The sequence below is a fragment of the Squalius cephalus genome (genome assembly GCF_949319135.1).
Source record: "Squalius cephalus genome assembly, chromosome: 5".
NCBI classification, from domain to species: domain Eukaryota; kingdom Metazoa; phylum Chordata; class Actinopteri; order Cypriniformes; family Leuciscidae; genus Squalius; species Squalius cephalus.
The window spans coordinates 4607082-4679170 of record NC_137126.1 but is presented as its reverse complement, the minus strand read 5'-3'; the positions used below and the strand labels follow the sequence as shown (position 1 = coordinate 4679170).

The following is a 72089-nucleotide window of genomic DNA, read 5'->3' as shown; positions in this document are numbered from 1 at the left end:
ACAATACCCTACAGAGAATAGGAAGAGTGTTATGATGGGAACCAGCTATTAAGCACTCTCTCCGAGTAACACGCACTGCTCACACACCTCAGCTCTTTTTTATTACCTGTCAGAATTTGTACATTATTAGCCGAGCGCAGAGATGGTTCCCACGCTTCTCTCCAATAAACACGAGAACACAGAGCAGTCTGCGTTCACATACACTCTTCACTTTCTTCACCTTGGCGATGATTAGCCGTTTATAGATTGCCTTCCATCAGACCATGAAGTTAATATGATCTTGTGTATAGCCTACCGAAGTTATTGGGATGATATTATTTTTTAGTTTCTAAATATTGTTCTGCATGTCTTTGTTCTTATTTTACTTAGCGACACCCATTAGACATTTGCACTCAAAAGGCCGAGATTAAAGCAACTGGCACGCGCAGGGCCATTAAAGCGCGTGAGGGTTGGTGTGTTTGCGCGCATGAGAATGAGGAAGGCGCAGGTGAGACCAGACGGCCTCTCTGGGGATATTAGCATATTGGTCTATACCTATATTATTTTAATAGATATTGAGCAAAAAATAATAGAACGGTAAACAACAGTGAGAAATTTATAATTTCCACTCTGTTATAAAGGCAGAAAAGCCTATTCAAAAAAAAAAAAAAAAAATTCACTAGATCAGATTTCGTTTGAGTCATTTCGGGTCGGTTTACTAGCGTCAATAGTGGCCAATCTTGAACCCCAAGAACTTGTACAGAGAGAAAAAAAATCCAAACGGGCTGTACCAAAAACAGAAACTCACAATATGCACGGCAGTGCTGTATCGCCTAAACTGAGAATACTAAACTTGCACAAAGGGCACGAAATTGTGTAAATATTTAAAATTCGCCAACAGGCAATCATTTGAAGAGTGTTATGATGGGAACGCGTTTTAGCCACGCTCTCGCAGTAACACGAACAGCTTACACCTCACCTAGGAACATGGACTCACACCTCAGTCCTGTTTTATTACCTGTCGGGATTTTAGCTATCACTGAACAGAGACGTTCCCACGCTACTCTTCGATAAACATTATAACACAGCCAGCGATCACATATAGTCTCCATTTTTATCACTTCCATGCGTGCTTTGACATTCACAATATGAGCGGTGCATCATCAGGAACTTTCTGCAACCTCGATAGAAGGCGTGGAGATAAAGCACTCAAAATAGTGTAGATCATATTTGTCAAATTCCTCTCCATCTTTCTTTACCTTTAGGCATATTTTAGCGAAGCGTGTCCAGTGAACAAACAGTCGTATTTCCACGGGAACTAGACACGTGCTGTCTTCGTATTACAGATCTAACATTATAGCTCGATCTTTAAAGCTTTGATTACTTTTCGCGCTAAGAAAGGATGTACGCTATCTTCAGAACATTAATGAACAAGAGTCTATTAACATAGTGATTTCAGTGCAATGAATAATGCTCACGCACGCTTTCATATGCACACGTGGATGCTGCAGTCCACGCGCGCGCATTGTTCACAGGCGTGAAGTTGGCACGCGGCACGCGCCCTACAGAATTACAAAGAAGTGTGAATACACGTCACCTTGCTCCCCCCTGAAGATTTTACACATTTTATTGTACCCAGATGTTTAGGCTACTGCGACGTTGTGCCTTTTTTGAGCAAAACAAATCCACAAAGCGTGGATTGGCACGCGCTCATTTATTATTACGCACAGCAGTCCCCCTGTTTCTTTATAGCCTAAAGCTATTCTTGCCAAATGTAATTTATTTATTTTTTATAAAATGGATAATTGCGACTTTAAATGTAGTTTAAACAAGGCACGTTTGAAGCCTTATAAAAGCAATCCTGCCGTGCGTCAATAAGGAACTAACATAACTGGACTGGACTCAGCCTCGGCAGCCTTATGCTATTCAGATAATTATATGAACATGCTGATATTTCATATTTAAAAATGGTTTATAATGTAGTTGTTTCTGCTGTTTTATGCAACTTTGGGGTCGCTTCATAACATCACTGCAACGCATGCAGGCTTAAAGATTGCAGTTGTATTTTTTGTTTTTGCTGCATTAATTATGTGGTACAGTTATGAGGAAAACGTTCAAAATAGGCTATAATTCGAAACCAAGCCGAAGAACAGCGGCATGTTTCCAACAGTGGAACTAAGACTCTTGACATTAAAAGAGAGCTTTTTATTATTATAATGGCGTCTGTGTCACCAGCGGCGCGTGCAGGGCGATTGATATGCATATTTACTGAGGGTGTTTCCTCATGCGCGCACGTGCCCACGGAAGTCTAGGTGTCAGTGAGCGTGTGCCATCAGTGCTTTTCATCTAAAATCGGCCTGAATGTCTTCAACCAATTCAGTGGAGATTATATGTTAGCTAACTACAGTAATAGGTAAAAAATAGGTAGCTATTTGTAATAAATCTGTAAGACTGTACCCAGAACGCGATATTAGCCTACTCTGATGCTTTCGACTTCAGCCATGTCCGTGATTACTATTAACCGGCTACAGCTTATAGGTATGATCTTCAACATTACAATAACTTTTAATAATATAGCCTATATCTTTTTGAGAGTTTTGTTTTTAGCTAGGAACAAACTGCACGAGCGCAGTGCGCGTTCACGTTCAGTCTGTGACAGATAGTGGGCGTGGTTTGTGGCCACGCGCGCCTGGAAGCCTATAAATACCTGAGCTCTGTTTCAGACCTGCAACTCACTGTCTGCGCGCTCGAGGAGAGATCTTTACCCAGCAGACCTCACTGAAGAGACCTCGGATCTTTACTGGACCATCACTGATATAAACCATTGTTTGGAGCACTCGTGTAATGAAAATCCTTGGAGAGACTGAGACCATTAAAATGGACAGAAAGGTAAATATTTATTTCTGTGCATGAATCTAATCTCAAAACTCTAACATTGCAGCCTGGCATAAGCTTGTAAACCCCGACCTGTCCACTGACACTAGTCTTAATGTTTTCTGCAGCTGTTGAAGCCTCAGGTAGAAAGACGGAGAAGAGAAAGAATGAATCGGAGTCTGGAGAACCTGAGAACTCTTCTTCTGCAAGGCCCTGAGCACAATGTAAGAACAGCATGCTTTTTCATCTCTCAACATAATAAGCTTGTACACTCTTAATAATAAAGCTTCCAACAAGGAGTTTTCACCGCAGTGCCATATAGAAGAACCATTTTCAGTAAACAGCTCTTAAAATAACCATTTTCCACTATAAATAACCTTTTGTGCACTGGAAAGATTCCACGAATGTTAAAGGTTCTTTATGGAACCATCAATATAGAACCTTTATTTGCCTATGATAAGAGTTCTCTAAGAGTTGGTCTAAATTCTCCTCGTTCATTTTCAGAGTCCTTCTCAAAGAAGACTAGAGAAAGCAGAGATCTTGGAATACACCGTCCTGTTTCTGCAAAACTCTGTCGCTCAGGCCAAGAAAGCCAAGGATGTGGAAGGAGGAGAGAAACACCAGTTCGTGGACGGCTTTTCTTCATGTCTTCAGAAAGCGGCCCGTTTCCTGTCGGATGAAGGTGATTCCCACGGACTGGAAGCTTCTGTCTCAGAGACGATGTGTCACCGTCTGTCTCGACCCTGCATGTCAACCAGCGTCAGAGTCCAGAAGTCCTCCAGAACGCAGGCTCCAGATTCACACGCACGGCAGCAGAACTCTGTTTGCAAACAAAGACTCCCATCCGCTTGCAGGAACATTGTGCCAGACTCTAACAGGTTTCCATCCAGAAGCACACACTCAAACACACAGCGTGCGACGGGCCGGCCCGACTCTCAGCAACAAGCAGCGGTCAGTCAGACGGTCTGGAGACCCTGGCCTTGAGAGAGATCGAGGCTGAGACATGGACTCAAAAATAGCGGGCTTGTGTAATAATCAGACATGGTTCATCTCTTCTAAAATAGGTTGCAGAGAGACATGTTTATTTCCAAAAAATCAAATGTTGTGTATTGATTTTATCATCTGACATCTCATTGGAAATGTAAAATGTGTAAATAGTGTATGATAAACATGGCAATATATTTTTTACACAGATTTTTTTCTTTTCTTTGCATGATCTGTACTGGGTGTATGATCATTTGTAATACATAACTGATGTATGTATTTATCTATTTTGCACATTTATTTATTCATGATGACATTCCATTTTATGCTCAGATTTATAGGTGTATATTTTGGAGATTGAAGCAAATACATTCCATCATTAAAAATTTTAAATGAATCAGTTGTTTTTTCTTCTAAATAATATTAATTGTTGATGTCATGAGCAACTTTAATGATCGCTGTCTGCACGCGCCGGACATAAAGTCCGCTTTGATCATCAAAGCCTTTGAAATGCGCGCGACCACATGTGTCGCGCGAGTGTGAATGTTTGAGGCGAATATCTGGCACACTTCCACAAGACTTCTGTTCACACACACCTCTGCTTCCTCTGCTCGTTTGTCTGCTCAGATAATGAAGAAACAGTGCGAAAGGGCGCCACGTGCCTTGGCACCTTGACGGAGACATCCGCATAAACAAAGATTTGCTATAGTAGCCTATTGACTTGCCGTATAAAGAGTGTGTGTGTGTGTGTGCGCAGTCTGGTCCACGACTTCGGATCATTTTTAACTCTAGTTATGGGCTACAGTTTGTCTCAAATCACAGATGTAGCAAATTGACTATTGTTGTGCGTTTTAAAAAATATGCACGAACACAGTCTATAATGAGAAGAACACTTCTTATGAGCAGCACGCGAAGAGAAATTGAGGATTAAAACTCTTCTTTACCGTTCTTGTGCTAGTTTATTCTACTAAACTGGTGTTTAAAAGCTGGGAAAGACTCCTAGACATCTGAGAGATGCTAATGACTGGACAAAAGGCTGAAGTGAACCTGGTTTAACACGTCTTGGGCTCAGGATTTTGTCTCGCAAGTGTGAAGCCCACACGACTCAACGACTGGCACGCGCATTTCCATCCGTTTGAACCAGAGAAGCGTGAATTTTTTTACACAATAAACCTTATTGTGGCCAGGGAATGAAGGTCCGATGTCTTTCCCACGCTTCACGCTTTTAGGTTGTTAGGGTTTTTTCCTTTCCTCCAGTCATTAAACAGTTCAAACGGCTGTTGCGCAATAAATACATAACGGCTTGTTTCCCAAAAATAAAATATATAAAACCCCGCTGCCCTTAATCTGCGATTCATTTGGAAAATGTTACAGTAACGGTTAAACGTTTGTAGTACTACATTTTTTTGTTGCTGCATGATCAAAAATACAGTAAAACAGTAATGTTGTGATTACAAATTATAGAAGTAGGCTATTTGAATGTAGCCTATAATTAAATGTTTTCTGATTTTTTAGCCTCATTAGTGTCTTCAGTGTCACATGATCCTTCAGAAATCATTCTAATGATGGTTTGAAACATTTATTATTATTACTATCAATGATGAAACAGTTTGATGAATAGAAAGTTGAAAAGCATTTATTTGTAATATAAATCTTTTGTAACATTTTAAATGTCTTTAATGTCAATTTTTTTCAATGTTCCATTTAATGCATCCTCATTGCTGAATAAAAGTTTTTTTTTAATCTTACTACCCCAAACTTTTGAATGGTTTTCCGGTTTCCAAAAAAAAAACATGAAGCAGCACAACTGTTTTCAACACTGATAATAATCAGAAATGTTTCGTGAGCGGCAAATCAGCATATTATAATTATTCAGCTTTACATCACATGAAGAAATTTTTTATTTTATTTTTTTTTATTTATTTGATCAAAAATAGAGTAAAAACTGAAAAAAATAGATATATTCTTACAATTTAAAATCAGTTTCCATTTGAATATTTTTTAAATAAAATATATATATTTGTTTCCATTTGTTTCCATAAATTATTCAACCCCCATTCCAAATCAGGTTTATTGGCAACTTTTACAAACTTTCAGCTGTTTGCAATGAACAAATCATACAAAATTGAAATAGTTCAACACAATAGTTCAACACAACATGTTTCAAGTGGTTTCCCCAAATTCAACTGAAAATTAATATTTTAATGACTTTTTCAGTCTCAAAATTATTCAACCCCTTCATGGCAAGCATCTTTGGTACTTAGTTGAAAACCCTTTTGCTGTTATGACCTTCTGCAAACGAGATGTATAATCAGACACCAGCTCCTAGCAGCGTTTCTGAGGAATCTTACAGTAGCTCATTCCTCATGAGCAATGGCCTCCAGTTCAGTAATATTCTTGGGTTTGCGTGCTGCAACCGCCTTCTTCAAATCCCACCAGAGATTTTCTATGGGGTTCAAGTCAGGTGATTGTGATGGTCACTGTAGAATCTTACATGACTTCTTCTGAAACCAAGCCTTGGTGGAATTTGAGGCATGCTTGGGATCATTGTTCAGTTGGAAGGTCCATTGACGCCCAAGCTTCAGGCAGAGTGTTCTTTGCAGCATATGTTTCATTCTTCCTTCTCCAGACAAAACTCTGATCCATAGGTCAGAAAAGTTCCAGTTTTGTTTCAGTGCTCCACAGAACAGAATCCCAAAACATCTGTGGCTTATTTTGACCACTTTTCTTGCACTTTTGGGTCAGTGGTGTACATTTTGGAGATCTGGCATCCGTTTAGTGCGCACCTTACTGTGCAGCTGAAACCCTCAGAGCCTGTTGCCAAGTCTTGCTGCAGGTCTTTTGCAGTCACTCAAGGAATTTTCTGAACCTGCCTTCTCAGAAATCTGGTTGCAGCCGTTGAAAGCGTCCATTTTCTGCCCCGTCCAGGTAGTGTAACCACTGTTCCTTTAACTGTGAACTATGGTGTCTCTAGGAACAGTAAGTGCCTTCGCTATCTTTTGTATCCTGTTCCTTGTTTATGAAGGGCGATGAAATCTGCTCTTATCATTTTGGACCATTCTTTTGACTTAGTGTTATGTCCCTTAGATTTTGTTATGTTTGGCTAGGGGTTAAAGAGAGTATAACATTAAAAAAAAGAGGTGTGTGTAACTCAATATGAAGGTCAGGGCAATAAAAGAAAAAGGATCAAATCAAAACTCTGCTCAAAAGTGTTTATTGTACAGTGCCAAAAGTGAAAAGATGAAGAGATAATACTTACAATATTTTCACAGACAATGAGAGAAAAACAAAACACAAATAACAATAGCAAAAACAAGGTGGGAAGGCGAGCTCGAGAGATGCCAAATAAAATAAATTAAAACACTGAGATAATTCAGCTAAACTAACTCTAAAAAAGACGGTTCTTTACACGTAGTAACTGTCAGGATACAGACCAGGAGACAGAGGTAAGTGAATCCAAACACAGTTTCACTTCAGATAAGTTGATGTCAAGCAATCACAGTTCAGTAATATAGTCTCTTCTCTTTCAGATGCGGTCGGCAGCAAGCTCGCTCAGATGAAACAAACTCGAAGGAACACAGGATCTCAGGCAGCATGGAATCTGACAGGATTTCTGAAGACGGCACAACAATGACATAGAGGTTAGTGTTTCAGGTATACATTACATCTTGATGCATCTGAGGCTAAGGAGACAACAGATTACGGTCTGTTCCTGTTGGAGGCTTGACAATGAACTGGGGCAATGGTGAGTGTTTTATAGAGCTTGATGAGGTTACTGATTGGGAACAGGTGCGGGTGATTAGTAATCCGGAGAGTGAGTGCAGGTGTGCCAAAGAGGATCCTGGGTAATGTAGTGCAGAAACAGACGGTGAACGTGACAGTAACAGTTCTATTTAGAACCGTATCGTCCTGAAGAACCCTTTATATGCTGAAATGGTTCTTTGTTCAAGTTTAGGGTTCTTTATTCCCACCTTTTTTGTTTTTTAAATCTGTAACTCAAAGCCTCCTCATTACTGATGTTCTGGAGCTCAGCGGTACAGCTACAGTTACTACACATACTGTCAACATACTCTCAACAGGTAAATGGTTTCTTTCTTAAAATGTCTATAAATTATTAATTAATTATATAATTAAATTGTAACAATCATGTCTTTTTCTCTTTTTAGTTTAACAGAACATGTGAGTGTGAGCAGCTCTGTTCAGTTGAGGATACTCATCTTCTCTTCTCCACAGAGTAACAGAGATATGGAATTTATGATCCATATTGATTATTTTATTTTATTATGACTTTATGCCTAAACATACCCAGACACAAAAAAAACATTAAAGCTGTACCATGACTTTATATCACTTTTTCCTTTTAACATGGTAAAGGGCTCATTCTGTCTATTTTTGCTAATTTTGTGAACATAATTGTTTTTACATAATCAAATGTAAGAGACACAATGTAACTCTAAACTCAGTTGTGTATTTCAGATGCTGTCACGTATCATAACCTCATCGTCTGCAGAGAGAAACTGCACTCAGAGTACACACATTATGAAGGACGTAAAGACATCATAGGGGACTGTGAAGATATGTCACTGGAACTTGGTCTTCATTACATCTATATCATGTTCAATGTCAATTGTTATTTATGAATGTATTCAGCTATCAACTGTTGTTAGAGCGCTGTAATTTTTGCTTCAATCTGCCATGTCAATAAAAAATAAAAGTACCTAATTGACACAACATGCTGTTAAAAAATAAACAAATAAATAAAATAGAGGCAACAAGATATAAGACCAGGCAGAGAGAGGGCTAAAAAACAATATTAATAAATAATTTATATATATATATATAAAAAAAATATATATATATTAATGAAGATACTAATTAATGAAAAAATATAGTTGAAAATGTTATTTATAACAACATTAAGGTTCTATAGCACTTCCAAAGCATGGTTCTTTATGGAACCTCATAAAAAGGGTTCTATTTAGGGTTCTATCTGTAACAGTAACAACAAGCAAAAACCAGCAAAGTGAGCAAGAAAGCTGGGGACGTGGAAGAGATACGGGTATTTGAGGAAGGAGGCGTAATGTGATTTGCTGGGTGAACCGGGACATCATCACCCTTCATGAAGACTGACAGGCTGTGGATCCAATGAACACCTGAAACACACACACACCCAACAAAAGACTACACACTTATACCCATATGCAACACGCTTAATACATACAGCATACATAACACTTTGCCATATTTATTTCTAACTTGCAGTCAAACGTGACACTCAACAAACCTAGTGAGTTCATATATTTCATGTGTTCTAGCTCAAGCACACCTGGTGCAAATAATGAAGCCCTTGATTAGTGAGACAACACCTGATTTGCAGATTTGTGCTGTTGTGAGGGATTCTGTTCAGGGGATTGAATAGTTTTGAAACTGCAGAAGTCATTAAAAGTTGCATTTTCAGTTAAATTTGGGGAAACCACTTTACACATTTGTTGTGTTCAGCTATTTAAATTACTTTTGTTTGATTTGTTCTTTGTTTTTACTCTATTTTTGATCAAATAAATGTATACTTTAAAAAACTTATGGTCACACATATTTATGTTTTTCCTGGTCAGTTAGATCATTTAGATGTGATACAGTTAATGGCTAATAAGAAACAGATGTAAAACCACAGGTGAAAACTGTGCCTCCTAGTGGAATTACAAGAAAAACGACAATGCCTAGATATTCACAAATATCACCATCCTATCATCTTTTTTTCTTTTGCATGGTCTGTACTGTCATTTGTAATAACTGATGTGCATATTTATCTTTTCTGCACATTTATGACATTCACTTGTGCTTATGCTCAGATTTAGTTGTATATTTTGGAGATTGAAATACATTCCAGCCATTAAAATTTCCAAATGAATTAGTATTGTATTTTTCTCTTCATTCTATTTATGCAACCACTGCATGTCTTATCTATTAAACTGAACAAAGAACCCATAAGAAATGTAGGCCTGGCCTTCATCATTTATGCTTTTTGGCTAAGTAAGCACTCCTGGCATGTTGAACCTTTTGGTCTCAAGAGTAATAGCATAAATCAGTTTAAATACTGTATATGGGACGTCCTCATAGCTTTTGTAAATCTGGGACATTTTCCAAGTAGACGATAACAAAAGTTGTAATATTGTAAACGGTTAAGGATTTATGTTTAACTTAAGGCTTGAATAGGAGTCAACAGTTTACAGTAGCCTTTTAAGTCTTTATTAAAGATCCACAATGACTGAAATATAAACCATGTAGCAAAATGCACAACACTGAGTTTGTGTACACTAACAGACAAGATAGATGTGTTGTGAAACAATTGCAACAATTTATTTTTTACTCTTCATTCACAGTTATGGGGGCACAAATATGCAATATACATTGCTTTTACAAGACTAATATCTACAATAAAAATTAAATAAAAAGCCAGATTGAGTGGTTTCTTCTGCTTGTCTAAAAGATTAATTCCAAAGCATCAAAATGTTTATGACCAAAATAACAATGACGTTGACAAACCATTGTAAGCTTACCGACAACTGAAGGTCCTGCACTTTACATTCATAATCTAACCACAATACCACAGCTCTTAAGAAAATGTGGCATGTTGAGAATGACATCTTAAAAGCATTTTAATGATAGAACTTTGAGATTTAATAAAGAATCAACTTAAATTGCAACTACATTTGTTCAAAGTATGGCAGGGACATTAAGACTATACATGAAAACCCTCAAACTCAAGTTACTGCAAAAATTACATTCACCCCACAGAATACTGGCATTTAACAGAGCTAAAGGGATGTTCACCAAAGATGGTAATTTACTCATGTTCTAAACCTGTATGAGTCTCATCTGTTGAACACATATTTTGAAGAACGTTTGTAAATCAAACCGTTGACTGGAGCCATTGACTCCCATAGCAGGAAAAAAAAAAAAAAAAAGTTTGATTACCAACATTCAAAATATCTTGTGTTCAACAGATGAAACTCATACAGGTTTGGAACAACTTCAGAGCAAGTAAAAAAATAAAAAAAACATTTTAGGTGAACCATCCCTTTAACTGCACACTGAAAAAAATTTGGAGTAGAATTTACTTGAAAAAAGCTAGGCAACTTTTTCCACTCAGAAAATGCTAGTAAATTTACAAAGATTTGCCAAGTAAAAACCTAAACATTTATCAGTAGCTTTAATTAGAAATCTTTAAGTTAAATTTACTTGGAATATGGAATTAAGTAAACTTTACTTAACCTAGTTAAGTGAAAGTAACAAAGAAAATAAGTAATTTTAACTTGGCTAATAAAAGGCTGATTAATATTGATTTAGTTGAAAATTCTTTTGCTTTACATTTCACTCAAACAATAATATTGAATTTACAGTAAAGCACATACTATAAATGACTGGTATAATTCAATATAAAGCCTTTACTTAGATTATCTAAGTAATTTATACTACATCATGTCAGATGTTATGCATCATGTGAACGCAAAGACCTCAATACTTTGTAGACAATACACAATGACGGTAACATTTGATGGATCATTTGTGTTTGAAAGTGTCATTTTGAGCAGAAAATTTACTAGAAATGTCACAAAATGGCAAGTTACTAATCCTGACAACAAAAGCAATGATAAGTGTACAGCTGGAAACCAGTGAAAAATGAACCTCATTAATTATTCAAGGTCCAGTGCATGATGGGAACCCCAGTATCAGAAAAGTTGAGTCATTTTTACTCAATTTTATTAAGTAAAGAGTTGATATTTACGCTTTCATTTCTACTCGCTTGAATTAAGTAGGCCTACTGATATGGAATTTACTTAGTTTTTTTAATTCTTGCCTGACTAAACTTTTTCACGTAAATTATTGTTTTTTTTTTCAGTAGTATTTACTTCACCAAAAAATCTTTACAGTGCAAATAAATGGACATACAGTCACTGAAAATGAATGAATCCCAATACACATTATGTAGTAAAAATAAATTATTGTTTATTGAAAATATCAGTTATCAAATACAGAAAATATAAGGCTGGTAGGTCTAAATTACAGCAGATATAAACATGGCAGAAATTAGGTTTGTGTGCTAAGAAACTTCTAAACTACTACTAACATTAATTCAAAAGTATTATAAAGACAATTTTCAACGTCTATATACAGCAGATGCCATTTATCCCGTAGATATACTAAAGAGCAACTAATATAATGCCTGTGCAAACACAAACCAAAGACTCCTGGAACTTTAGTAACAGTTAGCTTGACTTCAGTAGATCCCGAACACTGGCGCCACGAGGAGAAGCACAAGCCTGTGAAGAACAAGAGCTTACAATTAGAAGTTACAGGAGAATATGTTCTAACATCTTGAAGAAAACTAGCATTAAAGCGAAAGCGTGTTCCAGTGATTGAGGATAGAACCAGCCGATGGGAAACATGCTGGTACCGAAGACATTGCACTGGGTCTAGTCTCCCTCCATACATACACACTAGAGTATTACAGACCGCGAGCATGCCAAGAATGGAGGTTTGACATACAGAAGAACCGTCATAAAACTATAATCTCGGATACTACTCGTCAAGAAAACATTAAAAATAATCAACTCGTATCATGATTTCACATACCATTGAACACACTTCCAGAGAGCTGCAGCAGACAGAGAGACAGAAACATGGCCTCGTGCTTTTTTATACCAGCTGAGTGTGTGTCGTCATCTCGGCGTAGAAAGGAAACATCCAATCATCGGACGCCTCGAGTGGAAAACGTCACAAGCTAATAACGCCGTCGTCCTATAGGGGGCGCGTGCGCTTTTAAGTAAAGATTGTAATAATAAATTTATTCGTCAACTCTCTCAATCTAGAAATCTATGTACTCCAAAAGGAAAATTCTTTTGGAATTCTATAATAGATAACATTCAGTGGAAGAAAACATGATTTCTACCATTTAAATATTGTATACCCAAAAATGAGAGAAGTGCATTTTAAACTTTTGCACAAATAGGCTACCCTTGTAATGCACTTTTGTCCAAATACTGTGATTTAGCTGAGGTATGCACCTTCTATAATAATGAAGTTGAAGACATCTGTCATTTGTTTTTTTCTTGTAATGTTTCTTCAATTTTCTGGAATGATTTAAGCTCTTATTGTTTTTCTAAAGTTAATATGATCAGTAATCTATGCATAAAGGATGTAATTTCTCTTTTTGAAAACCCAAACAAATCTTTAGAATCTACTGTTAACTTCCTTATCCTTGTGGCAAAATTTTACTTTCACAAGCAAAGGTTTCTTAAGAAAATCCCTACTTTTAATGATTTCCTTTGTGAAGTAAAATATTTAATCAAATCTCTATAAACAATTGATAATAGAAAATGTACGTCTTTTCTGAAAAAATATGATGAGATCTTTCATGTACCATGATTTATGTCTCTGCTGTTTTATTTTTATTATTATTTTTATTTTATTAAGTTTTTTTATTTCCTTTTTGTGTCTTATGATTGTGCAAAATTGACTTCATTTGTTTAATATATGCTTTTTTGGAAATGTTCTATATTTCTAAGAAAGGTATGTTTGCACTATTGTAAAACATTTCTTGAATAAAAAATAAATAAATAAATAAATAAATATGGGGGCGCGTGACGTTTGCACTCAAATTTGTATGTCTCAAATTAAGTTACATTTTTTAAAATAATATTTCAGTTATTCTCGCCACACATTTTTTTTTTTCCTTTGGAATAACTGTAATATTCTTCATAAGAGGAAATCCTTGTTTCTTGGAAACTGGTTCAGTAATGGAGTAATGTTATAGTGAACCAGATGTTTGACAATGATGGTAATTTATTTACCTATTATTTTATTTAAATATAACAATTTCCAGTATCTAGGAAAGAATTGAATCTCTTTGGAAATGTGTATGCTTTTCAGAAACAATAATAGCGGCTCAATGATTTCTGTTGGTCCCCCAAGACCAGAATCCACTGTGATTGCTTCTATTTGTCACAAGTCCAAAATTAGAAAATTATTGTAAATTATTACAAAATTAGGTCTTTAGGTCTTTATTTTTTAACCTTATTACCTCTTTTCCATCCATCATATCTTATAGGAACAACAGGTTTGATGATATTAAGTTGTCGTTTATCTGGTCACTCCCTCAGAAATGTTTCTAAACAAATAAAATCAAAGAAATATCTTATAAAATTATTTACAGATTTTATCCTGTCAAACTTTATTTTTTTGCAGAAATGTAGAAGTAACACTGATCCATCCTGCTCTTTCTGTGAAGTTTCCTCTGAAACTGTAGGCCGTTTGTTTTGGGAGTGTCCTTTTTCTGGAATAATGTTAATGCCTTGATTGTCCAAAATGTGTTCTGTGATTTTTTTTCCTTATCTTAAAGACACTTTCTTTTGGGGTTTTATATTAATGACAAGAATCTAAACAAAGTAGGTTTTTGTATTAACATCCTTTTATTTATTGGAAAGTTTTATATCCATAAATGTAAATAAGAGTAAACCCCGCTTTGACATCTTCAAACAAGAACTGAAGTTGTACTTAAATACAATTTCAACGTCTGTAAATAAGAAAGCTATAAAACATCTAGAATTTGTACCATGTTTAATATTCTTTCATAATATGCTTTTTTTTTTTTCTATTGGCAAATCATTTTCAATAGATAAATAAGGCTTCTTTATATAATTTTTCTTGTTAACTATTGAACTATAACTTGTTTACTGTCTGAAAGTTTGTCTGTTTTTTTTAATATCTTTCACTTGTTAAAAATTGCAATACAAAATCAGTTAGCCTACAAAAACAAATTCAATATTTTTAAATTTCCACATTTTTAAATATATTTCAAATTGTTTAAGTGTTAAATGTCCTAATTTTTAATGGTATTCGTTTATATTATTATTATTATTATTTCTACTACTACTACTACTACTGTTATTATTTCATTATGTCATGTTTTTTTTTATTATGCACTAGTATTATGAAATTATATAGGCCTCAGATTTTGTTTGTGAGGGAGACCAGATTTCACGACACCGTATCCTTGTTGTACTGCAAACACACAAGGGTATTTAAAGGTATAATGTTTGAATTTACTATTAGAACTAAACAATTATTAGTGATATACTAATAAATAATGAAATTTTATTTAATCGTATTAGATGGTTGAAGACGTCAAACATCTAATACGATTAAATAAAATTTCATTATGCAGTAAATACAAAGGACTGTCCACCCTGAGCAGCGTAGAAAACATATATATATACATGTATACATAGATATATATATATATATGCGTAGAAAAAAGCAGAAAAATGTAACGGGTATCACGTGACAACGCAGGCGCAGTGGGTCTAAATAACCTTTGTTCGATTTCGGCCTGCACGTTGTCAATTCCATGATCAAATAAAGTTTCTCAGTGTTTTTTTTTTTAATTATTATTATTTTAGTTTTAATATTATTCAGACAGCGGATGAAATATTGAAGCCAAACCTATCTATACCCCCAAAATAATTCTGATAAACTCCACGTGCACGACACATTCGAACTGACTGGACGGACGCGCGCGGAGGGCAAAGTTCACACGGAGGCAAGATGGCGGCTTCCTGTGACAGGTATTGTATTGCTCTGGCAGGGTAATAGGATTATGTGTAAATAAAATCAAAGACGCAGCTATTTGAAATGCTCCTTTTATTTTTCAAGTGATTTGAATACTTAAATCGCTTTACAGTCTTTGTGAGTTATTCCTCACTATGTCTAAAATCTTTCCTTACAAAAGACTAACGTTACTGTTGTGGTACCATGGTACAGTGATGAATCGTCGTTTTATCTACAGTAAAGGGTTTGTCTGATTTTAATATTTAAAGCGTTAGCAACAGTGTCCGCACAGGTTACTGTTTTTTTATCCTTTGTGAACTCATGGTATTGTCTTTCAGTTTGTTGCTGATTCTGCTGTTGTGTCTGAGCGCTCAGGCTGTGGATCGCAGCAACTTTAAAACATGCGACCAGAGCTCCTTCTGCAAGTGAGTATGATGAGTCCACTGAATAAAAGATGAATATGCGGGATGGATTAGCATGAAACAGATGTTTTCTGAAAAGATTTGTGCGGTGTGTTCATGTGATGCGTGTTACTTTTCTAAGCGCTGCTCAGGATGGACCAATCACAGTGGTTTGTTTGTGACGAAAAAATCGTCTAGGACCTTTTCATATGCTGTTATATTTGTTGCCAATCTTTGAAATTAATACACGTGGATAGTCTAACTTTTTAATTTGCATATCTCAATTTTAATAGAAAAACAATGTCACACAATAGAAGATTTCACTCACTGAGCCAGCATGCGCCCCCTGCAGGAAGACTTATTAATGAAACTGAACATCATTGCTTCCACACAATTATGAAATTTGATACAAAGGAGTTCTATAATATCTGGTGTAAGCTATCCTTTATAGGGGTTCAAAATTATGGAAGCTTGTTTCCACCACAGAATAAAACATTTTAAAAGTTAATTGTGACTTTTTGTCTCACAATTGCGAGTTTACATCTCGTAATTCTGACTTTTTTTTTTTTTTTGAATTACGTGATATAAAGTTGCAATTGCGTGTTATAAAGTCAGAATTGCGAGATATAAACACTTTTCTTGCAATTCTGACTTTTTTTCTCTCGCAATTCTCACTTTTTTTCTCGCAATTCTGACCTTTTCTCGCAATTCTGACTTTAAAACGTGCAATTGCGAGTTTATATTTCGCAATTCTGACATCTTTTCTCAGAATTGTGAGATATAAACTCGCACTTGCGAGTTATAAAGTCCAATTCTAAGGAAAAGAAGACTGACAACAACAAAACGCATGTCTCGGATTTGATCTGCTCTCTAACATTTTTTTGAAAAACCACAAACTAAACCAGTGCAGAAAGATTCTCTGGAGTCTGAATGTCAATAGTTATAGGAAAGGGTCTCAATTACCAAAAGGTTTGAAGTGGCCGGGGCTACTTTTACTTAAACAGCTATTACTCTTGAACGTAATGAGATATTTTCACCCAGCTTGGTACACCTATGTTGGGCTCTATCTGTGGTCACATGGAAAAGGACGCTGCGACTGGCCTCTCGGTGGCGCTATAAAAAACAAAAATATGGCTATAGCTACGCTACAGTCGGTCCAATCGACTTTAAAACTGCCATACGTTGTCTTTGACAGAGGTATCATGATTGGCTCTGAGGATATTCGCCTATAAACACGGCAGCCATCGGCCAATGAAGTTAGCTATGGCGGAAAATGGCTGTTTTTGTTTTGCATAGAAATTTGATTTACGTAGAACTTCACGAAATTAGGTGAGCACATGCGACATGATTCTAAAGAAGCACGCAAACTTTTATGAAGATCAGGGCATATAATTGTTAAAAAGCTTTAAAAATCATAAATTTCCTTGGTAAATTTCCTGTATTGGCTGTAAATTATCTTTTCCATCTCTGATCTAGATGGTTACAGGCTTGCCTTACTAAATATAACCTATTACGCATGTGCTTAAAGGCCTTAAAGCACTTGAACCCCGTTAATTGCTGCTTGCAGCTTTATTTTCAATGGTAGTTGCTTGGCGCATGACTCCCATGAAAGAGCATAATATACAGCAGTCGATGTGGAGTCAGTCCCCTGAGGAAACAATGACATCTCTAATTGAAAATATTACTGCCAAAGCCTTTTCATCAGATACAATGTTTTGCCTTCGCCTCATCTTGAATGTGGACACAATGTGGATGAGATGTCACATGTCTGATGTTTTCTCTGTGTGTATGTTTGTAGGCGTCAGAGGGAGCTTAAGCCTGGCCAGTCTCCGTACAGAGCTCTGCTGGACACGCTGGAGCTGAGCGACTCCAGAATCACCCTGCAGCTCATCAATGACAACAACAAGGTCACGAAATATACCAAAGCAGAGTTGTTAACCGAGAACTTCATCTCAAAGTTGGTTGTTTGGGTTAAAGGGTAACTCTCTCTCGCCAAAATGCAACCTAGGGTCTTTTTTGTTAAAGGTACAATATGTAAGAATTTTGCATTCAAATATCCCATAATCTCAAGGCCAGTGTTATAGATTTGGTTAAGTTGATTACTTACAATATCCCAAATGTTTCCAACTATTTTTAAATCGTGAGAAAATTGCGATTTTAACCAAGGAAACGGGGCGTTAGAGCAGGGGGGAGCTGGGAGTCGCCGGTCAGTTGCGTCATATCCGCAATACCCTCTGTTTCCGCTCGTACTGCGTGGAGTCCTGGACAAATGCGGAAGTTGTAGTTGTAGTGTCTATCAAGCAACACACGTTAGCTTGTTTCTTGCAGTCGTTATGGAACACAATTATTCTTTACCGATTGCAGCTGGTTCTGTCGACAAAGCATGCTTAATTTTATATTTTCCAAATGTAGCATTCGGTAATAGTTATGTTTATGTAAGGGAAGTATTATTGCTTTAGATTTGTGTTTAGTTTAATGACATTGTTTATCACGTCTGGTGTTTATGGCCATGTAAATAAATATAGCATGTGTTATACATAAAGATTAATCAGTATTTTGGCAAATGATGTGGGTATGTTCGAATGTACTTTTACAACAATTGTTTAGAACACGTAAAACTGCACAGCGTTATCACAACAATTGATACCTTACTTTTCTTGCGGTTAATTCATTTTAATGAAATAAAAGTGTGATGAGGTTCAAGAGTCAGGAAGGAAGAAGACAGGGGTCGGCGTGACTGGGACTCGTACTTTATTAAAATAAAGCAAAACAAACAAAAGTCGTGCACAACGCGCATTCACCGTGGCAACCGCGACGCACAAAACAGTTCAAAAATGAGAGTTCGAATCCACCGGTTTTCTTTCTCTGCGTCCAATTTTCTCTTCAGTCTCTCTCTCGTTCCAGCGCAGCTTATAAGCGCTCTCTCCACGCGGATCACAGCAATAAGACACAGGTGTTCGTCATTTGCACTTGACCTACTTGCGTCTCGCTCGTCTCTTCTCTCTCCCATTACAGACCGCGCTGAACCACGCCCTCCTCGCCACAAAAAGCATGTCATTATAAAAATAGAACTTTACCTCATCCATGAACATGATTTTTCGATTCCCGTCTGACTGATTTACATCCACGGTGGAGTTTAAAATGACAGTTCTCATCATTCCACGCTCCTTCACATCGTCATCAAGCCACGCCGTTGTTGTTGTTTGGAATGTAGCGCCCTCTAGCGGCAACAATTCTTGCATATTGTACCTTTAATCTACCCGAGGCGAACTTTCGTTTAAAGCATAATTAGAATGGAAACGCCAGTTTTAAGTTTGACCTTATTTTCGTTTTCAGTCAAATTGCCTTTTGAATGGGAGTGCTTGGGGCACTACTATGATAGCATCAAAAATCTTTATTTTTAAAACACTAAGAAGGCTCGACACAACATGAAACTGTGCTGGAAGTCTCACCAGGGGCTCTACACATGAACTCCAGCATTGAGAACATTGTTTGTGTACGCAGAGTTTACTAAAAATGAAAGATTTTGAACAACTCACAGTAGCTGTGTGCCCACCGGCATTTTGACAGTCAAAAGTAGTCGATCTCCGAATGCAACGTAACAGGGAGGAGAGTAAAGATGGAAAGCTCCTAAAGCTTAGTTCCATATAAATTCACGGATAATTTGTTGTTTTGTCGTTAGTGAAAATCAATATTGACTTTGTATTTGAAAAAGGATGCTCATATAAGAAGCAATACTAAAATTCAGAGTCAGTTCATTCACATTCGGAGATCGACTATTTTTGACTGTCAAAATTGTTCAAAATCTTTCTTTTTAGTAAACTCTGTGTACACAAACGAACTCTGTGTTCACCTCGGATAGATTAACAAAAAGACCCTAGGTTGGATTTTGGCGAGAGTTCTCCTTTAAAGTCTATATTGACCGTTCTTATTTTTTGATAGAATATTGCAGTGTGTTGTAAATTATTTAGTGATGCATATCATTTCTTTCTTTTTTTAAATGCGTGTGCCCTCGTAATCTTTAATCAAAGACATCGAAGTCTCCTGTCCTTGGAGTGATGTGCGAGGGCGGGACAATAATCACTCCAACAGCCTGTCACTCACATGACATCGCAGAAATAGAAAATGCTCCAATAATTTTATGATGGACAAAATCCTGCCCTACATGTTTTTCCCGTTGGAGAAGCCATTTCACAGATAGACGTTACGATGTGGAAGAAAACATCCGGAAAATGTCATGGCATTTGTAAGATGTAGAACTTTGGGTGGGGAATTTTAGGCACTTCACAATCCGATCTGATTCGATTTAATCTTTTTAAGGATTCCCCTAAATTAAAAGCTGCTCAGTGGAGTTTAATTGTGAACAAACTAATTTACATGTTTACATTCATTCTCAAGGTCTTAAAAATATGTGGAAGGCTTTTCTTTCCCCATCAATGGGAATTGATCGATATTGTATGATATGGAAAACAATTTGTGATAATATTTTTGGCCGTATCGCCCAGCCCTGTGTTGTGCTCCATACTAAGTGTGAGAGAACTGAGACTGTTGTGTTTGTTTGTAGGTTCGCTTGTTGCTTGAGCTGTACAGACTGCAGGGGAACATGACTCGGGTGAAGATTAATGAACTCAAACCACTTAAGCCCCGTTACGAGGTTCCAGATGTGCTCATCTCTGATCCCCTTACTGAACCGTAAGTCTACTCACGCCATCAGAGCGGCTTTTACTGTGTGTACATTAGTGTTTCTCAATGAGGGCGCTCGGAGGTCATCGGGGTGTTTAAGTGGTTTACATCGACACAAATTGACAAATTGACAATTTTTTACATACATTTTGAAAGCCTGATTACAAAAAGTCTCACCATTAAAAGCTACGGCTCAAGCACACAATTATAATGCTTTTATAATGAAATTATAATGACAATTATAATGAAATTTATATTTTGGTGTATAGGCCTATTATTATTACCATTAAATCGCTTACATATAATTTAAAAAGCAATATGTAAGTGATTTAATGGTAATAATAATAGGCCTATACACCAAAATATAAATTATAAATAAAAATAAATAATAGTATAGTACTATTTAAAAGTTTGGGGTTGGTAACATTTTTAAAAATGTTTTTGAAAGAAGTCTCTGCTCACCAAAGCTGCATTTATTTGATTTAAAAAATACAGTAAAAACAGTAATATTGTCAAATATTATTACAATTTAAAATAACTTTTTTCTATTTTAATATTTTAAAATTAATAAATCTATTCCTGTGATTAAAGCTGAATTTTCAGCATCATTACTCCAGTCTTCAGTGTCACATGATCCTTCAGAAATCATTTGAATATGCTGATTTGATGCTCAAGAAACATTTATGATTATCAATATTTTTGTGGAGACTGTGATGCATTTGATGAATAGAAAGTTCAAAAGAACAGCATTTAAAATGTAATTCTTTTATAAATGTCTTTACAGTCACTTGAATCAATTTAATGCATCCTTGTTTGAATAGAAATATTAATTTCTTTTTTTTTTAATTACCCTAAACTTTTGAATTGTTGTGCATCACTGTTCACACAAAAAATATGAAGCAGCGCAACTGTTTTTAATAAGAAATGTTTCTTGAACAGCAAATCAGCATATTAGAAGGATCTATTTCATGTTTTAAACTATATTCAGATAGAAAACAGTTGTTCTCGGCCACTAAAAGCGTCTTGTGTTTCCTAGTGTGTTTATTATATGACTAGAAAAGGATCCATTTTGTATTTTATAATTTGGGTCAGTTTTCCCCCATTATATGAATTCTCATCACTGAGCGGTGTTGTTCTAGTCCTGATTAACAGCTGAATGTCTTGTGTCCGTCTTCAGGCTGTCAGTGGTGTCTCAGGATGAGAATAGTCTGGTGTTGTGTCTGGGTGGGAACGAGCGGCGGCTCATCGTAAGCGCTCAGCCGTTTCGCCTGGACATCGTTGAGGGTCCTCAAGTGCTCGTGTCACTGAACTCCCGGGGCCTGCTGGCCTTCGAGCACCTACGAGCACGCAAGGACACGTGAGTACAGATACACAAATCGGACAGAAAGGGCGTCTCACTCAGGAAGTTAATTACAGATATTGACTCTTGTTAAAATGGACAATGCTGAACCAATAATACTTCATACTAAAAATATTTCACACTGCTTTCTTGGGCTGTATTTCTGATTAACTATATAATTTTTCTCTTTCTTTCCTCCTTTTGTATTGATAAGTCCTTACTCTCATAGGTGCATAGTTTTCACTTCAGGGCCCGTTCACACCAAGCAATATAACTGTAATAATAACTATATTAGCATCCACACCAACGCATGATATAGTTTCACCTAAATCACCTGAATGTTTAAATTGTCAAGATTTAAAACTTTCCTGAGTGTATTTAACACTGGCCATCGGGCAGTCATGTTTATAGTTATAGCAGTCTTCCTTGGTGTCAACGGGCATTTAACCGTGACAGAACAATACGGCACAGCAGCAACACAGTTTTTACATGAATTAAATATAAATATGTCAAATTAGTATAAGGGCAATCTCAGAAAAACTTGTCAATAATTGTATTGGTCAAATTTCACCCCAAAATCAGGGTAAACTAAGATTTTATTTACACAAATTAAGATTTTTTTGTTTTTTTACATCTTGACATAATTTTCATGACAATTAGGATTTTTAAAACAAACCATATTGTCCAGACAGGTTTACAGTAATGTTTTTTTTTGTTATTGAGAATATAGGGAGAATAATGAGCTTAATTTATCATCCATTAATACTTATTAAAAGCATTATTTTCCTGAGGTGCACCAGGGCCTGGTTGCAACGATTTCCTTAATTACCACTTAAGGCTGGAATACAAATGCTAAGATTTGCCGCAGTTTGGACAAATCACAGTGTATGATGGGAGTAGAAGCTCTTTTTTTTTTTTTTCAGAGATTTTCTTTCATGTAGTCTGTAATATGGCTGTTTGTGAATGTAAAAGGTCTGCAAAGTTTCAAAGAGCAAAGTACAGATAAATGGACTTATTGTCTCCTAAAAGAAAAGTAATTTAACAAATTTACATAATGCCAACAAATTTGCATAATGCCAGTCTATGCTCTTCATTGGTTGCCCGCAAATTCGCGGTTCTTTTCGCTGTGTATCAAGTGTTGAGGAAGATCTGGAGATGAATATTTAGATATGGAAATGGACATTCAGTTTCTGACACGTGCTGTAAGCAGTCGACCAATCACAATAGACTTGGCAGTCTGACCAATCAGAGCAGAGCAGGCTCTCGGAAAGGCGGGGTTTAGAGACCGAATGCTTAATTGAACCGTTTCAGACACTGACTGTGAGAAAAGTAGGGATGCTGTAATGTATATTATGAGAAAATGAAAGTGTTTTTTGACGTTTTACGCATATAAACCTATTGTAGGAGACCTCCGAAACACAATTAGGAGTCTTTAAAATAGCATAATATGGGCACTTTAAACATGTTTGATAATTTGAGCTGATTTTAGAACATTTTGTTTTTATTTGTCCTGCATCTCCTAACAACGAGGTGTGTGTTTCTGTGTTCAGAATGACTCTGGTAGTGTGTGATCCTGAGTGATTTAGTGTGATACCCAGTTTTTCTAAGTGTATGATGTTCATATTTTAAAAGTCATGGAGTGTATTCCAGCCTTTAGTTACAAGTATTTTTTGGATGGATAGGGAAAATTCTGTCATTTACTCACCCTCATATCCATACAGACTCTTATGGCTTATTTCTTAATAAAGAAATATGATTTATTTATAAATTTTCTTTATTTTGAAAAATATAATTTTTTTGAATAAATTTTTTTGTCCATACAATAAAAGTGTCTGACTGACTTTGTATGGACAAAAACTGTTGAAACATTGTGTTCTGCGGAAGAAAGAAGTCCTTCGGGCCTGGAACGACACAAGGTTGAGTAAATGTTTTTGGGGTGAACTATCCTTGTAAGGGGTTTCCTGCTCCTGGCATGCAATGAAAATAATATTTCTATAGCCTTTTCTTTGTTCACTGTTTTTAAGATCTGAGGGTTAAGATCTCTCACAACTTCTCCACACGCTCTGCTTTGATTCTTGCTGTTGCTTCTCGTTTCATTTCTGTCTTTCTCTCGCTACACACTAACTCTTATTGAAGCGGGACTGCAGTTTAGACCAATAGAGCACAACAATGATCGTCCACTTTTTCAGTGACCTTACTTCTGGTTTTCCCATTCATTTTCTTCATGGGAATTTGCAAAAAGAGTTCAATAAAGTATTGAGCCAAATCAAATTCTGTGATCAACAACCACTGATGTGAATTAAACAGCAATGACAATAAGGTGTGGAATTGCTAAATAGAAGCCGTCATTGATGTATAATTATAAAGAATACAGTATAAATGCATGGGAACATTTTGAAAATGGCTGTAAAAATGTATTCCAACAACCTTGGATCCATGGTAGGTTTGTCTTGAAAGATTTATACATTATTAACAAAACTCATAATGGAATTTTTTTAACCATACTGGTGCAGTCCATATGGTCACTGTTTGGGTTGGTATTGTACTGTGGTGTTTTATGATCGTGATCTTATCTAATTTTTTTTCACAGCAAAATTGACATTAAAATGACACATTAATTTGAAAAATTGGGTTCTGGGATTTGTATCTTTTTAGATAAAACCTGATCATTTTAAATGTGTCAGATGTTTCATTCAGATATACGTTTGTAAATGTTTTTACTGAAATTCTCATCACATTCTATTTTCCTTCCCCTCTTTTTCTCAACTTTCCTCTCTTCTGTCACGCTCAGCAGTATCTCTCATAAAATAAGTAGCACAGTTGGTAGCATGTGGGACTCGCTCAAGAGCATTTTCTCTAGGTAACATCCATTTGTCCAGTTCTTGACTGTAAAAATCGTAGATTTACTTCATAGTTTATTTACTTCATTAAACATATTGTTTGATTAACATTTATCAATGTTTTTTTATTTTTATTTTATATGAATGCACCGATATGAAAATTTTGGTCGATACTGATAACCGATAATTCTTTATATTTGAAAGCCGATTACCGATATATTTCGCGAGCCTGATTACAAAAACAAAAATCTCACCATTAAAAGCCATGTCCCAACCACACAATTATAATGTTCTCATTATATTTTTATATAGTCTATATGACAGACTTGTGTTGCATTTGACTGTATTTTCCTTTTTGAAGCAATTCAGAAGTGTTTCAGCTGAAGGAATTATTTATCGGCTTTAATATATCGGCCAAATTTTCTTATCGGCCCGATAACAGTAACATTATATATTATCATATATCGGCCAATACCGATATGGTGGCCGATATATCACGCATCCCTATTTACTTTTTTAATCAACAGTAGTGTAAATATCTGTAGTTCCCCAAATTAACCATGCTTGTACACTTTAATCAAATAGTACGCTATTTGCTTTTGATTTAGTATTAAAAAAGGTGTGTGTTCTAGATTGAAATCGTAATTGTGCTACCTAAAATAGTCTTATCTTTAGTGTACCAGTCATGCTTATTTGGTATAATGGCCATTCATTTTGTAGACTTTTCATCTACAAGCATAAACTGCTGGGTTCAAAATGTACTTTTTGTCACACCTGTCAGTTGTTGGTGGATCATAAAAATTAACTTTTAAACATTTACTTACCATGGAAATGTATTTGGTTAAACAAAAAAAAGTTTAAATTTAATATGTCTTTTGCATTTTTTTGCATTTTAAATGTTTTATTTATTTACCAAAGTCAATTTTTATTTGCTTCTGACAAAAGTTAATCTCAAACCTTATATATAACATAATTTTTATCACGTTATTTATGTTTCTCACATAAACACCACTACATGCATCTCAACAAAAACATTTCCTCCTTTGTTATAATGGATGAAAAAAATGTTTTGTGAAGAAATTGGTTATTAATTTTTCTTGAAGATTTAAAGATGCACTATATAATGCCAAAATATAATTTTTAATTAGGCAGTTTCTGTTTACATTGTGCAAATCAGCCAACCCTCTTTTTCACTAGCCTCTTTCACACAGTAAAATGACCAGAATGACTTTACTGGTAAATACACTTATATGCTGTTCACACAAGCAATGGTGTTTCTGGCTTTTTACAATTAAGATTTTATGCACACATCAGCACCAAAATATAGCTAAATCAGAAATGAACTTCTCATACTGATAACTTGCCAAAACCAATTTGGTCCTGTTCGCACATGATCTCTTAACCGTAAAGGTACCGGTGATTTACCAGTAAAGACTGTATGTGTGAAAGGGGCTACTCACTCCTCCCACCATTGCTCAGATAGTTTATTACAACCATTAGTAAATAGTGTTGTCACCTACACAATTACATTTTTCAGGTTGAACCAGATTGTTATTTGAAAAGTCAGGTTGACACATGCTCTGTTTAACATGCATTTAAAGGCTTAGTTCAACCAAAAATTAATATTCTGTCACTAATTACTCGCCCTCATGTCGTTCCAAACTCGTAAGACTTTTCTATGAATGTTTATATGTAAGGGTGAGTAATTAATGACATAATTTCCATTTTGGGTGAACTATCCCTTTAATAGCAATGACCAGTCAAACAAAAATGGTAAAACAAAAATCAACAAATGCTTGTTTTGTTGTGGAATCACCATATATTTGTGCTTATAAAAAAATCAAATTGCAAAGTGATATCAAGTACAGGTACTGCACTGGTCTGATTATCAATGAGTCGGATTGATGCATCTCTTATTCAATAACTTATTAAAGTTCACCCTCCTTTACAAGATTTACGTTTGTATAGTTGTACTAAGTATTCCTATTAAGAGAATCTGTGTCTACTTTCCAGTAAAAGTGAGTCGGAGGAAATGACAGGACAGGAGAGTGTGGAGAAGCAATCCGACGAGGTGTGTGTATGTGTGTTTCAATAACTGAACTGTTTAACATGCAGATGTATTAGACATAGATAATGTAAAGTGTGTTCATTTTTGAGTGTTGAGACCTGCATTAAAGGATTTGTTCACTCCAGAAAAAAAAATCCTGATAATTTACTTAATTTACTTGTTCATGTCTTTCTTCAGTCGAAAAGAAAATACGGTATTTGAGGAAAACATTCCAGGATTTTTCTCCATATAGTGACTTCAATGGGGTCCAGTGGTTTGAAGGTCCAAATGTCAGTTTCAGTGCAGCTTCAAAGTCTCGACACGATCCAGCCGAGGAATAAGAGTCTTATCTAGACAAACCATCGCTCATTTTCTAAAAAAAAATATAATGTGTATATATACTTTAATCACAAATGCTCGTCTTGCACTAGCTCTGTGATGCTCCACACATTACGTAATCACATTGAAAGATCACGCGTGTTCTGGTTAAAGGTAGGGTAGGGCGAAAAGCTCCATCTTATTTTCTCCTCCAACTTCAAAATCGTCTGACATCACTGTTTTACATGGTTTTTTTTTTCTTGTTTTTTGTTGTTGTTGTAAATAACGTTTGATTAGTCTTTGCACGTTCGCTTTGTAAACACTAGGTCTGTACTTCCGCCTACGTCACGAATGACCTTTCAATGTGATTACGTAATGTGTGGCACAAGACGAGCATTTGTGATTAAAAAGTATATATATTATGTATTTTTAGAAAATGAGCGATGGTTTGGCTAGATAAGACTCTTATTCCTCGGCTGGATCGTGTCGAGACTTTGAAGCTGCACTGAAACTGATATTTGGACCTTCAAACCACTGGACCCCATTGAAGTCGCTATATGGAGAAAAATCCTTGAATGTTTTCCTCAAAAACCTTATTTTCTTTTCGACTGAAGAAAGAAATACATGAACATCTTGGATGACGTGGGGGTGAGTGAATTATCAGGAAATTTTTATTCTGGAGTGAACTAATCCTTAAAGAGACTCCTTATATTAGTGTTAAAATATAAACCTAGCTGTTTTAACGGTTGTTTTTTTCTTCATTTCTTTTCTTCATTTAGGATGGACAGATCAAAGAAGAAGAGGATAAACCGGGCATGTGGGAGGAAACGTTTAAATCTCATAGTGATTCAAAGCCCAATGGTACATTGAAATCTGGTTAAATCTTTCCCATTTTATTCTATAACATGATCAGAAGAATATCGGTGAGATAAACACAGTCAAGTTTGTTTGTTTAAACTTTTTTTATCTCCATTTGAATTCAGGTCCATCATCTATTAGTTTAGATTTTTCTCTGCCTGGTGTGGAACACGTCTATGGCATTCCCGAACACGCCGACACGCTCAAACTGAAAAACACAGAGTGAGTTACGATATGCAGGACACACAAGCAGCTCAACCAGCAAAGGAGGGTTTTAATGTGGATTCACACATAGGTTGAATTTTGTTGCTGGTCCAGGGTGATTATTACTGGTTTTGCGCATAGCCACACTGTTCACCAGCCAAATCTAGCTGTTCAGGCTGACTGATAAATGAAGTTATGCTGGTTAAGCTTGTAAAGAAACCTGATGTGAACAATACGAGTCTAGTTGAACAAACTTTGAGATTCAGAGTTGGTTTAAAACCAGACAAATCCAGCCTGGTCGTTTAATTCACTTCTCAGGAGAGAGTCGGCACAATTCCCTTCTCTGCTGAAAATAATGGTATCGTCATGAAAAATGTCATCGCTGCGTCCAAAATTGTGTACTGTCTGTGTCAATACATTTGAATATTAATTCACTTTGCGACTGTTAAAACAGTATGTGCCATACAGTATGTATATGGGTAGTATGAATGAAATTCGGGAGTACTACATCCGCCACGTTGTTACTGTCACGTGACCTACCAGCATCAGTTGTGTATATTCATAAATCCTCTCCTATGGCATCATGGGATAGTAAAGTGTCTATCAAATGCGCATTTCAGAATCTCACCGGAAGTTGTAGGTCATCCGAGGACTTTCCGTCTACTGTTTTTCGAATACTATATACTAGGGAATTATTTGATTTGGATGCAATGCATGGATTTTTAAATTGCAATAGATTTTATTTTTTTTAATGCAAGTGAATCAACTGAATTTATTAATTTATATAACTAATTTCCAAGGCAGGACAAAACACTGCTGATGCCATGAAAGTTTGAGAAGGCAGCTGAAATAAAATATCTGACTATATTAATGCATGTGAATCAATTGAATTTATTAATTTATATAGATTCTCAAATAGTTTAAAAGCAATTTTAAAAGATTTTAAGTCCCCCTGTAGTCATCATTTTATCCCTTAAAACTCACCTTTGATCGCCAAAATGACATTTAAACGTCTTTTGGTTTGTCTAAGCATATTAAAAACACCACATAGACAAATAAACAACATTTAAAAGCTTGATTTTCACCACGGGGGACTTTAAAAGTTCTAAATATATTCATTTAAAAGTGGAATATTGTCAAACTAGATTTGCTTATGTGTAAAGCATTACTGATATAATGTATGTAATTCACGTAAAACTATATAATAAATAATAAGCAGCAAAATCTGGATAATCTATGCTTGCTTTTATTGTGAACTAATTTATTTTGGAGCAAGAGAGATACAAAGTAAGTGACTTATGTCAGCTAATTGGTCCAGTTGTGGCTTGCCCTGAATTAAACCTGCTCTGGAGTCGGTTAGCGTTGTAGTGTAAGAATATTGAAAATGAAGAACCATTTGAAACATTGTGACAACATTAATTTTCAGCACTAAACCAGTGACAATAGTGTTTCATTGGCCCATTGTTGTGGGTTTTTTTTTTTTTTTTCTTAGTGGGTCAGACCCGTATCGGCTGTACAACTTGGATGTTTTTCAGTATGAGCTACACAACCCAATGGCCCTTTACGGGGCAGTTCCCGTCCTCATATCTCATAACACTGAGCGCACCATGGGCATCTTCTGGCTCAATGCAGCAGAGACATGGGTGGACATCAGCTCAAATACTGCAGGAAAGGTAGGAGTGTGAGAAACTGAACCTTGTCAACCAAAAGCATTCGCAAATAAAGAACCATAATGTTCAAATTAGGGAAGCACAATATATCAGAGAGCGTTACAGGATTTTCTGATTTGAACATTAGTTTGGTGTAAAAAGCAGATTTTCTGTCAGTGCATTACGTAGTTCAAATGTTTTAGCACCGTTCCCTTAAATGTGTGTCTATTTTTCAGACACTGTTTGGAAAAATGCTTGACTTCGTACAAGTTTCTAGTGAAGCTCCTCAGACGGATGTACGCTGGATATCTGAGAGCGGTATCATCGATGTCTTTATCATGTTGGGACCAAAACCTACCGATGTCTTCACTCAGTACGCCTCGCTGACAGGTACAAAAACACACGGTGAAAGGAAGCACCACCGCACATTTCACTTCATTCTGAGTCAGCGCTAAACATGAAAATAACATATTTCATGCTAGTTTTGTCGTTGTTTACACGCCCTAATATTTTTCATAACTATGAAATTTTTAAGAGATTTCCACATCAAATCTCATTCATGCTTTTTCTTATTCATTTCATTTAGGAGACTAAAAAATAGGGATTCTCCAAAATGAAAATTCAGTTCACTAAAATTACATATTCAAACAGAATTTATCATGAATATTGATAAATGTATATATATTTGTCTTGGATTGTGCTGTCATCATGTATAATTTAAAGAAGAAGAAGAAAAAAAAAAAGAGAAGCCGGGAAAATTAACCCCCAAAAAAGGGGTAAATCTAGTAATAAAATGTTTGCTTATTTACTTATTAATGAGAAGTTATTAATCAGATATAATATGGGTTTTAGATGAGAAAATTAAGTTGGCCTTTTTTTTTTTTGGTATTAAATTTCACAGGATTTGAACAGATCCACGAATGCAAAAATCATATGCAGATTTTGAATGCATTATGAGTCGTATCATGTCCTTTTATCTTTGTTTTTAAGGCATTTTGAATGCTTTTCATTCCTCCTAAACGTAACATTCTCTTCCTTAGGGACTCAGTCATTTCCTCCTCTCTCAACGCTGGCGTACCATCAGTGCCGCTGGAACTATAATGATCAGGAGGATGTAAAGGCTGTTGATCAGGGCTTTGATGAGCACGACATCCCGTATGACTTTATTTGGCTGGACATTGAGCATGCAGATGGAAAGCGCTACTTCACCTGGGACCCCAGCAAGTTCCCCCAACCTAAAGACATGCTGCAGGGCTTGATGGACAAAAAACGCAAGGTGTGACAAATTATGCCCTGCATAATACAGTTAAAATAAAAAACGGTCAAGAATAGATTTTTTTTTTTGTACTTTTTTTTTTGAAAGAAGTCTCTTCTGCTTGCCAATGAAATATGAAAATGTGTAGATTTATATATTTTTATTTTTTATATATATATATTAGTGCTGGGCAATGATTAATCGCGTCCAAAATAAAAGTTTGTTTAAATAAATAAATAAATAAATAAATATATATATATATATATAAAATAATATACACATGCATGTATATTTTTAAGAAATATTTGCATGTATATACTGTAAATATATTTACATAATTTATATTATATATAAATAACACATTTTTCTTAAATATATACATGCATGTGTGTGTGTTTATATATACAAAATAATTATATACAGTACATGCATATATATTATGTAAACACAAACTTTTATTTTGGATTAATCACGATTAATCGTTGCCCAGCACATATAAAATGTATTTGCCTTTTGATATATATTTGATGATATATATCTCAATATAGTATTTTATTGAAAAGTCCTAAACCTCTGCAATGTTTTCACCATCCAATCAACAACCACATATAAAGATAAAAGACTTTCCCTACAAAATTATTATTATTTTTATTTATTTATTTTTATTGAAAAGTTGCAAGACATGGGAAAAAAATGCAAGTAATGCAAAAGCACTTTATTTGATCATTGCGTTTTCCAAAGTGTACTAAAATCATCCAGATATTTAGGAAAATCATCCTGATATTTAATGTTGCTTATTTTGAATTATATCGGCAGCAAAATCATTGTGTGTATATTAGGGCTGCACATGAATCATTCTAGATTGATTGGGGTGATTTTGCAGTGCATCTGCATTGAAAATTAATAAACAAATTACAAGCATAGATGAATAAAATAGAACAAAGGTACAAATGAAATGAGTAGTGTTTTGTTTTTCAGGTAAATCTAATTGTATTCAGGTACAAATGGACACATCGTGATATCGATGCTAAAACGATACATCATGGATCCCTAGTGTATATACATATATTATTACCCAGATCAAACTGAAATAGCTGTTGTTGCCCTTGCTTTAACAAAAGTCATGTGACATTTTGTCTTCTCAGCTGGTGGCCATCGTAGATCCTCACATTAGGGTGGACAGTGGCTACAAGATTCACAATGAGATTCGCTCGAAGAGCTTTTACGTCAAGAACAAAGATGGAGGAGACTATGAAGGCTGGTGCTGGCCAGGTTTGTAGCTACTTGTCCAGCTGTCTGTTAAAATCAAGCTCTTCAGAGTGCTGAAACACACTTTCTTTTTCTCTCTGCTGAAGGGAATTCTGGCTATCCTGACTTCACGAACCCTGAGATGAGAGCCTGGTGGGCCAGCATGTTTGCCTATGACCAGTATGAGGTAAAGAGTTTCTGAACAGCGGATACCCCTGACTGTTTATTAGATTCTCTCTTACTATTAAAGTCCCCCTGTGGTGTGAAAATCAAGTTTTTAATGTTGTTTATATTTCTATGTGGTGTTTTTAATTTGCTTCAAGACAAACCATGTGTAAATTCATAAGTCGACACCATTGCTGAGTATTTTCTCCTTAAAACTGCAGTGAACCAAAGACATTTTAAAACACTGTTCGCTGGTGATTCTGACGTCAAACTACCTTGTAACCAATCAGATCTGAGTTGGTGTGAGTGGAGGCGGGGCTCATTTGCATATTCATAGAACCGCGTATACTAAATGAGGCAAGAATGTAGAGTTACATTCAAGCTATTTTAAGGCATAAAGGATTTTTTTTTTTTTCAAGGCAAAAAAACATTTAAATATGTAATTTCGCTGATCAGAGATGAGTTTAAAGGTATAAAATTGTCTACAGGGGGACTTTAAAATGTTGAGATTGATAACTAGTATTGTGAGTTTGTTAAATCCCAATTGCCTTTGTCCAGGGATCCATGGAGAACCAGTACATCTGGAATGACATGAACGAGCCGTCGGTGTTTAATGGGCCTGAGGTGACCATGCACAAAGATGCTCTTCATGGTGTCTGGGAGCACAGAGATGTTCACAACCTTTATGGCCTCTATGTGGTGAGAGACCAGTGTTTTTTATTTTTTTGCTCCATTTTTCTATAGGCACATAAAGGCCCTGATATACTCACTGTAAAGTTCTATTTTATTCTTCGCTTGGGGTAAAAAGTTAGAAATACTTTTGGGGCGGTACACTGTTAGCAAACATCCCGACGCCTCCCACACTGTTGAGAGCATTAATTAGATGAATATGTAAATATGTGCTGCGCGCGCTTTCCTCTCAATAACAAAATAAGCACACAGCAAAAATAACAGCGGTTAAGAAAGCATCTGATCATAGTGATGTGGATGTCTGCATCAGCTCTCCCGTCACGTAACGTAGTATTTATTTATATTGCACAATAGATTTGTTTAGTCAAGCAGCTTTACAGTATTAAACATGTAAACATGTCGGTGTCGCTTTCAATTAAAATTACAACTAACTTTTCTACTATAAAGCAACTTTCCAGTGTGTTCATGTTTTAACTTGCGTCTGACCTCGACTGACTGAACAGAAGAAATTAACCAATGAAGATTTACACATCAAAGAAGGCGGAGCCTCAGAGCCACACCTACCTATTACATCATCACCACTAAGTCCAAAGGTTCTTTTGCAGAAAGTTTGCTTTGGCAAGCTGTCTTGAACTCCTGAAAAGAACTTCGTTTTGGACTGATTTTGTCACTGTTTGTTCTTCTATTTTATATATATATATATATATATATATATATATATATATATATATATATATATATATATATATAAAAAAAAGGGGTACAGATTTAAGGTACTGATTTGATTAGAATATCATAATATGAAATACTGTTTGATTGGAAAAAGCCAACAAATCTGCAAAGATGTGTAGAACAGGCATAAGATGGTGTTTTATTCTTGTGTTTGGAAATTTTCACTACCAGGCTCATGTAATGAGTAATAATGTAATAAGTTGGATATTTTGTCACATGACATCTTGCCCTGCTATCAGTGTAACAGGTTGCTCTGACCTGATGTTTCTTGGAGAGAAGTCCCTCCCTATAGTTTTTCACATGCAAAAAGCTGTCAAGTCAACCATAACTTCTGTTACATGGTGGTTTGCTCAGCAGAATACTAATAATGAAACATGAAATCAAAAAACAAGGTTAAAACAAGTGTAAGATATTAACTTAATGACATAAAGAAATATTTAGTTGGTTTTGGACTCGACTCAGACTCGGCCCCTTTTGGAATCAGACTTTACTCGGACTCGACAAAGGTGGAGTTAAATCCAACATTTATATAAAAAATATATAAAAATAATTGGTCTTCTAAGAAATCATATGAATAAAACGTTAAAAGGAGACATTCCCTGTATTAAAAGATGCCATGGCGTAAGATGACAACCCGTGACATTCAACTCGACATGAATCTGCAGCGGTCAGATGGTACAAGTCGGAGCTTGTTGTAACAAGTTGTAATTAACAGTTCTAGGAGGACGTGAACGCACCCGAAAGGCATGTGTGATAGAGTGAAGGAAAATGAAGAGCCAAAAAAGACAGTTGTTGTGTTGAAAAATGGTTCTTTCTTTCTCTCAACAATACATCTGTATTCCCAGCAAAAGGCGACTGCAGACGGCCTGATCCAGCGCTCAGGAGGAGTGGAGAGGCCTTTCGTTCTGACCCGAGCATTTTTTGCAGGATCTCAGCGTTACGGTGAGAAATGACTTCACTTCTGACGCGATCCTCACGTGCTCCTAACGAAGTGTTTGGTGATGACTTCCTCTTCCTCTGTGTGTGGCTCAGGTGCGGTGTGGACAGGAGATAACGCAGCTGAATGGGGTCATCTGAAGATCTCCATCCCTATGTGCTTGAGTCTGGGCTTAGTGGGCATCTCTTTCTGTGGAGGTGAGCAGTTACTCTAGTGACCTGTCTACACTGATGCAAATGAGAAGTGACGCACAGTGCTTGCAATGGGTAAACAAAACTGCACACATATTTAGATAACGGCCGCCAAAAGTTAACTTGTTAATATCTCTCGTTAATTATCTGTTTCTCTGCCAGTGACAGAATTTTCTGGCAATCCATGTTTTCACTGTTATATGGTTGCGGGTGCTATTACGCGTCTCCTGAAAGAGTTCAGAGTTTCTGGATCCAAAAAAACAAGTGAAGATGAATAAAAAAATATTCTGGGGGCCATGAGAATTTTGTGAACATGATTAAAAATGCTGACAAATAAAATGAGAACCGGCGAGGAAAGAGTTGAATAATTAACGTAAAAAAAAATATTGCTCAGCATAAAATTTCTTAAATTAATTTTTACAATTTTTCACTCAAATTGTTTTGCAGTACAAATGCAAATACATTTGTTTTAAATTAGAAAAATTTAAACAATGTTTTTTGCCTGTTTTTTTTAAGATTTCTTTGAATAGAACGGTTTTTGAACCGCATTTATTTGAAATAGATCTGTTTTATAAATCATTTTAAAGCATCATTGTTGATTTTAAAAGTTTTTTTTTTTTTTTTTCTTAAGCCTAAACTATTGAGTGGTAGTATATCATGGTTTCCACAAAAATGTGAAGCAGCACAACTGTTTTCAACATTGATTATAATCAGAAATGTTCTTTTAAGCATCAAATCATCATATTAGAATGATTTCTGAAGGATCGTGTGACACTGAAGACTGGAAGAATGATGTGGAAAATTCAGCTTTACATCACAGGATTTAATATATTCAAATACAAAAAAACAGCTGTTTTGATAATTTCACAATATTTAAATTTTTACTGTATTTTTGATCAAATAAATGCAGCCTTAGTGAGCAGAAGAGACTCTTAAAGACATTAACATTTTTTTAACTATTCTAAACTTTTGACCGGTAGTGTACATTACATTTGCGTTACATTTATAAAGCAGCACTTTAAGGTTACCGGCAGGAAATCATTGCAAATCATTAAAGTAAAGTTGAAATAAAGTCTCACATGCTGTACCTTTGTCTTTCTGTTCCACAGCCGACGTTGGCGGTTTCTTCAAACATCCCAGCACTGAGCTTTTGGTGCGATGGTATCAGGCAGGAGCTTACCAGCCGTTTTTCCGTGCACATGCTCACATAGACACTCCCCGCAGGGAACCCTGGCTGTTCGGCCCAGAGAACACCGGCCTCATCCGGGAGGCGGTACGCCAGCGATACGCTCTCCTGCCCTACTGGTACCAGCTTTTCTACAACGCTCACCACACCGGACAGCCTGTTATGAGGTGAGTCGGAAACAGTGACACTCAGGGGTGAAAATGCCCACCAAATTCCAGATAAGGTGGCAAAAATGCCCTTCACAATTAAACTAAACATATTACGCCTCTTGCGTTTAAAGTAGGGCTGTCAAACGATTAATCGCGATTAATCGCATCCAAAATAAAAGTTTGTGTTTACATAATTTATGTCTGTGTACGGAGTATAATTATTTTCTATATATAAATACACACACATGCATATATATATTTAAGAAAATGTGTTGTTTATATATAAAATATTTATATATAATATAAATTATATATAATATAAATATATACACAGTATATACATGCAAATATTTCTTAAATATATACATGCATGTGTGCGTATTTATATATAGAAAATAATTATACACCGTACACACACATGTATTATGTAAAAACAAACTTTTATTTTGGATGCGATTAATCGCGATTAATCGTTTGACAGCCCTAGTTTAAAGCAGTGGTTCTCAAAGTGTGGGTTGCTGGAGATCAGCAGAAAACAGCCGTTGTGTGAATAGCAGTTGGCGCTCTGTCTTTATAAAGCGGCACTGAACACCAATTCCACTGAATCGTTCTTCTTCAGATCATTGACTTGTCACCGTCTGAACAAGCCTGACATAGAAGTTCCTGGCCATAGAAAAGCACCTCTTCAGTGGATTGTATCACAAGCTGCCATTGTGAATGCGGCAGATTTTTTTTTAAGTTTTAAAGGGGGCCGTGACCAAAACATTTTTACAACCCCTGGGTTAAAGGAATTGTTCTCCCAAAAATGAAAATCATCCCATAATTTACTCACCCTCAAACCATCCTAGGTGAATATGACTTTCTTTTAGCCGAACACAATGGGAGTTATATTAAAAGCACATCCATCCATCATAAAAGTAATCCATACGGCTCCAGGGGGTTAACGAAGGCCTTCTGAAGACGTGAAGTGAGAAAAATATCCACATTTAAAACTTTAAAACTAATCCAGCAATGGCCGTACATGTTTTGATCCGTACAGTCGAATATGACTCGACGTATGACGTAGCTCCTCTTCTCTTGGATCGAAATCCTAGGACATTTTTCTTTAAAACTTATTTAGACTTCTAATTCGTGACTGGTGTTTTGTTTTGCTCTATCCCCTGCGCATCTGCTTTTGTCAAATCTCACCTCACCTAAGCTTACGCATACGTCGGGGTCAGAGGTCACCCTTCCGCCGGAACTTGGCTCTCTTGGTAGAGCATGTACGGCTGTTGCATCAGATTTCTTTGACACATTTTTTTGCAGAGTTGTGCTTTTATCACACACATTTCTGCTGAGCTTATGAATGCAATGGCCAATCAGATTAGTCAACACTGAAAACACCAAATGTAGAATTAGGTTTTAAAAACAAACTGCAAGTTGCAAACAATGTTAAGGGATCATATCACTGATTGACTCAATCTTTTTCATAGACCTTTATGGGTAGAGTATCCTGGAGACGTAGCCACTTTCTCAATTGAGGATGAGTACTTGATTGGTGAGTTTTTAAACATGAATTATGATTATCCCAAATAACTGTTGTGGCAGAGAAGGCTAACACAGGTTTATTTCTTTTCATAGGGAAGGATTTACTGGTGCACCCCGTTACCGATGAGGGCGCAAGTGGTGTTACTGCCTTTCTGCCCGGGAAAGGCGAGGTAATGTATTTCTCAACAATGAGTGGCACACACTGAATGCATTTTGATTTTCTCTAAGGGTGTGTTCACACTTGGCATGTTTGGTTGGATTAAAACAAACCCTGGTTCGATTGCTCTGTTTGTGTGAATAAGTGTGTTTAGGTTCGATGTTAAATGGACCAGGACTAAATGGTTCGGGGTTTTTGTGGTCTGGACCAAGCGAACTGAACAAGTGTGAACACACCCTAAGTCTCTCTAAAGTCTCAAACACTTCCTCTGGGTTGCTCTTTAGGTCTGGTACGATGTTCACACTTTCCAGAAGCATGATGGGGATCAGAGCCTCTACATTCCTGTCACTATGAGCTCAGTAAGCCCTGACCTTTTCTGTTATTGACCCTTTCATTTGTTTGTAAAGCTTGCATAAATTAGGAGCCAAAACATTGTGTTCTTGTTTTTTTTTTGTTTTTTTTTACATTGCTCAATTAGGGTTGGTTCAGATCAGGGTTATTATAGTTAACTGAAACCATACAAAACATTGTTGTTGCTTTAAATAAAATAAACATCAACTAAAATAAAATATTTATTTCAGTTAGTTGCCAAGGCAACAATTTCATTTTCATTTAATTCAACTTAATGTTCTAAAATAACAAACTAAAATAAAAATTAATAAAAACTATATTGACATAAAAATTAAAATAAAATAAAATATATATATATTTAAACTACATAAAAATGACAACAACAAAAATTACTAACTTATAACTATAGTAGTATCTGAATGATACTAAATACACACTGGTTCAGATTATTTTTAGACATTTCCACGACAGGTCAAATGTATTTTTATATTCCAAACAGTTTTCCTATAGACTTTATTTCAGGGATAGTTTTCTATAATTGATTACTGCAACTATACTTTGTGTTTTGGTCTTTATCTAACAACTAAATCCTACCTTTCTGTCTGTTGCTTCTGCACTTCCGCTGTCTCTTGTTCCAGATCCCAGTTTTCCAGCGAGGAGGGTCCATTATCTGCAGGAAAGACCGTGTTAGGAGGTCTTCCTCCTGTATGGAGAATGATCCATACAGTCTCTATGTTGCTCTCAGTTCTCAGGTAATTCATCGTATCCTGGTTTGTATGTGAAGAAGCAGTGAAATCCAAACAGAATGTGATGGTATACATGGATATTGTTTTCATCTTTCAATCGGTTTACAGCTGGTATTAAGATGTGTTTTGGTGGATCGGATCACAAGTAGATGAGGGAGACACATGTCCTTTTACACCTGGTGTTTTAATCCGTCTCTTTTCTCCACTTTCAACCACTTCTGTCCTGATTTCTTCGAGGGGAAGGGTCCATGGGCGGGTAAATGTATGTTTTTTTTTCGTCTAATGGACAAAATAAGCTCTCACAATTTGCATATGAACACAATCTGAGACGACGGAAGAACATACGGAGAGCATCAGCTTTAGTTTCTGCTCTGACAGACGCAAGATCACGCTGAACACTGTGAGTGTGTGTTAGAAATCAGGAATGCTGAGAGAACATTGTGCTTGGTACGTTTTTCCTCTTCAAACCAAACTTGGGTCTCCAGCCGACAGTTTAAATCCCGTCTGGCTAGAGCTCTTCCCATAATGTTCACGCATTAGTTCAGTAGACGGAGAGTAGACGGTCTTCTGTGGCGGTTTGAACACATTCGATCACATCAGCGTTTACATTACGAAAGCAATCCGGTCGAATGTGTTTTCCACGACCTCTGGAAGTGTTCGAAAGTGGACAAGCTCAAAATGTTTTAGATCCCGTTTACACCAGTATTTAGTGTCGTCCACATGTGATCTGATCGACCATAACGCATCTTAACACCAGCTGTAAACGGTCCATCAGTGCTCCACGTTCACTGCGGTCTTCTGCTTCAGGGCTCTGCTGAAGGAGAGCTGTACATCGATGACTTCCACACCTTCAACTTTGAAACAGCAAAGCAGTTTGTCCACAGACATCTGTCTTTCTCTGCCAACATGTTGTCCTCCAGGTTAGTCTGCTGTCCTTTTCTTTAAGGCTGTGACACCAAACCGACATCAAAGAACTAGTGATGAAAGCCGACTGTGTTGTTGGCTTGTGTTGTGTGCGTCCGGGCCAAAAAAAAAAAAGCCGCGCTTGAACACACAGCACAGACTACAGCCAATGGAAAACTAGTATGTATGTATGCAAATAACGGTCTATATCAGCAGGTTTCAATGGTCTATATTTGTCATGTAAAATAGGAAACCCAAACTAGGACTGTGGATGTACAAACAGAAGCAGTGATTGCTTACCATTTTGAATATGAATCATGTTGATCATTTTCTTCACTCCAGACGGCCAACGTTATGAAAATATTCACGTATTGAAATGCTCAGGTAAGATGACAGAACAGCCAGAGTTCTCTCGCTCACTGACGGCGGAAAACAAACCGGTTAAACATGCTTAATTTGTCAAAATATCCACTATTGGGTCTGGCTTGTGCTTGTGCTGAAGAACTGGGCCGACTGTCGGCTTGGTGCGTCACAGCCTTCGCTGCGTTTCTTGCCGTTTAAGAAATGTATAAATAGAACTAAAAGTTATCTGTGGACATAAAACTGCATTCACGCATCACTGCCATGCTGTTTCTCATCTCTTGTGTTGTCAGAAATCTGTCCCCGGACTCCCAGTTTTCCACTGGCTCCTGGATAGAGAAGATTGTGATCATCGGAGGCAGTCAGCCGTCCTCTGTTACTCTGAGGAATGCAGGTCAGTGTCACTGTTGATAGTCTAATATATGACAGTGATATTGTTGCTTTTCGTATGATAAATTGCTCGTTTTGTTCTGCAAGTTGCCTTTTGCCATATCCTTTTGTTTTTAATATCCAGTGCCTTGCAATCAATAAAATGTATTTAAATGGCAATTTAAATGGCATACGTCATTTTGTAGAAGTTAGCCAACTTCAAAACATATGACTTTTTTTAAATACCGATTCACTACCGATAATGGTTCAGTCAACAATTATTAGCCACTGACAGCATTTAGAAACCAAGTATTTATATAGTCATACTTCTGTTATTTATGCATTTACTATATATATTACTTACTTACTTACTTTACTTACTTTACTTACTTACTTTACTTACTTTACTTACTTTACTTACTTTACTTACTTAATTTACTTAATTTACTTACTTACTTTACTTACTTAATTTACTTACTTACTTTACTTACTTACTTTACTTACTTTACTTACTTACTTTACTTACTTTACTTACTTACTTTACTTACTTACTTACTTTACTTACTTTACTTACTTAATTTACTTAATTTACTTACTTTACTTAATTTACTTAATTTACTTACTTACTTTACTTAATTTACTTAATTTACTTAATTTACTTACTTACTTTACTTACTTAATTTACTTACTTACTTTACTTACTTACTTTACTTACTTTACTTACTTACTTTACTTACTTTACTTACTTACTTTACTTACTTACTTACTTTACTTACTTTACTTACTTTACTTACTTTACTTACTTAATTTACTTAATTTACTTACTTTACTTAATTTACTTAATTTACTTACTTACTTTACTTAATTTACTTTACTTACTTTACTTACTTTACTTAATTTACTTACTTAATTTACTTACTTAATTTACTTAATTTACTTACTTTACTTACTTAATTTACTTAATTTACTTACTTTACTTAATTTACTTACTTACTTAATTTACTTACTTTACTTAATTTACTTACTTACTTTACTTACTTTACTTAATTTACTTACTTTACTTACTTTACTTACTTTACTTACTTTACTTACTTTACTTACTTAATTTACTTACTTACTTACTTTACTTACTTTACTTACTTACTTTACTTACTTAATTTACTTACTTTACTTACTTACTTACTTACTTACTTACTTGCTTACTTACTTGCTTACTTACTTGCTTGCTTACTTGCTTGCTTACTTACTTTTTAAGGACATTTTGGTTCACTTTTGGTGCTGTTGTCCAAAGTAAATTTGGGTCCAGAAGTAAAACCAGTTAAGATTTTGCACAACATATGGAATGATTTTTTTGTTGTTGTTTTCAGATGGTACTGAGTCGACGTTAGAATTTGAGTTTGACTCTACACATGCAGTTTTGACTCTACGCAAGCCAGCGGTCAACGCGGCGGCAGATTGGACTGTGCTTCTGCGATAACACAAGGATGACACGCAAACATCAGAAGAAAGTACGGCACTTAATGTCACATGACCAGACACACGCATCACAAAATGAGACCAAACAGAGAATGGGATCATGCAGAGGGAAATTAAGGAATCAAATGTTTTTAAGATGATATTTGTATGTGTTGAGATCAATATGATTGCAAACAAATTTAGTTTGTTTGAATGAACAGGACCAGGAAATTAAGAGATGTTTGATTACACTCTCTTAAACTTTATTGTGTGATTTCAGGCTGAACTCTTTCAGTTAGATATGTCAATTAGCAATTTAATAATGGGTTGAATGTTTAAGGAATAACATAGAGGAGGTTGATTATTGTTTGTACAAATTAGAATTTTCTTTTTTCATCTCAGGTCATGAAGTATTTTGGCATCAAAAAATAAATTTTAACATCCAGAAATGCTGTTTGCACTAAGATATGGTATTGTGTTTTCATTTTTAAGTGTTCACTGGGCAGGTTAAATCTGTTCATTAGAGAAAGCAATAGCTTAAAATTCTGAATAGTAAAAAAAAGAAATCCTATTTTTGAGATGCAAGAACAAATTCTCTTTACAAAGTGTATAAATTAGGGAGGAAAGAAATATGACGTGTTTTTCTGAAACCGACCCTATTGGTTGGACTATTAATAAATCATTTGAAAAAAAAGACATGACCAAATTGAAAACCAAATGACCAAGTTTTTAGTTGGTAATATTTCAAAATGTATTAATATATCTTTGTTTCCTAGAGCACAAAAGCCATAAATGAAGTATTTAGTAGCAAGGTTTTGTTTTTAATATGGTAAGACTGAGTAATAGTTAGAAACGGGCCCCTGGAAGTGTCTGAGGCTTTTTTGCTGGTCTCTGAAATTGCCTGATTTGTTCAACATTGAGCAGGCTTAGGTTTTTATTTTGTTGTTGTTGTTGAAGGATTGAGACTGGTGTGAATTAATGAAAAACGGCTGAGAAAACAAAGGGCAAGGAAATGTGAACAGAAACAAAAATATCTTGTAATAAAAGTTGAAATAAACATCTCTGGCTCAGGAAGCAAAGACCCGATGAAATAAGCGTAATCTTTGTTTCAGAGAAAGAAAGTGTTCTTGTATGTACAAACAGTCCATACAGGATCTTGACCAAATGTTATTTCCAACAAGAGGCGCATCAGTTTTTGGTCAAGCTCTTGTGTTGATAATGCAAGAGTCCAGCACTCTGTAAAGTCTCCTCCAGCACATCCCAAACACTTTCAGTGAATTTAAGGAATCAGAGGAGCTGATTCATGTGTAAATGATTCTACATGCTCCTCACAACCATTCTTTCACTGTTTGAGCCTGATGAATCTTGACATCGTCATCCTGCAGAGGTGTAAAATACTTGAGTAATTTTACTTGATTACTGCACAAAGTATTATTTTTGAGGATTTTTACTTTTGCTTGAGTACAATTAAAAATCAATACTTACATTTTTTTAAGAAAAAAAAGTACTTATTACTCCTTAGTTTTATTTATAGTCAAAAAGTACTTATTTTTTGGAGTTCACTTCATTCTGTTTTCCCTTGCTATTACCAAACCAATTAAATTGCGCTGATGCCCAGTTTAAATGTTATTTATTCTACCAATGAGATTCGTTTTCACATTCCATGAAATTGGTCAGACATGTTCATTGGTCCTTTGGAAGTGACGTCATGTCGCATCTATTACCACAATGCACAGCACCTTGACCTGGAAATTAGAGAAATTATAACCGTCAATCAGTGGAAGAAAATGGAGGAAGAACGTGATTCAGCCGCGAACACAGTCCATAATCAGCCACAGGATCAAGAGCACCCCCGTGGCCGTACCTTAGCGAATTAGTTTCTTTTAGTGGTAAAAGCATGTTGCATACTGGCATTAGAAAGTAGTCTTATAGTTTGATAATTAATTCAAATTAAATACAAACAGTTCTAAAGCAGGATAAAACCTTGTATGTGGTTCATTCACTTCATGTTTTTAGAGATTAAAATCTTAAACAAGAATCTCTAGTTTTCATTCTTGCTGTTACTTTTACTTCTTTAATACTCAAGTACAATTATAATGTGGTACTTTTTTACTTGTACTCAAGTACGATTCTGGCCAGATACTTTTACTTTTAATTGAGTAAAATTTTCCCTCAGTACTTGTACTTTCACTTGAGTAACATTTTTGAGTACTTTTTACACCTATATGGTCATGGTTGTTTAAGAGATGAAAAGCGACACACTCCATCAATTAGGATTAGAAGAACTGTTGCCAAACATGCTAGAAACATCATAATCACAGCAATAATGATCCAGTCATTGACTCATAAGAACTTGCCTATTTAGATCCAAACAGCAACTTTTTTTTTTTTTTTTTTGGGCGGGGCAGTGAATACACACACACAGATTGAGGTACAAGACATTTATTTTCTGTGCTAAATAAAAGCATTTTATTCAGTGAAACGGGTCAGAGAGTCGCTTTATTCTTATGTAAATTTAATGAGAACATCCTATCCTAACATCGTGTTTTTATTGAGCGATCAGCTTGTTGAAATAATACATCTTTGTGTCTGTGAACAGTGTGTACAAGCTTGATGACTGCTGAAAATAAGTTGACAAAAAGAAAAGCTGAACATTTGTTTACAGATAATATATATATAGTTGAAATTGTTATTGCCTTTATTTTGGAGTGTAAAATGTTTAAAAATGAAATGTATACTTGGTTTTAATACATAGTGTAAAAATACAAAATAGAACTGTATGGTCTCTCTTTTTATTTTTAAATGGTCATTTAACCAAGAAAATTAAATGTAACCGTTATATAAATGTTCATTTGATATATATAAAAATATATATTTTAAAACACCACTGATGGTTTTAAAACACCACTGATGAACAATATCAAAATATTCAAGTCACTGAGAAAAATGAAAATCAGCACCACTATGATGTCAACAGCTTATGAATAGGCACTTAACGAGGGCTGAAGTGTTGTATCTGGTTCCCTCGACAAAAACCCAATGGGATTTTTCCATTGGCTTTTGGATTATTGCAGAAAATAAGATCTGTGACCAACAAAAGTGTATGATACTTACACATTTTGTCCATCATGATAATCTTCATAAATGACAATAACTTCTATTAATTTTGAAGCTTAAAAACAATCACCAGAAGTAAATGACAATGAACCACAGTCACATGACTTCAACCTCGTCACCATTAAGATTAATTCAGAAAGTGACAAGTGAGTAGATGAGTTTGATGGGATGATGTTTAATGTCTACAACCTGTCTAGTGCCATTTAGACACTTGTTAGCAACACAAATAAGGGCTTTAAAAAATCACAAGAGGGTATTACTGATGTATGTTATGTTGAAGAATAATATCCTGAGCTTATGTTAACCAAAAACCCACTAACTTCAGGACTTCAGGAACCAGTGCTAAAATACAAACAGGTTTCCAGGTTTTGGCCTGTAACTCCACCATCCCTTCAGCGCTCAGAGTGAGGAGGAGTCAGTCATGGCTCTCAGTAGCATCTCAAAGCTGAGGAAGGTCACAGCATTCACAGGGAACGCTCTGACGCTGTTCAGGAGAAGGCCTTTGAAGAGCACTCGCACGCCCTCTTCACACACACTCACAGTGATGCAGTGCAGAACGCCAGCGTACACTCGACCGCCACCTCCACACATCTGCAGGCGAGCCTTCACCACGTCCATGGGTGTAGCGCAGGCCCATGTGACCACACCAGCAACTCCACCAGCCAATAGCACTGCGTCCTTCCCTAAAGCACACGTGATGGTAATATTACTCAGTTTATCATGTTTGGGCTTCCTGATCTGCCTTTTGTAAGCCGTTTTAATAATTAAGCCAAATAGTTGTTCCAACCAGTCTTCACAATTCACAGAACAGAATAAACGTACAAATATAATATACTATATGTATATGAATATTCTAGAAATATAAATTAATATCTCATAAAATGTTTTATAGTAATAGTTATATTTCATAAATTAAAAACGCATTACAATAAGATTTCATTTGTTAACATTAGTTAACGGAATAACAATGAAAACATTTATTAATCTCAGTTAATGTTAATCTCAACATTTACTAATACATGATTAAAATCAAAAGTTGTATCTGTTAACATTAGTTAATGAACCTGAACTAACATGAACAGTTGTATTTTTGTTAATTGATGTTAACAAAGATTAATATGTACTGTGTTGTACTAATGTATTCCTCATTGTTAGTTAACATTAATATATATATCATGCATTAACTAACCTTAACTAACGGAACCTTATTGTGAAGTGTTACCCATAAATTAATATACCATAATTTACAAATATACTAACATAAATTATAATATTACATACATTCTATTAATATATTCTATAATATTATACTATATAACATATATTTTATTACATTGTATTAAACTTCCCAAAAGTTTAAAAGACTAAATAATTTGTATATTATTTTAATGTATATTATCTATATCTATCTCTCTCTCTATATATATACACACACATATATATATATATATATATATGTAATATACATATACTATTTAATATATAGAACATACAGCCATTAATAACAAAAATATGTATATAATATACTGTACGTATAATAATATACCAAACATATAAACTTAACCTAAAATAAATTATATTACATACATTATATATGTATATATATATTAATATACCATAAACATAAATTAATATTTGATTACATATGAATAAACTTCCCAAAATGTACATATATATATATATATATAGCCATTAATACAAACTTATGAATATACTAATATTATAATATAAATATACATTAATATATAGCACATACAGCCATTAATATCTAAAATATGAATATAATATACTGTATGCATATTAATATACTATAAATATAAATATTAGATTTGTTTATTTTTATAATACTTCATAAATATACCATAAATGTAAACTTGCAAATATAAAATACTAACGTATATTATAATATACATACAATATAATAATATATGTAATATACAGCCATAAAAATATAAACTTAATGTATGAATATTTCTTTCTTCATTAATTTCTTCATTCCCAATCACCTGGCTGCTTCCCTTCCTCAGTCATCATCCTGCAGATGAGCTCGTACGGCAGAAAGTAAAGTCCAAAACAAGGCACGTCTCGTAGGGCAAGAGCCCACACTCCTCTGAAAAGCCCTCTCACCCCGTCCTCTCTTAAGATCACAGCTATACAATGCATGGGGCCTCTGTATTTATTCCCACCTGGCCTGCCCTTCGTCTGGTTCTGCAGACGCACTTTGACCAGGTCTATCGGAGCTGTAACAAACAACTGTCGGAGGAGAGGATCAAAACAGCACAAATTAGTGACATGCAATTTGCTCTTTTTTGTTTTGGTGTTTTGCAGGCTTGATCCTCAGACATGCCTGTGCTAGACCTGAGAAGCATCCAGCAAGGAACACCGCTGTGAGCGGCGAGCGCTTGTTTTGGTCAGAGCCGCTGCGGTGGGACCGGGTCAGGTAATCCAGGGCATTACAGTAGGAACCAAAGGCCACAGCATTGCTAAGGGCAACAGAGAGGACAGGAAATGACATGCCCTTAAAAAATCCATGGAACTGGAGAATAAAGCAAAAAGAAGATCTGTCATTAAACTGATTAACTTTTTATAAACACAAAGGTAACTTATTAATTATTACTACCATACATGAGCCGGAGAGTTTATCCATACACAACCATTACCATTTTTTTTAAATATCTATTCTGCTCCCCAAGGCTGCATTTATTTGATCAAAAATACAGTAAACAGTAACATTATAACTGTCAGCAAACAAAAGAATACAGCACAAAGGTAACTTTTGTTGTAGATCTCAACAATGGACCTGAAGACCTTCAAAGCGGAGCCGGAGACCACCACATTGGAACAGACGAACTTAACCCCAGGCAGATCAGATTGGCAAGAGAACATTAGGAGTATTAGCTGGCTTAATGTCTGCCTTGAGATCGTCTGGAAGGGCAGCTGGCTTGAGACTCTTGGCTGAACTCTGGAGCAGACTCTTGGTCTGGGGGGAATTCTCGTATAGACTCAGGGGCTGGAGCTGACACTGGAGCGGACTCAGTGACTGGAGCAGACAATGGAGGGGCTGGAGCCGACACTGGAGCGGGCTCAGGGGCTGAATCCAGCACTGGAGCTGACTCAGGGACTGCAGCCGACACTGCAGCAGACTCAGGGACTGGAGTCGACACTGGAGGGGCTGGAGCCGACACTAAAGCTGACTCAGGGACTGGAGCCGACACTGGAGCTGACTCAGGGACTGGAGCAGACACTGAAGAGGCTGGAGCTGACACTGGAGCGGGCTCAGGGACTGGAGCCGACATTGGAGTGGGCTCAGGGACTGAAGCCGACACTGCAGCGCACTCAGGGACTGGAGTCGACCCTGGAACCGACACTGGAGCGGGCTCAGGGGCTGGAGCCGACACTGGAGCTAACTCAGGGCCTGGAGCCGACACTGCAGCGGACTCAGGGACTGGAGTCAACACTGGCGGGGCTGGAGCTGACTCAGGGACTGGAGCCGACACTGCAGCTGACTCAGGGATTGGAGCCGACACTGGAGCTGACTCAGGGACTGGAGCAGACACTGGGGGGGCTGGAGTCGACACTGTAGCAGGCTCAGGGACTGGAGCCGACACTGGAGCGGACTCAGGGACTGGAGTCGACAATGGAGGGACTGGAGCCAACACTGGAGCTGACTCAGGGACTGGAGCCGACACTGGAGCTGACTCAGGGACTGGAGCCGACACTGGAGCTGACTCAGGGACTGGAGCCGACACTGGAGCTGACTCAGGGACTGGAGCGGACACTGGAGGGGCTGGAGTCGACACTGTAGCAGGCTCAGGGACTGGAGCAGGGACTGGAGTCGACAATGGAGGGACTGGAGCCGACACTGGAGCTGACTCAGGGGCTGGAGCCGACACTGTAGCTGACTCAGGGGCTGGAACCGACACTGGAGCTGACTCAGGGACTAGAGCCGACACTTGAAGGGCTGGAGCCGACACTGGAGCGGGCTCAGGGGCTGGAGCCGACACTGGAGTGAACTCAGGGGCTAAAGCCGACACTGGAGCAGGCTCAGGGGCTGGAGCTGACACTGGAGCTGACTCAGGGGCTGGAGCCAACACTGGAGCTGACTCAGGGACTGGAGCCAACACTGGAGCGGGCTCAGGGGCCGGAGCCGACATTGGAGCTGACTCAGGGGCTGGAACCGACACTGGAGCGGGCTCAGGGGCTGGAGCCGACACTGGAGCTGACTCAGGGGCAGGAGCCGACACTGTAGCTGACTCAGGGACTGGAGCCGACACTGGAGCTAACTCAGGGACTAGAGCCGACACTGGAGGGACTGGAGTCGACACTGGAGCGGACTCAGGGACTGGAGCCAACAATGGAGTGGACTCAGGGGCTGGAGCCGACACTGGAGTGGACCATCTCGTCATAGTTAACCCTATCCTCCACATTCAATTTAATTTTCCTAGTTCATGTTAGTTAATAAATTAACAAATGGAGTCGACACTGTAGCAGGCTCAGGGACTGGAGCCGACACTGGAGCGGACTCAGGGACTGGAGTCGACAATGGAGGGACTGGAGCCGACACTGGAGCTGACTCAGGGACTGGAGCCGACACTGGAGCTGACTCAGGGACTGGAGCAGACACTGGAGGGGCTGGAGTCGACACTGTAGCAGGCTCAGGGACTGGAGCAGGGACTGGAGTCGACAATGGAGGGACTGGAGCCGACACTGGAGCTGACTCAGGGGCTGGAGCCGACACTGTAGCTGACTCAGGGGCTGGAACCGACACTGGAGCTGACTCAGGGACTAGAGCCGACACTTGAAGGGCTGGAGCCGACACTGGAGTGGACTCAGGGGCTAGAGCCGACACTGGAGCAGGCTCAGGGGCTGGAGCTGACACTGGAGCTGACTCAGGGGCTGGAGCCGACACTGGAGCTGACTCAGGGACTGGAGCCGACACTGGAGCGGGCTCAGGGGCTGGAGCCGACACTGGAGCTGACTCAGGGGCTGGAACCGACACTGGAGCGGGCTCAGGGGCTGGAGCCGACACTGGAGCTGACTCAGGGGCAGGAGCCGACACTGGAGCTAACTCAGGGACTGGAGCCGACACTGGAGCTAACTCAGGGACTAGAGCCGACACTGGAGGGACTGGAGTCGACACTGGAGCGGACTCAGGGACTGGAGCCAACAATGGAGTGGACTCAGGGGCTGGAGCCGACACTGGAGCTGACTCAGGGGCAGGAGCCGACACTGTAGCTGACTCAGGGACTGGAGCCGACACTGGAGCTAACTCAGGGACTAGAGCCGACACTGGAGGGACTGGAGTCGACACTGGAGCGGACTCAGGGACTGGAGCCAACAATGGAGTGGACTCAGGGGCTGGAGCCGACACTGGAGTGGACCATCTCGTCATAGTTAACCCTATCCTCCACATTCAATTTAATTTTCCTAGTTCATGTTAGTTAATAAATTAACAAATGTTAACAAATGAAACCTTATTGTAGTGTTACCTAGAAATCTTATTACATTATATCTAATCTTATTACTTATAACATTATAAATGCCTTTACTGTCACTTTTGATCAATGTAATGCTTCCTTGGATAAAAGCATTACATTATTTCAACAACAACACAGCATATTACTAACCAAACTTTTGAACAATTGTGTATGTAGCATAAAGAAGCATTAAAGTTCGTGTCAAACTTCAAACTTAATGTTCATGTACAGAATTATTATAGTGCTGATGAGTAATAACAATGAACATGATTTTGAGTTAATACATAATGTGAAACATGCAAACTAATGCAATACAGGTGAGAGCATAAGTTTGCACCCCCCTTGCAGAATCTGCACAATGTTTATCTTTTTTTTTTTTTTTTTTTTATTGCGAGATCATAAGGATCACAAAAATTGCATTTTGTGGTATTTTGTACTGCCCTGGTTTCACATAACAGATATTTACATATATGCCACAGGATAAAATAATACATGAAAGTACACATGTATGAAATATATACATGAAAGAATATTTTCTGTTCACAAATTTACATTCCCTTGGTTTTTACTATGGCGCGTAGCTTCCTATATTAATGTTTGCATGGTTTATGATAGTTATTCATGAGTTCCTTGTTTGTAGTGTTCTTCAGAAAAATCCTCCAGGCCCTGTACATTATTTGGTTTTCCAGCATCTTCTGACCATTTGAGCTTTTCCCAAATGCTCTTCCCAAATGCTGTTGAAATCCATGTTTTCACAATGAAGATAACTGAGGTATTCATACACAACTAAACATTTGCTGTGTCCGAAATGGCCCCCAAACCCTCATTCACTCTTCCTTACATCACTCCAATACTATAGTTGACTTGAAGAAGTGAATGAAAATGAGTGAATTTGGACACTGAGTGCACTGCCGCTTTTGCATTGTTTGTGCTTGCTGTTTAATAATCATTTGACTGGCAAACTGGCAGCTCCTGTAGAAAGATGAAAAGATTAATAGCTCTGTCATGGAAACTATGTATAAACCTTAATTTAATAATCAATTAAAAAGGAATTTATACTGTATGATATTACGCTGTAGCCACATTGGACCAGCGGTCTGGAAAATGGATGGATGGATGATTCAGCTGTGGCGCCATCTTCTGGTCAGAAGCAGGATTTAATTTGACAGGGCATTATGGGTATTCTCTTGCCACTGAGCGTACTTCGGTTATCCACTTGATATTGTGGTGCATTATCACACTGTGTTGCGTGTAATGGTAAATACTTAAAAGTAATGAGAAATACTTCTACGGGGGATTGCCATCTTGTCGTGGTGGAGAGACCTGTGTGGTCCTGTGATCCCAAGAGCAATGCCGTCTGCAGCTATGCTCCTGGTAGGGCCACCCATGGCAGGAAGGTCAAGGGTGAGGTCCCTGACAAAAAGCAATCCAACCAACCAAGACCTCAACGGTGGAACAGGCGAAGGATGATGGCTGGCCATAGGGGAGCATCACAACGGCTAGGAAGGCGGATGAAGGCTGCTGCAGAAAAGGGCCCCCAGTCGTCTTGGACTCCATACCACTGGATTCTGACCCAGATCTGTCAAGGACCGTGTGGTGGCTGTCTGTGAACCAGTCTCCCCACACTAAACAAAATCACGCACAGGCGCCCTCTTTGGGAAATCACCCAAACACCCCGGTTTAAGTACTATGGCGACCAAAAAGTGGCGACGGGGGCAGGATTGTGAGATCTGGAAAACCCTAGTCATAAACTGGCACATTAGGCGGTGAGTGCTAGTCTCAGTCTCTGGGCTCTTGGAACGAGGCAGAAAGAGCCCTTCGGCAGCTGCACCCATGACTGAGCAGCCCTCTTTAGGATCCACTCTGCTCACCCCACGTGGGGAAGGGGCTAGAAAAATTGCCCTAAAAATAGCCTGCCTCAAACCTCCAGACTGGATTACCAGAGGGATCACCATTCGCGGTCAGAAACACAAAACTATGAACTTTGGACAAATGAAGGACAAATGAAAAAGGAGAAGGGTGGCTACACTTTCTTCTGGAAATGAAAAGCTGCTGATGTGCCCAGGATCCATGGTGTTGGAATTGCCATTAGGAACCAGCTGATCAGTCACCTCTATGAACTTCCTGTGGGGATTATGTGATCGTCTCATGACCATCCGTCTGGTGCTTGCCAACAACCAGATAGCAACAGCTGTAAGCGGCTATGCCCCTACTTTCGACTCTGAAGAGGAAGCAAAAAAGACCTTCTATTCCTGCTTAGATAAGACTTTGTCGAGAATTCCCAGGGAAAATAAGATTATTCTCCTAGTAGACTTCAATGCCAGGGTTGGCTGGGATCAACACCTCTGGAAGGGCACTATAGGAAAGGAAGGCATCGGGAACATCAACTCTAATGGAGTTATGCTTCTCAGCAAGTGTGCTCAGTATGACCTCACCATCACTAACACTCTCGGGGCACGGCTAGAATTGGTTATTGCATCAGTCTGCTTGAAGTAGCAACTATGATATCAGTCTGTCAGAAGCCGCTGCCTGTTTTCCGTTCTGGGACGGACTTTCTGACACTCTCTTTCGCCAGAAAAACAAAATGAAGGCATCTTGGAGACCCCCCGCTCCAAACAGTGGCATCTCATTGACTATGTCATTGTACGAACCAGAGACCGCCGTGATGTGAACATCACGATGACTGATGGACAGATCATCACCTCATGTGCTCCACAATGTCAATCAAATTCAAGAGGAAAAGGAGAGCCTGGATGAAACTGCCATCCAGCAGCGACTTCAGGCCTCTCTTAGGGAAAGCCTGCAACAAGAATACCCTGATGACATCGAAGAACATTGAAGTCTGCTAAAGTCTACCATCCTTGCTACCTGCAAAACCATTCTTGGGTACAAGTCCAGAAAACACCAGGACTGGTTTGATGAAAATGACACAGAGATAGAACAACTCATCTCAAAGAAAAGGAAAGCCTTTTGTGCCTGGCAAAACGATGTAACCTGCAAGGCCAAAAGGTTGGCTCATTCCAGAGCCAAGGCAGATGTCCAGAGACGGGTGAGGGAGTTAAAGAACTCTTGGTGGAGAGGGAAGGCTCTGGAAATCCAGAGACTGGCAGACTCAGGTTATACCAGAGGCTTTTTCAGTGCTACCAAGGCCGTCTATGGTCCAAGTTACTGCGGCCTAAACCCCGGCGCACAAAGGATGGGCAGGAGCTGCTGAAGGACAACGAGTCCATTAAAGCCCAATGGAATGAGCTCTTTCAAGAACTCCTCAACAGTGACAGCACAACGGAAATAGACATTATCAAACACATCCCCCCAAAGTCCCATCAGAGAAGACATGGGGGAACCTCCAACTATAACAGAGGTGCAAGACACCATCAGGAGCCTTAAGAACAACAAGGCCGCGGGTCCAGATGGGATCCCAGCTGAGATCTTAAAGGAAGGTGGATCAAAGCTCCTATACTACATTCATGCCCTTATCCTCAAAGTCTGGGAAAAAGAAGTACTTCCCTCAGAGCTCAGGGACGCTCTAATAGTGACCATATTCAAGAAGGGGGACAAGGATGAATGTGAAAATTACAGGGGAATATCCCTCCTGTCGACAATAGGCAAAGTCCTTGCGACTGCTACCACTCTCTGAGGGAGTACTCCCAAAAACACAGTGTGGCTTTCGCCCATCCAGAGGTACAGCAGACATGATATTCACAGCACGGCAACTACAGGAAAAGTGCCATGAACAAAGGCAGCCTCATGGCCTTTATAGACCTGACAAAGGCTTTTGACATGGTGGACCACCAGGCCTTGTGTAGCATACTATCAAGGTACGGCTGTCATGACAATTATATCAGAATATTGAGGCTTCTACATGATTGCATGTAGGTCACAGTGCTCAGCAATGGTGGCTCCGAGTCTGAGCCTTTCACAGTGGAAACAGGGGTCAAACAGGGATGCATCATCGCACCCATCCTGTTTGCAATCTTCATTGCAGCCATACTCCACCTCATTGGTGAAGAGCTGCCACAGGGGATTCCAATCATGTACTGTATAACCGATGGCAGACTCTTCAACCTTAACAGGTTCAAGGCCAAGAGCAAAGTCAACTACACCACCATCACAGAGCTTCAGTACGTGGATGATAACGTCATCGCAGCTCACTCTGAAGAAGACCTCCAGGGCATCCTGAATGCCTTTGCCAAGGCATACAGAGCCCTGGGCCTAAAATTAAACATCAAGAAGACCCAGGTCCTATATCAATTTCCACCCAACCAGCCAGCTACCCAGCCCACCATAAAAGTAGACAACACCACTCTTGAAAACATGGACCACTTCCCCTACCTTGGCAGCCTTCTTTCCTCAAAAGCTGACATATACTCTGAAGTTAATCATTGCCTGAGTTGTGCCAGTGGAGCCTACGCCAGACTTAGGAAAAGAGTCTTTGAAGTCCGAGACCTAACAGCCCAAACCAAATTCTTGGTCTACAGAGCCATTGTCCTCCCCACCCTGCTGTATGGAGCCGAGTCATGGACCACCTACAGCAGGCACCTGAACAATACCATCAAAGATCCTTAATGAAATATTCTGAGGATCAGCTGGGAGGACAGACGCACCAACATCAGCATCTTAGAGGAAGCCAACATGACCAGCATCACCACTACAATAATGCAGTACCAACTTCGATGGACAGGCCATGTCATCCGCATGCCCAATACATGTCTCCCCAAACAGATCCTGTACTCCCAGCTGAAGGAAGGTACTCAAACAACTGGTGAGCAAAAGAAACGTTACAAGGACAATATCAAGGCCATTCTGAAGAAATTCCATATGACATCAAGCAACTGGGAACACATTGCACTGGACAAGAGCTCCTGGAAGAAATCCGTGCAGGAAGGTGCAGCACGCCATGAAACAGAACTCCGCCGTGTCGCAGAGTCAAAGCGACAGCTTCGCAAGGAGAAAGACAAAAAGGCTCAGCTACCAACAACAATCATCACTTTCTCCTGCCCACACTGCACCACAGTATGTGGATCACAGATTGGCCTCTACAGCCATCTGAAGACCCACAAGTAGACGACTCAACAGAGAGGACAGTCATACTCGCTTCGAGTGACCGCCGATGAATGGTAAATAGCATTTGTGGGAAGCTTTGATGCTTTTAACTTAATGAGAGTGAAATAAAACTGTCCGAATCGAAGCCGTTGCTGTGTTGTCACTCTCCCTTTTTCCCACTCCACTTCGTGGCTCACCATGCTCACTTTTGTAGCATTTTTTCAAAACTGTGGTGAGAAATGACTGCTTCTAAAACAGAGGGTTTCATGATTCTTTAAACAAAAGCAATTGTACAAGGATGTGTTCAGCCCCCAATGAGCCTCCCAATGAATCTCTCCTCACTGACTATGGGACTCTCATCAACCTTCATCGTCCGTTCTCCATAGTCTGCTCTACTGTGTTTGCGTCCTCCATCTGGTTTCCTCATATACTTGTCTCACCTGCCAACTAAGGACCGTCTTTATAAATGTAAGTGTTGTCAGTGTTTTATCCATCATCAGTATGTTGAGTTCATCTTCTGTATGCCTCTGAGTCCTGTGACACACAATATTTATAACCAAAGGGATGTAAACTTTTAATGGGGTAACTTGATATTTTGTCTTGTGATAAATATGTGTATTATGATAAATTAACTGACAAGTTCTTGCTACAATATATAAGCCTGAGAGTTTATCTCTATGTAGCATAAAGAAGTATTCAAATTTGTGAACAGAATTTACATAAATGCTGAGTAATAACAATATTAACAATACTAATCCGACCTACTACTCATCCCAATACTAATCCTAACCCTACTGTCACAGATTTCAGTGGATCACAGAACTCAGCATTACAAACAAGATTTCACGCACACACACACACACACGCACGCACACACACACACACACACACACACACACACACACACACACACACACACTATATACTACATATGTATAATGAATGTTCCTTCTTATTGCACAATGTAGTGAAGACTTACTCCTTCTTGTGTGTATGTTTTGACCACACAATCAAATATCCCTTTATACACAGACTGGGTCTGCAAGCGCACCTATGACCAAAACAAAGGTATAAACTACTAATCAGTAATGTCAGTGATTGAAAATCACCAAATCATCATCCGTTGTATTTTTTTTTGTTTTTACTGTCAAAGAAACTCACCTTTACTGTGTCCAAAGGGTGTCCAACAACTAAACCAACAGCACCTAATACCACATATGATTAACCCTTTGTGAATCATTTACAAGTTTGCAATCTGGAACTGTGAATCATTTATATTAGTATTTATAACAGTATGGGACAATTCAATATATTTCTTTTTACCATGCAAAAAAGTATTGTGGCAGTATCACAATTAAGAGATAGTATTAGATAACACTATGGTATTATTTCCGATACAGTAGGCTAATGATAACATGGTATACATGTTACTTAAAGGTATGGAGTAAGAAACGATGTTAAGAATATGATACTAACAATTTTTTATTTTTTATTTTTTGCTTATAAATCGAGCAGATTCAAAGTCAAAGCAATTAATAAATATATATTTTTCACGTTAATGTAACCAGACAGTTGTTAAGATTAGTTCTAAAGCCAAAGTTAAGAATTAGCATACCTGAAATCCATCCCGCGATGAACTCCTCAAACGGCATGGCACATTTACCTGTACAATATATCAATTTGAATAAAATATAAAAAATAACACTTTCACCATGTAGGCCTATTAATCCCAGGTGAAATATGTGTTCTATATGCGCGTGAAAAGCGTAAGGGAAACTAGTGAAGGTCCTGCCAAAGTTCAGCCAGCGAGATGATGTATGAACTTCAGCACAATACATTCAGAAATATCACTTCTATAGAATAATTCTACAGCACAAACGCGGATATCTTCAAGCTTCTGCCTAGTTCACGACATAACATTGAGTCCATTTTATCCCACAGAGCCAAGCATTTTGTGCAGAACTCGTCTTGCTTCAGTAAACTAGCTAACGTTACTGTAACTGTATTTTAACGAGCGACTGTCTGCAATGACATTTCCTGAGCTCAACGAGTCCACATTATTTGAAGAAACTTACCTTATTGATGTTGCTAAACAGAAACAGATATGAGAGTTTGTGTGTTTTTAAGAGTTTCTCTACTGCCGTCTGGTGGTGATAATGTACCTTAACTGTTAACGTATAATGCTCAACTCGACCGTTAATCTACACACACACACACACACACACACACACACATATATACAATATCTTTATTTATATGTGTATCTATATACTGTATGTATGTATATATATATATATATATATGACTATATATGTGTGTGTGTGTGTGTGTGTGCGTAAAGGAAATTGTAATAAAGCCAAAACAACATAACCGAAAAACTGAAATGCATGGAAAATGTGGAGTCAAAATAAGTCAACAGGGGTTTTTTCTTCCACCAATATTAATGTAAGAAGATGAAATGCTTGATCACAAACGCTTTTTTGCTCACAGACTTCACATTTTAATATCCGGGGAATAAACTGGATCTTACATCAGTTGGAACAACCTCATATTCACATTTGCACTGTAATTAGCATTTTGCATTCTAAATAAAATAAAAAATGATCACAACATTGACATGAATAAGTCCTTGTACATAGATGTTTAATAGAGAAATGTACAAGCCTTCATCACTATTTCCATCAAAAGAATCTCTGAACAGAATCAAATTCATTCTAATGCATAGATATATTACCCGATATAAACACTATGGCTACTGCATGTTGACTGCATTTTACTGCATGAATTAGCATAAAATCTATTAATAGAACTCAGTTGTAATTCCTATTGTTCCTATCAACGTAATGACACACAGATCTGGAAGGGTTTAGGGGGCGTCTTGACCTTTTCCTGGGATCCGAGGCAAGGTTCTGGTCCTTCAGGAGGTGAGAATGAGAACCTCTGGAGGAGTGAAGTGAAGAACAGGAACAGTGTATTCCGTGCCAGCTGCTCACCAAGACATGACCTTTTCCCTGGAGAAGTTTAAAGGCAGGATACACGTATGCACACATCGTCTTACATTAAACATCATCAGTAAGTGTGAGCGAAATACAATAAAAGACTACCTGCAGAAAATGGATAAAATGCTTCCCGTTTCCTGAAATTCCTTTGGTCATCTAGGAAGTGCTCAGGATAAAACTGATCTGGTTTTTCCCATTGTGATGAATCTTTCAGCACAGAGCCGAGATTACAAATCACCATTGTGCCCTTGTGTGAAAGGAAACAGAGAAACATACTCATATAATTACAATTAATAACAGCAAAACTTTCATATCTGTAAATACAGTCCATTGTGAAAAAAAGTAAACTTTAGCGTACATTTAAAAAGTATTTATTACGGAAATAATATGCTTTAAAAGAATATACTTCTTATATTCATGTTGTTTGCAATTAAAAATATATATATATATTAATTTAAATTCATAATAAATAGTAACTGAACTTTAGAGTGCTTTTTTTGGCTTACTTAAGTACATTTTTATATGTAATTTCATAATTATTTCTATTGTCTTTGAAATGGTTAAAGTCAATGTACTGCCAAATGTACTGACCAGAAATTATGCTAAACTAAAACATACTTTAATGTACCGGTAATTTCTATTGAAAATTGTGTGTATTTAAATAATTTGGACTTTACATTTACTTTAGTATGTTAGTCACACAAGTGTACTTCTTTAAAACAGGACAAAAGATTACTAAAACATGATTTAAAAATGTAAAACATGATTTAAAAAGTGTAAAATGTAAATGTAGACTTTTTAAAAGTGTACTTAAGTGTTTTAAAGAACAGTCATGATAGTGTAGTATCTTTACGTATCATATTAACTGCAAGTACAGTTATTTAAAATGTACTTTTAAGATTTGTAAAACACTACAAACATTCAATATAATTAAGCAAACTTCTTTTGGTTACACTTTATTTTAAGGTGAAGTAGTTACATTGTACTTACTCAAATAAGTGAGTAATTAATTACATGTACTTACTAGAGTTACAGTTGGGTTAGGGTTTTGTTTAGGGTTAGTTACTTGTAATTATGCATAATTTACTGTTATTTCTATAGTAAGTACATGTAGTAACGTGCAACTATGTCACCTTAAAATAAAGTGTTATCGTCCTTTTTTACAAAAAGCATTAACCTATATCAGGGGTTTTCAAACTACAGATTTAATCAGGCTCTTTAAGCACATTTGAACACTGTTCCTTACAAACCTTGTTCAAATATGCAGTATGTTCCCAATGCAATTTACAAATTACCCAAAGCAAAAAATATAAGCAAAAGCAATTAATCCAAAGGACAAAAAAATCCAAGAAGTGCAACCATACCAAATTTCACTACAACAATAGTACAAAACTAGAGAAGAAGTACTTTAGGAATGAAGTATCCAGCCAGCACAGAGTCTCGACTTGTCAGACGGGGAGCAATCAGAGGTAAGATGTTGCTCACTCTCTGAGTTTCATGAATAACTGCGTTTGTGTAAGGCATACTGGCTCTGTCTACCAAACATGGCTGCCGAGACTTCCCAATTACGCAGTCGATCTCATCTTGAACTTTCTCTATGAAGAATTACAACAATCATACAGCTGCATACAGTGGCTATGTTAACAACCACAGACCATATATTGTGATTACTTAAATTGACTTCATGAAATATATTAAGTCTATTAATATAAATTTCAATAGCGACATCACAAAATAGATGTTTTCAAGTTCACTTACTTTGGACTTTGGGGTACTTGATCATTAGAAGTAAAGCCTGTCGTAGGGTGTCACTCATGGTCTGTGTCCCAGCCTTCAACAGGTCCACAGTGAGACAGGAAAGATTTTCCACAGTGAAAGCAGCCTCTGTATCCTTCCTTCTCTAAAACAAAGCCATGATTTAGACAACACGTGACCAGATTTAATATTCAGTTCCAAGAATTCAATCAAAGCATAAAACAGTAGTAGTAGTAGTAGTCCTAAAAAAACTTTTTATGACCCTACAAGTTTGATTAAACCATCAAAATATGAGGAAAGTAATATAGATTTTTTAAACTGAACTTGGTTAAGGTATTTCTCTGACAATAGGGTTGGCAAAAACCCTGGCAAAAAACAGGCAAACTTGACAGGTTTGGGTGAAGGGAAGAGGCGAGGACTCGGGCGCAGAGTAAATGATAATGGACTTTATTTAGGTGCCAAAAACAAACAAAAAGAAGAACCAAAACTACCACGTGGGAACATCCACAATAGGAAACAACCATAATGAACTGGCACAGGACAGAGAGCACAGAAAGATTAAATAGGGAAGGAAATGAGGAAGGTAACGAAAGAGAGCAGGTGAGGCAAATTAACTAATAAAAAGGTAACAAGAGGGCAGAGCCAAGATGAGAGACATGAGAAGGACACATGGCACACAGAAACAAACAAAAATCCATGGCAAAGAAACATGACAGAAGCCATGTGCTCACACAAATACACAAGACAAGACAGAAAAGCACATGGCAAATAAACTTTCATTCACCATGTGCTCAAACATAAAACAAGACACAAGACAGACCAAAGTGCAGAGGAGAGACAGTTATCCCAGGGCAGACAACCTCACCAGGCTGTTCAGGCTTTGGCAGGTTGGGACAGAGGGTAAGGAAGTGTAATCACATAAAGAGGACTGCCCCAAGGGTGGCAGGGCCGATGTAGTAGGTATAGGGCAGGATGGAAAGGATGGCCTCTTTCACTGTGACTGGGAAAGCAGGCGGCTCTGGTACGGCCAGATGAGCAGGGACCACAAGACTTGAGACCACTGAAGACAGGTCCTCCGGGACCACCGGACTTAGGAGCTCCGGGACCACCGGAGTCGGGTCCTTTAGGACCACTGGATTTGGGACCACAAGAGTCGGGTCCTCCAGGACCATTGGTTGAGGCAGAATCTGGCGGCTCTGGGGCTGGAGTGGAAGGAGCCAAGAGTGGCGTGTGTGTGGCCCAAACACACTGGAGGTCAGTGCTACTGTATAGTGGGAAAGGATGGCCTCCTTCGCTGTGACTGGGAAAGCAGGCGGCTCTGGTACGGCTGGATGAGCAGGGACCATAAGACTTGAGACCACTGAAGACAGGTCCTTCAGGTTCACTGGATTTGGAACCCCAGACTCAGTTCCTCCAGGACCACCGGACTTAAGACCACTGAAGACGGGTCCTCTGGGACCACTGGATTTCGGACCACCAGACTCAAGTCCTCTAGGATCACTGGACTTGGGACCACTGGAGATGGGTCCTCCGGGACCACCGGACTTAGGAGCTCTGGGACCACTGGATTTGGGACCACCGGAGTCGGGTCCTGTAGGACCATGGGACTTATGAGCTCTGGGACCACCAAAGTTGGGAGTACCAGGATTTGGAAAACGAGAGGAACCCTCCTTCTCCTCAGCTTGCTGGGTTGAGGCAGAATCTGACGGCTCTGGGGCTGGAGTGGAAGGAGCCAGGAGTGATGTGTGTGTGGCCCAAACACACTGGAGGGCAGTGTTATAGCGGGAAAGGATGGCCTCCTTCGCTGTGACTGGGAGAGCAGGCGGCTCTGGTACGGCTGGATGAGCAGGGACCACAAGACTTGGGACCACCAAAGTCAGGTCCTCCAGATCCACTAGGTTTCTGGATTTCTGGTGGATTCCGACCAACAGACTCAAGTCCTCTAGGATCACCGGACTTAGGAGCTCTGGGACCACTGGAAATGGGACTACCAGAGTCGGGTCCTCCAGGACCATGGGACGTATGAGCTCTGGGACCACTGGAGTTGGGAGTCCCAGGATTCGGGAAGCGAGAGAAACCCTCCTTCTCCTCCGCTTGCTGGGTTGAGGCAGATTCTGGCAGCTCAGGGGCTGGAGTGCACGGAGCAAGGAGGGAAGTGTGTGTGGCCTAAACACACAGGAGGGCAGTGGTATAGATGGAAAGGATGGCCTCCTTGGCCGTGACTGGGAAAGCGGGCAGCTCTGGTACAGCTGGATGAGCAGGGACCACTGGACTTGGGACCACAGGAGACGGGTCCTCAGAGAATACCAGACTTAGGATCTCTAGGACCTCCGGAGTTGAGACCACCAGAGTCGGGTCCTCCAGGACCACAAGCTCTGGGACCATCGGACTTGGTTGGGAGCACCAGGATTTGGCTTTTCCTCCGGTTGCTGGGTTGAGGCAGTGTAAGGTTTTATTTTATTATACAAATAAAAAAATGAATAGAACTCACAGGAAAAACATAGATTTACTACAAAATAATGAGTTATTAATATTTAGCTGGTTCTCTCTTGTTTTTTTATTAATTTTTAGCAAATTGTTAGCAAATTGTTAATAATATTTGAAAGGGTGAAGATGTCAATTTTCCTGGGCCGGACATCACTTTTTGGGCACTACTGTAGTTGAGCTCATGGTTGATATTCAAACTAATGAATATCAATCATGAAATCAATATCATTTTCTTTATGCATGTTCCTGTTTTTAGTGTACACAATTCATGCATGTCCATAACAAAAGAAAATGTTTGTCTGACTTTGTAATCTTTGATCAAAAATATAACCTTTTTGATATAACAACATATAACTTTGTTTTACATTTACAGTGACTTTCCTTTCCTTTCTCTATATTTTCAGCTCCTAACATGGGTTGTGAACGCCATTTAATGTTGACTTTGAATGAAAAAATATGAAGTTATGATGCTTGCAAGTGAAAGAGTGAAAAGTCTTCATTATCTTACCTTATCGATCTCTCCAATGTAGGCATCTATGAAATCACGATGATCAAAAGGATCCCAATCCTTCTTTTGTTTCTCAATTTGTTTCTTAATGAAGGCTGTTAGCTTTGTGTAGTTTGATTGAATAGTTTTATGTGAGCCATAGAAACGTTCGGCAAGCCCAGGAAATGCATTATAAAACTAAAAATATATTAAAACAGAAATTTTGCATTAACATCAACTTATTTCACATAATCTGATTCAAACTAAAAGCTAGTAAGCACTGGTAAACAATATACTGTCTAATAATTTATGAATAGGTCAAATAAGTGTATTTGGGGAAAAATGAAACCTCCATATTTCAGAGAAGGAACAGTGAAAAAGTACCTGAATTTGTGGAATATTTTCTATGAACATGGAGTCTGAATTTAGAAGTAGGTTCTGGAAGTCAGTGAAGTTGTGGTCAAAACGCTTCCCAAACACAAAACATCCAATTACATTAGCAGTGGCATTGTTTAGAGTGTCATGAGGATTGAAAGGGCATCCTGTCAAGGATAATATTGTTATAAGCAAAGAATGGGTAATGTCTCAAATCTCTCAAAACTTAATTGCATTAATCGTTGACACAAAAATGCCATTGGTTGTAGTTTGTGTCATAACCAACATGACATGCCTGTTCGAAAACAAAGTGGAGAATATGTATCATATATTATTTATTTTTGTAGCTTGAGAAACACTATGAATCACTATGCACGGAAAAGAACTGCATGAAAATGCTATAAAAAAATACCGTTTGGTGTTTGACAGAAAAAAAGAGCAGCATACTGATGACTGGAACAATATAAAAGTGAGTAAAAAGGCAGTATTTTAAGTTGTGTGAATTGTACCTTTAAGACTTGTTACTGAGCTTTGTGAGTGTGTTGTTAACAAACAAAGTTGCCGATTGATATATTATATAAACTTATTCTCACTCGGACTCAACTCATTGGGAAATTTACTTTAATTATGACATGGAATATATGTTTTAAACTAGAAATAATAAAAAAAATGTGAATTTAATGATTTAATAAAAATCTTTTGGCTTCAAAAACACGACATCCTCTCTCGCCACCACTGAGTTTCAAGTGCACAAGTTAGTTTTGCATCTAATATATTGCGAAAAGAGTAGCAAAAGTCAAGGCGCGAAATTTGAAATTGCAGTGACTGATTTGAGAAGTTGCAAGTGCCTAATTGAGGTTGTACTGCGAATGTGAATGTAAGATTAAATGCAAATATATATATTACAAGTTTGTGTCTGTCATTGTATTTTTGTGAATGGAATTTTACACATTTGTGACTACTTGTCTGCAGCTTCAAATTCAGAATACAGGTTTGTGACTATTGTCTGCGAGTTCAAATTTCAACATTTAACTTCAGATTTTTATTTTACAGGTTTTCACATTGGAGCTGTGAGTGTAAATGTTAGCGTACAAGTACGAATATTTATTGTACTCAAATTCAAGTGTACGTGCTCTCGAGTTTTGCTACCCTTTTACCTTCATAACCAGCAACTAACTAAGCAGTGGATTTGGCAAACAGTCCCAGAAACAGGGGCAAATATAGCATCACACCTTGTTCTTCCTCAAAGGTCTGACACAGAAAGATGCATTCTTGTTGAATGTGAAGCTCCAAAGCATTTTTGTCTTCAGCAAAGGCCTTCAGGTGAGAGGCAGTAAAATGCCGCTGCTTCCTCCAGTTGTATCCACTGCTCATAGAAATACCTGGAAAGTTCATAAAAATCAAGGTTATTTTAAACAATTTGCCAGCTTGATGGCTTGCAGCCTCATAATTCACTGGATTTGAAAAACAAAAACCTTTACAAGAGTACTTTATCGTTGAGTGACTGGGTTTCGATGTTTAGATTCAGGTAAACTGGTTGTGGCTCTAATCTATAATTCTGACATAAGAAACACTAGACTCACCATTTCCTTGAAATACTTCTTGAAGAAGAGGAGATATGGCCCGGTCCAGAAAGTAGTCTCCTTGTGTCACCAAAACCTCCTTTACCCATTCATACCCAGATACCAGCACAATCTTGTCATAACCCATTCTGAGGCTGAAAATGTTGCCAAATTTGGCAGCCACCTGCATGATAAACAAATTAAATTAAAATGTATATAGTTTGAATTTCTTTAAATACAATTAGCTGAACTTTAGAGTGCTTTTTTTTGGTAGGATCTTTATTTATATTTATTTTTATTTTCTATGGACTCTTATTTTGACGTTATTTTGTCCCATACTGTCTCTTTTCATTTCTTGTTTTTCTATGGTTTTGATTATCTTCATACCTATCTAGTTTAGTTATTATTATCACTTTGCATATATAGCCCTATGTTTCATATGTTTAGCATCTGGTTTTAAGTTAACTTTTATGTTACTGCTCTGTAGTTTTTCTCATGTTTTGATTTTGCGTATTTCTTCTAGTTTCAGTAAACTGCAATGAGATCCATGATCCAATAATTGATTCCAACAAAACATTACACATTTCAAATGAAACTTGTATGTCATGTGTTTAAATATATTTGTAATGACACATTTTCAATGATAACATTGCAATTTAGCACTGTACATATAAAATATGTACTAATAATAAATACTGAATAACACACTGCAGTTAATAGATTAAGACTGATTTTAAATGTACTCAAAGTAAAACTTGGTAACACTATTTTACAATGTCATTGTTACACGTTACATGTCGTTACTATAGTAATTACTATAAATTGTGTATAATTACATGCAACTAACATTAACCATACCCTAACCCTATAAGTGCATGTTGTTAATTAGTATTACTTAAATGTATAATTACACTGCAACACAGACACCTTAAAATAAAATGTCAAGTCAAGTCAAGTCAAGTATATTTGTATAGCGCTTTTCACAATACAGATTGTATCAAAGCAGCTTCACAGTATTAAATTAAAATAATACAACAAGGTTTGTTTCTAGTGGAATGTATTGATTGATAAAATAAAATTAAATATCCCCAAAATAAAAATTTTTTTTTATTTGTAACATAAAATGTAACCTAAATCTTTTAATTGAAATAATAACAAAGCGCACTTAAGAAGTATTACGCAATCATGAAGCTGTAATCTTTTTAAGTGGCCTTTTATTTAATTCATGTATATGTAGATATTATGTTATCTGCAAGTACAGTTTTTACAGTATAGTACAGTAGGCTACTTCATGATTTGATGTGAACACAATTAAGGGTGCTTGTTTTTCACAAGGGTTACTTACCACAATGACACAATGCAAATGAATTGCAATAGCGTCCAGCTGCAAAGAGTTACATTAGGTTCAATTTGCGGTTCCTCTGTTGTATAACAATTCGCTCTTTGTATGAGTTTTCAGATCGTGAAATTGTTTAGGCCTATACTGTCAGTGTCGAGGGAATCGTTTCGCTAATACTGCACAAAACAACGTGTGTAAACAAACAAGGGCGTGTGTGATGACTTAGAAACACTTCAACCCCAACAAACTAACTCAAAGTAAAAAAATCAGTGTTTCATGGTTGTTTTCAGCGCAACTGCTCTAAAGTCTATCGTGTAACTGTCTGGCAAAAAGCGTTATTGTTGTCTCTGTCAGATTGAGCCAGGCTGATATATTGACATTACGAGTATAACATCAGCACGGCTTCAGAAAGAGTCTTTATCAGCTATTCTTTAACGTGTGTGAAAGAAATAAGATTGAAACTTAGCCCACCTCATCCATCGCACGATAGTTGAAATCGATTAAAACGTTGCCAAGAAACGGAAAAGCCCATGGTCCTGGTGGAAAGTTCGGCGCATTCTTACTCTTCCAGAAATCAAAAATGAGTAACGATACGAGAAGAAGAACCAAAAAACTCTTGACATCCAAAACATCCAGTAATGACATCAAAAGCATGGTGGTGATTTGGGCAGAGTTTGCTTCCAAAGTCCATTCAAGTTCACGCGTCAATCTTACCAGACTGCATCACTGCGAGACCAGTGAAGACCAGTGAAGCCCGTGAAGCCAAACAACTCGAATGAAGGAATGAATGAATTAAAGAAAGTAAACGACACGACCATTGGAAGAAAACTGTTGACTCAAAGCCAGTGACAAAGGTAAAACTGTAAGTTACCAAAAACAGTAATATTAATATTTATATAATTATGATAGGCTATTACATTAACTGTAAGGAGTTTTACAATTTAGATATATTGATATATTTAAAATTGTTAGATATAGGCCTATTGGTATTCTGGTCTCCTTGAGGTCGATTGTTTGTTTTTTAACCTGTTTTATCTGCCAGGGGAATTTAGCCTAATGTTTAGGCTTGTTGTAAATCTTACTTACCATGACATTTCAGTGGTCACTATCCAGTGTTGGGTAAGTTACTCTAAAAAAGTAATTAATTACTAGCTAGGCTACTAATGACATCTTCAACTGTGTAATCAGATGACTGTACTCTCCCTAAAAGTATTGCATTTATTAATAATTAATTTCTAAACCCCATATCAACCTCAACCAGTTACAAAACTGCACTTTTGATTCTTTCAAACAAACAATTGCATAAGTTATTCCTGAACTGACCAAAGTGTGTTGAGAAGGTTATATTAAAAACATACATTTTAACATAAATTTTGATGTTAAATCCACTATTGTTTTATAATTGTTGTCTATACAGTAGGCCTATTTAATGCAATTTAATCAGAAGTAACTGTAATTACTTACTGAAAGTTTTCAAGTAATCCCTTACTTAACTTTTTCAAGGGAAAAATAATTAAATTACAGTAATTAGATTACTTATTAATTAATTACACCTAACACTGTTTACAATTTAGATATCAATATTTACAATGGTTAGAAATATTGATATTCTGGTCTTCTTGGGATCTATTTTGTGTATCTATTTTGTATTTGTGTGTGTGTGTGTGTGTGTGTGTGTGTGTGTGTGTGTGTGTGTGTGTGTGTGTGTGTGTGTGTGTGTGTGTGTGTGTGTGTTTGTTTGCTGTTCTGTGGCCATGACAGAGCACTAAATTACACTAAATATTACATTTTAGGTTAGAATTTCTCCATTTTCATCACCTTCATCATCTTAAAGTGACTAATTATTATAATTTTTTTAAATTTCACAAATATTGTCCATATTGTCTCTCATAAGGTCATAATAGTTTTGTGCATAATAATTATAAAAGAATGAGCAAACTGCTGTTTTTAAAATGTTTTAGAAGTTCAGCATGTCACATTATAGTGCATGCAAATGTATTTCATGTCAATTACCCATATTTATGTCCAATACTGTGTATGAGGGGAAAAAATCGAGGTGTAGATATGTACCTGAATTTGCCAAGACATGTTCCTGGATCAACAAAGTTTGTTTGAAAACAACATTCTGGACCGAAAATGTAGTCCTAACCCCTAAACCTAACCCTACCATAAGTTATCCCTAAAATCAGAGGGAAATGATATAACACTGATGTAGAAGCACATAACCCTAAAATGGACAGAAACTGTGAACTTGTCCCTCATATCTGATTGGTTGATTGGAATGTTGTTTCAGAATCAACAAAGATGTTGATCCAGGAACACATTGTACTCGGTGAAATCACGTTCACCTCCTCTGGTGTGTCTAAATGAAATTTGGTTTTGCATTTTCAAATTCCTTTATTTACGAGCTTTGAACATTTGGAAGGGGGTGTGTGTGTGTGTCATTAAAGCCTGTTTTTGCTTGCGTCCGCAAGATCGCAGTAGGATTGGAGAGAGATGTAGAGCTATTTTATGGGAGAGAGAGAGAGAGAGAAAAGAAAGAACAGGTGCACGCTTTCCAGGATACACACTGCAGATGCTGTCTGAAATCGAAAAACAAAAGAAGCTCGCTCCCCCCGCTCGACTATCCCAAAGGAAACCTTTCCACTAACAGCTCTGTGTCCCGGTCCTACGCGGTTTTGTTCCATTTCTGTACAAAATGTCCCTGTTTGCACACACATACACAAATCCTGTATCCATGTCTCCACATGGTTCCTTCTCGCTGCATTATTGGATAAAGGGAGGGGGCTGAGGAATGAGGGAGCGTTCTTTTAAATGAGCGTTTTAAACATGCTTTATTTTAAGAGACTGTGGAGTGAAGAGCAGGACGGCTTCAATGCCTACAGTATTAATCATGCCAGGTCCGTTTTACTATTCACATGCAATACTTATTGTTTCAGAACAACTTTACAGAAAATAGTGACACTAAAGAAATCGAAACCGTGGAGATTGACAAGAAAAGATATTTATGAAGAAGAAACCTTGGAAGGAACCAGAATCAGCCGGAGAATCCTCTGACCAGGCACATATTAAAATAAATCTCCATATGTCACAATTTTATTTAGTTACGTAATATGCACCAAACTGGTTCACTCTTAAAAACAAAGGTCCTCCATGAAGCATCCATGGAAACTTTCCCTTGCACAAAAGGTTCTTTAGTGGAAAAGCTCCTTTAGATTAATAAATGATATTCACGTGTTTCTTTAAAGAACTGTTCACTGAAAGGTTCTTTGGGGAACCAAAAATGGCTCTTCTACCTTACTGCAAACCCCCCTTCAAACCTTAACTTGTGTATGAAATAAATTCTCAAATGATGTTAGACTGAAGTATTCAGTTCAATTGTAAAAGTCCATACCAAACCCACTGTGTCCCGTGTCGCTGGTAATGCCATATGGGTTTTCTGCTGTCAGAATTGATTTATGAAGGTCCCAAAAATGGATGCAGCCCAAAGCCCACCGAAATACTTCCATAACGTGTTTGTCATAATATTTTTTTGTGTTAATTGCTTCAGATAGGACACCAAGCAGAGAGAAGGTGCATGTATAAGGAGTGCAGGTTGTATCCACAAGAGGAGTGGCGAGAGAGTGAGAGATCGACATAGAAAAGACTCAAGAGAATACTGGCGATAGAGAGAGAGAGAGAGAGAGAGAGAGAGAGAGAGAGAGAGAGAGAGAGAGAGAGAGAGAGAGAGAGAGAGAGAGAGAGAGAGAGGTGCGCAGTGCTGCAGCAGTTTCCCTCTCAATGAAGCCTTCTCAGGTCTGTCTGCCTGACTAACTAGTGCTGCAGCGGAGGAGAGAGGGAGACGGGACACACACACTCTCACACACACTCAGTCCAGTGCTGCAGGACTGCATGAGAGGAACACAGACCACATCCACACCAGCATCAGCATCAGCTTCATCCATCAGCGGAGCTACAGAGACATCCAGAGCCTGTCAACGCCACTATGGCACAAGCCGCCAAACATCTGCGCAAGAACAAGGATTTAGAGGCTCTCGCCGAACAAGAGAGGAAGGAGAAAGAGGAGGAGAAGGCGAAGAAAAGGAGCCGCTCGCGGGATAAAAAGCGCAAGGTAGGGAAGAGAGATAAGTTGACAGCAGAAGGAAGGGAGGGGGACAGCAGAACGGGTTTAATGCTGGGATAGAAGCATAACACACACGTCCACTGCTGTTAACACGTGCATGCACAGGTGAGGAGAAGCACGCCGAGATCCACCAAGAGTCTGTCATGGGAGATAAATGAATGGTTATTATATTTTGTGTATTGTCACTGAAAAAAAAAAAGCAGTTTAAAATACATTTAGGCTATACTAAATAATTGAAACTGTATTTATTCTATACACACTGTTGGAAGGTGCAGATATGTCATTTATCTCTACAACAACAGAACCTCACTGATGAGTAAAGCATCACTTCAGTCTCGCAAGAGTTTGAATATAGCCTACATATATTACTGTAACACTGTTTCACTCAAACAAGAGAGAGAAATAACTCTAAAAGTCAGCTGTTACAACTGCATATAGGCTTTAATATTTTGTACATGTATGAACACAAACATTTTATTGAAATTAATATAATTAATTTAAATGCATTTAAACACATTGCATCGTTCAAATCTGTAATGGGCTGAAAAAAAAGCAAAAAAGGTGCAATAATGTATCAGTTGTGTGCCATGCCTACAAATGACTAAAATGATATTCACTGTAAGTATAACAGAAAAAGCAGAAAGGTGCTGATAAGTAAGTTTTAAGCTTTAGTACATACACATACAGTCTTGTTCAAGAGCAAAACCAGTCTATTTTAACAATCACATGCGTATCGAAACAAAGGATTGCAAGTTTTCTCTCCTAAAATCAAACAGAGATGTATTTTAGTGTGCTTTCTAAAGACGTTTATGTCAGTAGGGTTTGTTGCACTTTCTTTCTGCTGGTGTGCATGGAGCTCTAACACTTATAGACCATTTTCACTGCAGAGTTTCATATTACAGCACCTTGCTGAGAAGTGCAGTGGGTATCAGTGATCTCTCCTTCTCCTGTTTGTTTTCTCCATGTGTTCAATGTAGAAAGCACTTCTTTGGCTGTCGGCTTGATTGCCAGTTTCAAAATGAGCTCTTCTATAGGCCGAGTGATTTGTTCCTGATGAAGGAATGCTTCCTCCTCGTTTAATACATCTTAATAACTGATTGTTGTTTTAGCTTTTTATGAAT

General features: G+C 37.6%; 5 protein-coding genes across 19 annotated transcripts in view; 3 read left to right on the top strand and 2 right to left on the bottom strand.

The window, feature by feature from the left end:
* The first annotated feature begins 2573 nt into the window (after positions 1 to 2573).
* Positions 2574 to 4035, top strand: her7 (hairy and enhancer of split related-7). The gene is made up of 3 exons (XM_079872218.1): positions 2574 to 2868; positions 2982 to 3077; positions 3358 to 4035. The coding sequence occupies exons 1-3, from the start codon at positions 2824 to 2826 to the stop codon at positions 3835 to 3837; spliced, it is 621 nt and encodes a 206-aa protein (XP_079728344.1). The 5' UTR covers positions 2574 to 2823; the 3' UTR covers positions 3838 to 4035.
* An 11350-nt stretch (positions 4036 to 15385) lies between these two features.
* Positions 15386 to 44624, top strand: ganaba (glucosidase II alpha subunit a). Of its 2 annotated transcripts, XM_079871508.1 has the most exons (25): positions 15386 to 15461; positions 15783 to 15869; positions 17644 to 17752; positions 20410 to 20537; positions 21706 to 21885; positions 24662 to 24727; positions 26721 to 26778; positions 27852 to 27933; positions 28056 to 28152; positions 29627 to 29807; positions 30020 to 30173; positions 30824 to 31059; positions 32184 to 32310; positions 32394 to 32473; positions 33010 to 33150; positions 34719 to 34815; positions 34906 to 35007; positions 36111 to 36354; positions 37809 to 37873; positions 37957 to 38033; positions 38305 to 38379; positions 39010 to 39123; positions 39925 to 40037; positions 40674 to 40774; positions 42117 to 44624. In XM_079871508.1, the coding sequence occupies exons 1-25, from the start codon at positions 15442 to 15444 to the stop codon at positions 42224 to 42226; spliced, it is 2844 nt and encodes a 947-aa protein (XP_079727634.1). In that variant the 5' UTR covers positions 15386 to 15441; the 3' UTR covers positions 42227 to 44624. The 2 variants fall into 2 exon arrangements, with proteins under 2 accessions (XP_079727634.1, XP_079727635.1); XM_079871509.1 differs by lacking the exon at positions 24662 to 24727.
* Positions 44625 to 44633: 9 nt separating this feature from the next.
* On the bottom strand, positions 44634 to 57990 carry slc25a45 (solute carrier family 25 member 45). Of its 2 annotated transcripts, XM_079871529.1 has the most exons (7): positions 57917 to 57990; positions 57457 to 57504; positions 57003 to 57046; positions 56821 to 56892; positions 47669 to 47857; positions 47328 to 47574; positions 44634 to 46004 (listed from the first exon to the last, which is right to left on the bottom strand). In XM_079871529.1, the coding sequence occupies exons 2-7, from the start codon at positions 57491 to 57493 to the stop codon at positions 45721 to 45723; spliced, it is 873 nt and encodes a 290-aa protein (XP_079727655.1). In that variant the 5' UTR covers positions 57494 to 57504; positions 57917 to 57990; the 3' UTR covers positions 44634 to 45720. The 2 variants fall into 2 exon arrangements, with proteins under 2 accessions (XP_079727655.1, XP_079727656.1); XM_079871530.1 differs by lacking the exon at positions 56821 to 56892 and having other exon boundaries at positions 44939 to 46004.
* A 282-nt stretch (positions 57991 to 58272) lies between these two features.
* LOC307159194 (cytochrome P450 2J2-like) lies at positions 58273 to 67587 on the bottom strand. The gene is made up of 9 exons (XM_079872411.1): positions 67317 to 67587; positions 65528 to 65690; positions 65177 to 65326; positions 63954 to 64111; positions 63591 to 63767; positions 60599 to 60740; positions 60248 to 60435; positions 58946 to 59087; positions 58273 to 58852 (listed from the first exon to the last, which is right to left on the bottom strand). Exons 1-9 carry the CDS (start codon positions 67497 to 67499, stop codon positions 58677 to 58679), a joined length of 1479 nt encoding a protein of 492 aa, XP_079728537.1. The 5' UTR covers positions 67500 to 67587; the 3' UTR covers positions 58273 to 58676.
* Positions 67588 to 70733: 3146 nt separating this feature from the next.
* ank1a (ankyrin 1, erythrocytic a) overlaps positions 70734 to 72089 on the top strand; it is a 136635-nt gene continuing 135279 nt past the window's right edge. For all 13 annotated transcript variants that reach the window (XM_079871502.1, XM_079871501.1, XM_079871498.1 and 10 more), the window contains exon 1: positions 70734 to 70956. In XM_079871502.1, the coding sequence (XP_079727628.1) occupies positions 70831 to 70956 (126 nt within the window). In that variant the 5' untranslated portion in view covers positions 70734 to 70830. The remainder of the gene's footprint in view (positions 70957 to 72089) is intronic.

Bases quoted from the DNA above. Each gene is read 5' to 3' on its own strand.
- her7 (XM_079872218.1), top strand. From the start codon at position 2,824: ATGAAAATCCTTGGAGAGACTGAGACCATTAAAATGGACAGAAAG. The intron at 2,869-2,981 runs GTAAATATTTAT...TGTTTTCTGCAG, and splicing joins CCATTAAAATGGACAGAAAG to CTGTTGAAGCCTCAGGTAGA. The intron at 3,078-3,357 runs GTAAGAACAGCA...GTTCATTTTCAG, and splicing joins TGCAAGGCCCTGAGCACAAT to AGTCCTTCTCAAAGAAGACT.
- ganaba (XM_079871508.1), top strand. From the start codon at position 15,442: ATGGCGGCTTCCTGTGACAG. The intron at 24,728-26,720 runs GTAACATCCATT...TCTACTTTCCAG, and splicing joins CTCAAGAGCATTTTCTCTAG to TAAAAGTGAGTCGGAGGAAA. The intron at 38,034-38,304 runs GTAATGTATTTC...GTTGCTCTTTAG, and splicing joins TTCTGCCCGGGAAAGGCGAG to GTCTGGTACGATGTTCACAC.
- slc25a45 (XM_079871529.1), bottom strand. From the start codon at position 57,493: ATGCCGTTTGAGGAGTTCATCGCGGGATGGATTTCAG. The intron at 57,047-57,456 runs GTATGCTAATTC...ATGTGGTATTAG, and splicing joins CATCGCGGGATGGATTTCAG to GTGCTGTTGGTTTAGTTGTT. The intron at 47,858-56,820 runs GTAAGTCTTCAC...TTTATTCTCCAG, and splicing joins AAACATACACACAAGAAGGA to TTCCATGGATTTTTTAAGGG.
- LOC307159194 (XM_079872411.1), bottom strand. From the start codon at position 67,499: ATGCTTTTGATGTCATTACTGGATGTTTTGGATGTCAAGAGTTTTTTG. The intron at 63,768-63,953 runs GTACTTTTTCAC...ATATATTTTTAG, and splicing joins AAAATATTCCACAAATTCAG to TTTTATAATGCATTTCCTGG. The intron at 58,853-58,945 runs GTAGTCTTTTAT...AAACTTCTCCAG, and splicing joins ATTTTATCCATTTTCTGCAG to GGAAAAGGTCATGTCTTGGT.